Source organism: Cryptomeria japonica, chromosome 4, assembly GCF_030272615.1.
Source record: "Cryptomeria japonica chromosome 4, Sugi_1.0, whole genome shotgun sequence".
Taxonomy (NCBI): Eukaryota; Viridiplantae; Streptophyta; class Pinopsida; order Cupressales; family Cupressaceae; genus Cryptomeria; species Cryptomeria japonica.
The window spans coordinates 153,138,810-153,210,500 of record NC_081408.1 but is presented as its reverse complement, the minus strand read 5'-3'; the positions used below and the strand labels follow the sequence as shown (position 1 = coordinate 153,210,500).

Genomic DNA, 71,691 nt, shown 5'->3' with positions numbered 1-71,691 from the left:
AAGGAATATGTTGACATCAATGACAACAACATATCCTAGTAGCAGTAATATCCAAAAATCTCCCCATTTGGTATTGATGGTAACATATAAATGTGAAAAAAAATCAATGAAAAGGAATAAATTATCACCAGCAAACTCCAATGGGCTCCTCCTAAGATCATGCACACAAATATCCAAAGATAAGGTGATTTTTTGCATGCTTCTCTCCCCCTTTAATAATAATGCTAAAGATATAAACTAATCAAGCTTCTCTCCCAAACAACATAATCATAGCTCTGAACAACTCACTAACTACCCTAGCTAAGTAGATGCATCAACTCATCAACTCAGATAAAGAGATAAGACTGTGAAGTCCACTGGATTGACACATTCTCAAATGCACCTAGTTCTCATCTGGAGGGGTAGGGACCCCTAGCTTGTCTCTCAAATACACAAATGTATCTGCAGGTAGAGGCTTAGTGAAAATATCTACAATCTGATCTTTTGTAGATACATAATCAAGTTTTAGTCGAATTGTAATAGTAAATAACAGTAGGCTCATCATACACAACTCTAATGTCTTTCAACATAAGTTTCATCCAAACTAGCTGAGTATAATTTATAGCAGCAACAATGTATTCATCTTCAGTAGTAGATAGAGATATAGCATCTTGTTTCTTGCTTTCCCATGAAACCAACTGCTTCCCCAAAAATAAATCTCCATTGGTAGTGTTGTTCTAGTTATCTACATAACCTACCCAATCAACATCAGTATAGGCATATAACATAAAATCATCATTCTTTAGATACCACAACCCATAGTGAATAGTTCTATTCAAGTATCCGAAAATCCTTTTAACAATAGTAACATGAGTCTCTTTAGGATAATCTTGAAATATGGCATAAAGACACACAACATGCATAATATCTAGTCTAGTTTGAGTTAGGTATAGTATTCCACTAACCATAGATCTATACAAGGTTTGATTCACTTTCTAAGATTCATCATTCTTAGACAACTTGCATCCAGTCACCATAGGAGTTCCAATAGGTTTAGAATCAGCTAACCCAAATTTCTTCAATAATTCCTTCATATATTTAGATTGAGAAATGAAAATACCATTAATGGTCCAAGTAGAAGAATTTCATTTCACCTATCATAGACATCTTAAATTCCTTTTGCATGTCACAAGCAAAATTCATATTCAAATCATCATCTCCTCCAAAAATAATGTCATCCACAAATACTTCAACAATTAGAATGTTATCATTCTAGACCTTAAAGTATAAGTTACTGTCAGAAGTACCTTTACAAAATCCGAACTTCATCAAATATTTATCTAATCTTATATACCAGGCTCTAGGGACTTTCTTCGGTCCTTACAGTGCTTTCTTCAATCTACAAACCATGTCTCCTGTATTTAATAAATATAATCCTTCTAGTTGCTCAATGTAGAATTCCTCCTCAAGATCACCATTCAAAAAGGCTAACTTGACATCCATCTGACAATCCTTGAAATTCTTGTAAGAAGAATATGAAAGAAGCAATCTAACAACTTCAATTCTATCTATAGGAGAAAAAGTTTCTTCATAATCAATACCTTTCATCTAAGAGCATCCCTTACATACCAATCTCGCTTTGTTTCTTACCACTTCATCAACTTCATTCAATTTATTCTAGAACACCCATTTAGTGTCAATCACATTTTTGTATTTAGGTCTCAAAACAAGTTCCCAAGTGTTATTCTTTTCAATTTGATTCAATTCCTCCTTCATAACTTTTATCCAATTCTCATCCTTACATGCTTCAACAACATCTTTAGGTTCAATCTTAGAAATCAGACATATATCTTCAGTAGTAAGTCTTCTCCTAGTCATCACACAGCAATAATCTAATTCTCAGAAAGATTCAATTTCACATACCTCAAAGTCTTCAGATTATTCTGATTCTTAGGCTCTTGAAGTTCTTCACCAGCAACAACAATATCCTAATTAACTATCTCTACCAAATTAATTTGCTTCATAATCTCAGTCTGTGCAAGCTTAGAAACAATATCTTGTTCATCAATCTCATATCCGCATGCTCTAATCTGCTTTCCAAAATATTCATCAACCTTCACATTTCCGCTTTCCACTATCTTCTTCAACCTCTTATTGTAACACCAATAGAACTTTCTCTTAGTAGAATATCCCAAGAAGATTCCTTCATGACATCTTGCATCAAACTTTCCTATATCCTCATCTCTTTTGATATAACATTTTCTTCCAAAAACTCTAAAATATCTAACTGTAGGAACATGACCAAACCATAGCTCATAAGGAGTCTTACTGGAATCACCTTTTATATGCACCCAGTTGAACGTGTAACCGACAGTGCTAACAACTTCCTTCCAAAAGTTTTACGCAATATTTCCTTCAATCAACCTCGTTTTAGTAGCATCCAATATTTTTCTGTTCTTTTCAATAATTCTATTTTGCTAAAAAGTTCTAGGAGTAGATTATTGTCTTCTAATTCCATTCCTCTCATAGAATGTATCAAACTCACTAGACATGAATTCTCCTCCTCTATCTGATCTTAGACACTTCAGCTTTAACCTTGTCTCAACCTTCACCTTTGCTTTGAATATATTGAATTGATCCAATGTTTATGATTTCTCCTTGAGAAAAGTCACCCACATCATTATAGAGTAGTCATCAATCAGCAACATGAAATACCTGTCACCCAGCATGCTTCTCACTCTTGTAGGACCACACAAGCCAGTATGCACAAGATCTAAGAGTCCATTAGATGTATATAACTTTCTTTTAAACGATCTATTTGTTTTCTTTCCCAACTGACATTCTTTACATACCACATTATAGGGCTTCACAATTTTAGGAAATCTCTAACAACTTGTGTAGAACTTATCATTATCATATAGTCAAAATTAACATGACACATCCTCCTATGCCACAACCAAATTTCATCTATCTAAGAAATAAAACAACTTTTCTCATCGACATTCAAGTGAAAGATATTACCTTTAGTTTTAGTCCCTATTGCAATCTCTACACTCAAGGCATTCAGAATATTGCACTTACCATTCTTGAATTACAAATCATATCCCTTATCAGCCATCTATCAAACACTTAAAATATTATACTTTAAACCTTCATCATATAAGACATCATCAATTTTATTCTTGCCATCAAAATATATATAACCTCTACCATCAATCACACAAGCCTTATCATCTCCAAATCTTACTATACCACCATCATACCTTTCCATATTTATAAATTCACCTTTATCCCTTATCATATGATGTTGTCAACTATTGTCAATTACCCATTCATCTTTCTCTTGAATCTTAGCAGCTAAAGCTTTCTCCTCAATAATGCAGCTTGTAGGATTCACTAGTATCAAATCATCTTCTTTGATAGCAATAAATACAAACTCATTTCTAGAATTCCCATTATTAAATTCCTCATCTATCATACCTTCATCAGAAATATAAAAGAATCTCTTATGATTTGTGTAGTTCTAGTAGGGCTTATAGATCTTATCATGCTTATAATGCTTCTCATATCTATCATGCTTATCAAATCTATCATGTCTTTCATGCTTATCATACCTAGACATTCTTTCAAGACACCTAAAAGAAAAATGTCCTATCATATTATAAGAGAAACATTTCAAATGTAACTTTGCATCATACTTATCGACTCCCTTATGAAATCTTTGAGAAATAATTGCTTCAAGCTTATCCAACTATTTATCCCATTCTTTCATCTCTCTCATCTCTCTTTCATATAAACCCTAGATGAACTCTCTCTCAGATCATACAGTTGCTTCCCAGATACAGAGGCTCTAAATATAGTCTTAGATTTACCATGTGATTCTCCAAATTCACTCAACTTGAATACAACAAGCTTACTAGCCAACATGTCTCTTATCACAGTAATCACACTTTTTATCTCATCAATAGTAGAAACTTTAGCTTTATAAGAAGAAGGAAAGGATCTCAACACCTTAACAAAAATCTCATCTTCCTCAATATTTCCACTAACACATGATATTCATAACAAGCTCATTCAATTTAGTCATAATGGAAGTTATGCTCTCATCTTCTCTCATCTTCAATGTCTCATATTTTCCCTTCAAACTCTATAGTTTAGCAACTTTAACCTGTGCATCTCCCCCATACAAGACCTCTATCTTTTTCCATATCTCATGTGTAGTATGAAGACCCATCAGATTAGTCATCCTTGAATTAGTCAAAGCACTCCGTAAAGCTTCCATGGCCCTTATGTTATGCTCATCTTGCTTCCTTGATCTCATCAGTAGTAACCTGTCCTTTAAGAGGAACATTGTACACATTCTTTGTAATCTTCCAATAATATTCACCAAGAAACTTAAAATGAACTTCCATCCACTCCTTCCAAATAGTATAGTTATTTACATCAAATCTAGGAGTATCCTTCTTAAACACATAAGCTTCCATCTTGGATCTCCTCAAATAGTTAAGCTTCTTTTAGAGGATCTATCTCTGATGCCACTTATTGGCAACAACAAGGAAGGAAAAATGAGAGGGGGGTTGAATTAGTTTTCACTAGATCAAACCAATTAAGCACAATCTCAGATCAGATCAACCGCAAAAAAAATAACATATAACAATAATAACATCAACACATGTAAGACTAATAATTTGACATGGAAAACCCAGTTAAGGGAAAAACCATAGTGGGAACCTACCCATAATGAGATAATACTCTGTAGTAGTATGTGTAAATATTACAATGGAGAATGCACATGCATTCAGGAACACTACCTAGAGCTCACTTCTTAAATTATAATGACCCAGAAGGCTCCAACCCTCAAGGAAGGTTGAATAGATTACAAAAAGATTATAACTACAATCCAAAATGAATGAATAGAAAAACTAGCATCTACTTATGCCTGATGACATTTTCGGTTAAGCTCAAATGTCTGCGCTTCGCCAATCTATGCTTAACACACCAAACCAAAAGATGAATTCACTTGATCACACATACACCACTCTTTGATAATGTAAACTCCACCATCAACACCAAATTATATGAACATTACACCTATTAAGGAATATAGATGAGAGATAGAGAAACAATAGTTTACTTATTGTATCACTACCTAATCTTTGATATGAATAAATTATGTTCTTTAATAATTAATGTTATTGACTGCATACTAGATCCCGAGATTTTCATTGTTATTGATGTTGAACACTAGCAATCATCGACATCGGGTATATGTAGAGATGTGAGAAGTCATATCCTCGTAGAGGCTTGACTCTTTGTAAGAGTCACCATTAGTTATGCATTAACTGCTTTAGCGGTTCTCAGGTTTAGACTTCGACAGTCTCTACATGCATAAGCATTGACTTCGACAATCACTACATGCATAAGCATTGACTTCAACAGTCCTCAGTTTAATACCATTAGCAGTTGATTACTATTATAATGTGATCAATGTATATAATGTGGCAATTATATATATATATATATATATCTGTGTGTGTGTGTGTGTGTTGTTTTCTTTAATCCAAATGAGGCTACATACTTAACAACACCCATTTATACAAATCATCAACCTTGCCTACAAGATCGGCCAAACCCATAGCACCTAATTACAAAATTACATCACATGATACATAAATAAACCACCAAACTAATACAATGTCATAGACAACATAGCATGGACCTAAATGAACTCCTTAAACATGCACCACCACCAAAAATATTTCTAAGATCAAATGCAACACGTTTCACCACCAAAATATTGCATAACACGAACAATATCTATAGACCAAAAAGATCATTAAGAACTCACACAATAATAAATGTGGATCACCAAAACAAATAGGAAATGATTAGGAAACACCAAAAAGCATGTTAGAACCATCCACAATAGCTAAACCAACACCACTTATGCAAATCTCCATCGATCAACATGCTAACGTTCAAGAAAACTTAACAACAACAACTCAGATAAGAAAGATAGCTTCCAGAGAACCAAATAATGAACCATTTGAAATTAAGATACACACGAACATCCCAAAAAATCTCCCAAATCTACAACACAAGATATGATCATATCAGAGCACAATGAATCACATATCAAAACACTACAACACTAGACACTGAAAACCAGTCTCCATAACGAAACCCAGAACTTGACCAAATTATTAAAAATAATCATGAAATCAGTAAACAATGAAGTAGCTCGATACTAGAGATACTTCATACTAAACCACAAATCCAAATCAATTCTCTGCAATCACCAAAACATGGGAATATGTTGACATCAATGACAACAACATATCCTAGGAGCAGCAATATCCAACAGGTGGCTCACTATTGGATGGACTCACTATCTAAAGTATGATGGCTTATAGTGAATAATACAAAAATGTACTATTATTTTGCATCTATCATATGCATCAAATATAGTTCTAGTTAAGTGCATATTCTATATTACAATAATTGTACATCACTTTTACACTTACTATCTAATTGCATGCACTATACACCATATCATATGATCAAAATATTATCTATCTAAGCATTCCTAGCCAACTACATTATATATTAAATAGGTCTTCATGAAGTCAGGTTTAATCGAAGTAAAGGAAAGGCTCCGCAAATCCCTTACACGCCACAATATACTGATTAAATTATATTGAAGAAGTTGGCCATAATACAAAAAGACTTCATAACTTGAAATACAAAACATCTAATATTTCAATGATTCTAGATAAGACTAGACCAAAAACATTGTGCTTCATTATCTAAATAAACATAGTACCTCATAGTCTCACCCATATCAAAGTTGTAATCATGCTTCAATACCGGAATGATCAGATGTAGACATTAGGAGAGATATACACCATAGTCCTAAAGCCTTAACTTCCAAACTGGTAATAGTGTCAAACCTTATGAAGCTTAATATCAGATTGTGTTGTATGGGATTCTTACGCTGGAATGTACTAAGCCAATGTTTTTTTAATCCAAAAACATCAGTGACAACAATGACAATATTCTAACAAAATCAACTTTTTTGAATGGAGATCTTGGAGATAAATTTTACATTGGATAATTGATGGATTTAGATTGGCAGAGGATCCAGATATGGTGTGTAGACTGAAGAAAGCTTTATATGGACTTAAATAGGCACCTAGAGCCTGGTATGTAAGATTGGATAGGTATTTGCTTTAAGAGAATTTCAAAAAAGGTACAACAAAGAGTAATCTTTATTTCAAGATTGATGGAGATAAATTATTAATTGTTAAAGTTTATGTTGATAATATTATATTTGGAGGAAATAATGATCTCGGTAAAGAATTTACTAAGGAGATGCAAAATGAATTTTAGATGTCAATGATTGGTGAGTTGTCTTTCTTTCTTGGGTTGCAAGTTTGTCAATAAAAAAATGGAATATTTATTTCTTACAGCAAGTATGTGAAGGAAATGTTGAATAGTATGGCTTTGATGTTTGCAACCAATTACTACTCCTATAATCATTAGGTGAAAGTTGAGAAAAGATGACGAATCTTTGAAATTTTAATGGACATACAAGTTGATGAATGGGGGATTGTTATATTTGACTGAATCTAGACTAGATATCATGTAGGTTGTTTTTCTAGTGCTAAATTTCAGGAAAATCTAAAGGTGACACATGAGAAAGTAGTGAAAAAAATTTCAGATACTTGAAAGGAATAGTGAACTTTGGATTCTGGTATAAGAATGGTGTATAGTTTATGTTGAGATCCTATACTTAAAATGTTGATGACTAGAAGAGTACTAGTGCCGATGCATTCTTTTTAGTAGGCGGATTGGTTTCCTAGTTTAGTAAGAAACAAGACTTAGTATCCTTATCTACTATTGAAACGAAGTATATTGTAATGACATCTTATTTTACTCAGATGATGTGGATGAGATAAACTCTTAAAGATACCAAGGTAACATATGAAGAAGGATTTCCATTTTTTTGTGACAATAAAGTGCAATAAAAATTTTAAATAATCTTGTTATGCATTCAAGAAAAAAGTATATTTCAATCAAATATGATTATTTAAGAGAAAGTGGTTAATAAGGAAGTTCGATTAGAATACATTTCCACAAAGGAATAGATTCCAGATATTTTAACTAAAGCATTGGTGAAGGATTCATTTCATTTTCTTCAAGAGAAGCTTAGGTTCATTGCCCCTCTTTCTATGTAAATGAATTATGGGGATGCATCTTTCTAGGGAGAGATTTCATACCTTTTTTTTTTGGATCGATGCAATGGCTGCTCTTAGGGGAGAAGTGATAAGTAGTGGTGAGTAGTGGTGTGCAGTGAGATGCAATGTTGTTGTGACCTTTGTCCTTAATGACACAAGGGGAGATATTGAGAGAGATTGAGAGAGATTGAATTGTTAGAGATTGTATTAGTTCTAGCAGAGTTTGAGAGAAATTGAGCAGAATTATTCACTTTTGAGTTTTGGCTAAAGTCAAGGTTTTATCAAGTGTTATCAATCATTTCCATCAATGAAAAAGGGGGAGATTGTTGTAAATATAATTTAATGTATTGTTGTGGTTGTCATTATATTAAACTTGTTGTTCCAGTTTGGTCAATAATGTTTGTGGTGTAGAGTTATCTTGTTGTGTTGGTTGTGTTGGAAGTGCTTGGGTCTAAAAATTTTTGTTGGTGTTGAATATTATTATTATCTTCATTGGATATAGTTTTGGTATCAATGGTTATGTTGGTTCTAACATCCAAAAACATCTTTGTGCTCTCTAGGTTTTGTGGTATTGTTCATTGCAAGTTATGAGATTATATGTTTTACCTATCCTTGGGTCTAGATATCATTTTTGTAAGCATGTTTAATATTTTATGGGTCTCACCATAATGCGTGGAGATTCAGATTTGAGTTATTTTCTTTGGAGAGTATGTTTTGATTGGTAATTTCTTATATGGTTGCATAACATGTGGATATATTTTTGGTTAGGTTCCAATTATTGTGGATCAGTGAATTAAGCTTCGGAAGATGTGTTTTGGTCCTCTCTTTCACCTAGAGTAGATTAGTGTGCGTGTTTTTGGGTCAAAAAGTATTTTGACTCAAGCCAACTTATTTTAAGCTCTGATGATCTATCTTGTATATAAGACATTTGAATATTTGAACTTTACAGAAATTAGAATAAGGAAGAGTGTAGATAATGTGGTGAAGTGAAAAGATCAAGGGAAGTGTGAGTAGCAAAGAATAGTTGTGTTCGAATGATATGCAAGTTGTGTTGTGTATATGAAAAAGAGATGAGATAGAGTACTTATAGTTGAGACTAGAGCTATGTGTGTTGATGTTGGTCACTTGATGTAGAGTTCAAGGACAGCTTCATGATCAGGAGATCCCTCTTTTCAAATTATTTTTTATGTATCTTTCCTAGAGTGCAGTTAGCTTCAAGTTTTGCAAGCCCTCTTTTGTATCTTGTCCCATGAGAAGTTAGCCTTGATGTACAAGTTGAGAGTAGTTAGTTCTATCTTTGTAATCATTTTATGTATAGTGAATTATCTTCTATGTTAGTTACTACCATGGTTTTTTCCTATTTGGGTTTTCCATGTATAAAATTGGTATGTGTTGGATATGTGTTGTTCATTAATTGTTTATATGTTGTTGTGATTGTTTGTTTGGACTCATTGAGCCCCCCTCTCAGTCCCGTCATGGGTTCAAAACATATCTGCATTTATTTATAAAGTCTTCCCTTTATCAGGTTGTCGTGTTCCTACCTTTTGTTAGGCCATGTACTTTGAGAGTACCCGATTCATTTCTTGATACATTTTGAGCATATTGGAATTATTATTTTCTTGATCAAGAGGAATCCTTTCTATTATTCCACTCTTCACATTACTTGTAGAAGGAGGGGTAGCAAAAAAACTAGTTGTGAGTGAAGATGTTATTTATATACCCCTTAGTACCTACGTATCTTGTGTAGCTACTAGTTGAATAACAAGATATCCAAAATTAGAGGCCTCTCTCATAAATTTTTGATTGGTCTAATTTTGTAGATTCCAAATTTTTCTTTTGACCGTTTGATTTAAATTTGAATTAGTTGTGACAACTTCAACCCTTTCTATATAGGTTTCTAGGTCTTTTGTGATGGATGTTGAGTCTACAACCTTGGCCATCTATATACTTCTTTTGTGAACCAAAAAATCATCATATTAGTCTTCATCTCCTATTTCTCCTCTTTTCCTTTCATGACAAGCTATAATCTTGTATCTGTTTCTATAAATCTACCTTGTATTCTTCTACCCATCTTCAATTGGCTCTCAAGATGACTCACTTATCACATCTAATGATATTGCTTCAGGTTGGTTGTTGTATGGCTCTAAAATTATATTTTATTCAAACCATCCTATTGTATAACTAGTATGTAATACTTATTCATCATCCTCTATTATTTTGGGTAAGATATCAAAATCCAAAGCATCAGGACTAAGATTTTGCATATGATTTAGGTTCAATCTTTGATGTTGTCTCTTTTTTACCTCTTTTTCATCCTCACAATTTATCCAATAATCACCTATATCAAGATCATGCATTATCTTTCGTGAGATATATTTGTTAATCCCACCCAATGGATCAAAATATGTTCTTTGAAAATTAAAATGTTGCAAGTGCATAGCGAGAAGGTCATCCTTTTCTTTTCATGTACATGCCAGAGAATCACATATGAATCAACCAATTTTTAGAGGCAATATGAATCCTAAATTTCAATGAGAGTTGAGATAAATGTTATGAAAATCCAAAATTTATCTAGAAAACTTTGTTAACAATCCTCAATTCGAAGGGTATCTATGTAATCCAAAAGGCTTCACTTTGAATCCCCATATCCGCATGTATGACCATGTGAAAAATTATATTTACCAACCCCCATATATTTCGATTACATCATGGACCTCTTTGGGCAGTTTGTCTCCTAGTATTCCTTCAATCTATTTGGTTACTAGTATTATAAATAATTTATTCACTTCATTATAGCTAAGATAAGACTGTTCCAAGATATCTCTTAATATTGGCCTTATTATGTTCAAACCCTTAATATTTTCCTTAATTACATAGGCATATGTCACATATGATACTAGGTAGAAATTAGTTTTCGATTCCATTGCATATTTGTGGATTGAGTAACTAATGAACTACACCCACTGAAGAGACCTTTATTTGGTTTGATAACTTTCACAAAAGAAAAAAATCCACCCTTCAAACCATCCACTAACCTTCAATCCCCTTAAATAACTCAATAGAATTACCACTTTATAAATGTTTGGGTAAAAGTCATCTTGAACCAAGAATTTGGGTAGCTTGAATAAGAGTTGGCCCTTCTTCCTCTTTACCCATTCTTCTTTAATAATTTTCTCAGGAATTATTTTTGACTTTGTGAATGCTTCAAATAAATTCTCCATAGACATAACCATGACCATCCTTATTCTATCGATTCCAAAAATCTCTACAATACCCTCTAGAGTTAGCTTGGTGTGCACCTTGATGGTCGCGCCCACAAAAGGATATGAAGATCACAGTAAAAACCTTTCTTGGGAATTGGGCATTCCAACAGGTGACCATTATCTCTTTCTGTAGACATTCATTTACTTGTCAAACCAGGGGACGTATACTTTAAATGGCGCAGCAAAATATATGCACTAGAAACTTATTTTGGTCAACTCTTAACAGAAATACATACTGAAAAGAAATCCTACCTACGCTATAGGAAGGAAATGCAAAGCTTTTTAACTCAACTATGATTTGATTACGATAGAAACCATAATAAATACAACTGAAACAAAAACTATGAACTGGCCTTATGCTGTAGGAACAGACACAGTGATGGATTCCTTGTGCTGCAGGAGCAATGTAAAGCTGAGTTTGTATAAAAACTTTAAAGATGAAAGCAAACTGAAGCTTAACGAGAAAGAACAACTAACTAACTAGCTACAGATACCTACTAAGTGGGCCCCCTTAGCAAGCATCTCCTGATTATGCAGATATAAAACTCAGAACTTCATTGAACTTTATTCATAAAAAACAGAATGATATACATTGTTTTGTTGATATGGAAACTAACAACAAACTCTGCTTCTGGTTAAACAAATTCTGTATTTCATTATCATCTTGATTCTTACATGACATCTACTACTCTTATTCTATCCTTCTCTTACCTCTCTCTCGCGCAGGAGGAGAAGCTTTATTTAAAAACAGGGGAGCAACTAACTAACTAACTCCATTAAAGAAAGACATGGAAGTAAAACATATCCTCGAATCAAAGAACAAACTTCATAAGTGAGTTTATGCGTTCAACCCGATCCAGAGAGAATCTAGCACTCCACTCTTTGTCATTAAAATTCTTTCCCATGATTTCAGTCAAAGAGTCTTTGCCGGAGCTTCCTCGAAGTCATGCAGGAAATGGACTTTACTGCAAGGCCGAGATTGGCTGCGCTTGACTCGATTATTCTTCAACAACTTGCGAAACAAAAGGTAACAGGCAACAAAAAAGGCGTATGGCACATACACGATATCCATTCATTAATCACACATTTTAAATTTACTTCATCATTCAAAAACTATATACGATATACCAATCATTTTAGGGAGTCAACAGAGCAATAAATGCAATCAAGTCAATCACAAAGAGCTGCAGGAATATAAAAGTCTCTTGCTACAGGATATCCCAAAAAAATTTCACAAAGTCTGAACATCCATGAAATAACAAAAGTAAAGGCATTTAAAAGTTTTATCAAAACATCCAAATTATGAGCATATTTTAAGCTCATCACTGCCCCCTACTTAGCCCAATGCTGGTCCTCCAGCATTAACTTTCCTGGTTGTTTCTCTGAAGTCGATGGCTGCTACATGACTCTGAAACGGATTTTTAAACTTGTAATAAAATCCTCTGAAATCCCGGCATTTTTCATACCTTTGGTCTTCTAATTCATTGTTGAGTTTTGTAGCCTGGTGAGGATAAAGTGGCCACATTAGCACAGGGGGTCTGAATGTCAGCGGTAACCACAGTTCAAATCTTGTTTGAAGTCCCAATTGAATATATCTGCTGGTTCGTTTAAGAGCTGCTGTAAAATTTAAGGGACTATGCGGTTCTAACTTTCTTAACCCAACAGTTAACCTTTCCCATCTCTTCTCACTTCTGGAGAATGCCAATTTCCAAAATGAATATTGTTGTGCCTGGAATTCATCATATACCTATTTTCTGATATCAAATATTTTCCCTCTTGCTGAAACATTATTAACACCATATGTCAGAGCAAACCAATCTTTCAACATTGCATAAGGATTTGAACTGTGAGATCGTAATGGAACAGGCTCTATTTTCTCAACTTCCTCATATGTTTCCCATTGCCTGCCATAATTTGCCTCATTTGTTGCCCATGACATAAATGCTCTTAAATGAATATCACCAATATATAGAAGATGATTCCATTCTGTTTCAAATGGTATTAAAAAGCCATGCAAATAGAATTCACAGAGAGAATTCATTAACCAGTTAGGGGCTGCCTGGTATGCTTCATAGAAGTCTTTGGCGTTATGAATTATAGGATCTTGGTTTTTGGAAATTCTAATTAATTGGAACCATAAAAACTGTTCTTTAAGGCACAGAGCATAAACTCTGGGTGGGGGTCTACATTCCATAATCTGGCCAGTTACTTTCAACATTTCGTCTATTTTTGCTTTCAACTCAGCAATTTCTTGCTTCTGACTTTCAATTTTCTTATTTAATTTCTTCTTTTCTATTTCCCATAGACTTTGTTGCATGACAGTCTAGGCTATGTATCGGAAAGTCAGGGTTTGTAATGTAACTGTTTCCCAATTAGCTTTAACATATTCTCGAAACTCCATTAAAAATGTTTTCTTATACACAACAATGGCTTTGCAAACTTCAGGATGAGATACAACTTCACTAGGCACATTTGATTGTTCAGTCTGTTCTTCCTCTTGCTGTAAGATAAATTCTTCTTCTTCCTGTGGTGGAGAAGCCTGTGCTTTCTCCAAAAATTGCATAGCAGCAGTAGCCAAATCATCAAGATTTGGTAACCCTTGCTCATTATGCCCTGTTTCTTTTGTCTCAACTTGTTCCACTTCAGGAATGATCGAACTCTGGGCAGCATTTTTGGACACATTCTGAGAAACATTAAATTCAGACTCAATAGATTCTTCTAAAATTACAATCACCTCTGGTTGTGGTGAAGCAGGGGAGGTCTTAGATTGTTTCCTTGCGGACACCCTTCTTGACACTGATGCGGCAGCAGGAGGAGTTCCGGCAGTTTTCCTCTTCTTTGTTTGCTTAGAGGGCTTTGCCCTACCAGAGGATGACGGCGAACTAGAAATAGCAACAGGCATTGCTGTAGGAGAAACAGCTGCAGGGGAAGGTGCTGCAGGAGAAGGGCATTGCCTTTTCCGAGAACGAGGGTCAGATTCTGGGGACCCTTCTACCTTTGCTTTTCCCTTCTCACTCCTAGTGGTAGACCTAGTTTGAATCCTAGTAGAGGATTCGGGTACGAAAGCTGCAGGACCAGGTGCTACAGGAGTAGATGACCCTTGCCCTGTTTTACTGGTAGATGGACTTTCTTTCTTCTTTTTCTGAGGCCGTGGGGTAAGTACCCTAGGAGGTTGTGGAATTTGCAAACTCTTTTGGGCAACAAATTGTTGCCAGGAGAGAGATGAGACATCCCTTAAAGAGCGCTTAATCAGTAATTTAATGAGGCCATGATGAGTGACAGAATTATCTTTTCCTTGTTGAGTTCCGTGGGCATTGTGTTCTAAAAATTTTAACAAGAAATTCGAAACATTTATAACTAACCCATGCCTCATATGGCTCAATAATTTGAAATGATGAGAATGCAGATAGGAAAAATGGCCTTCACAGGTCAAATATCTGATTATGTAAATAGCATACTCTGAATAAGGAGGAGGCAACGATACGCGCTTACATCCCTGCTTGGAGACTTCCAGATGTCCATCAGTAGGCATTGAAAACTCGGCCCTTGCTGCTGCAGCGTCTAAAGAAAAGTTTTCTCCAACGGCTAGAAGCCCAGTTACTTCTGCAATTTTGTTTTCAGTTGCAACAACCGTTAGACCCCATACAGTGGCTTCCCCTTCAGAAAGGGTCCTCAAAAATTCTGCAGCAGCCTCCTCATTGAAATCATTTAAGCTCAAAAAATAATTTAACCATCCACAGAGGCTGAATGCGTGGACTGTTTGCAGATTTTGCAATAATGTTTCATGAGCTGTAGGCTCATGTCGCACCAACTGACCACCCATGTTTTCAGTTTTCCTTCAGCTGAACTCAATTCCTTGGTGAAGATTCAAATTCACTGCTTCCCTTCTATTCTAGTTTCTTTCTTTTTTCGTGCCGTCACATTACTTTCTTTCTTTTCCAAAAATGAACTTTTTTGAACAAGCAGTCTTAATCATGATTATGCAATAAAGAAAGACATGCGATCATAATTGGAAAGTACCAGAAAAGTATTAAAGAAGATTATTTTGCAGTTATGGCAGCGGCGAAAAGACAGGTTTTAAAAGATAGATTACCCCGCCCATTACTTAAAATATGACATGTGTCCTCACATGTCGCAAAGAACAGGCAGAAGTTCAGGCAATAATGACCGGTACATGCATATCAGAAAATGAATAGAATGAAATAAATCAAATATGTGATAAGAAAAGATATGGCGTACCTTTGATAATTGCACGTATGTGTGAAGAAATATGATGGCAGCTGCATAGATTGACAAGTGGAAAAGATATTTTAATTAAGCTTGATGCGGATGGATGACGTGGATGGGTGTAATGGGTGGATGAAATGAATAAATGAAATGAATGGATGGAAGTGAAAGAAGTGAAATGGGGGCGATAAACGAGAATGGAGAAAAGGGGTTTCCTTTTGCAAAAAAAGAAAACCTTTATTATGGGCATGCTTTTTAAAAATTACGGTGACGCTGCAGGAGAAAGGCAAAAGTCTTCGGCTGCAGGAAGAGTAGTGGGAGGAACCTGAACGAACTGCTGCATGAATTCTTCCTTGGAGACTGGTTTGTGGTATAACCGGAGTCGGTGGCCATTCACCAGCGATTTGAAGCGGACTGGGTCTATTGTTACCAGCTGTACAGCTCCATTGTTGAACACATTTTCAACTTCATAGGGGCCTAGCCAACGTGTTGTGAGCTTACCTTGGTTTTCTTGATATCTGAAATCATATAACAGAGCCCAATCTCCAGTAGAAAATTTCCTGGTTTTGATGTGCTGATCATGCCATTTTTTCCTTTGCTGTTGGATTGCTTCTATATGCTGCAGGGCGGCTTTTCTCATTTCATCCAAAGTATTTAGCTGCAGGAGACGGTCCTTCTGTGCTTCAGATATGTCTATATTGAGTTCAAGAGCTGTCCTCAAAGTTTTGTGTTCAAATTCTATAGGTAACATGGTTGTTTTCCCATAAAGCAGCTCAAAAGGTGTAAACCCAGTTGTTGTTTTCCATGTAGTTCTGTAAGCCCAAACTGCTTCAGGAAGTCTATTGCTCCAATCTTTTCTATGTATCTATACTGTCTTTGTGAGGATCGCCTCAATTTCTCTATTTGTTACTTCTGCCTGACCATTGGCTTGAGGGTGATAAGGGCTAGACTTCCTATGTTTGATTTTATATTCATTCATTAGTGCTGTGATGAGATTAGATGTAAACTGAGCTCCTTGATCGGTTACAAGCTCTCTGGGAACCCCAAACCTTGTGAAAATTTGTTCATACAGAAACTCAGCAACTTTGTTATCTCGAGCATGAGCCATAGTTGTTACCTCAACCCATTTTGTTACATAGTCCATGCAAACTAGAATGTATGACTTTCCATTTGATGGTGGATCAATTGGTCCTACAAAATCCATCCCCCATTTATCAAAAGGGGTGACTATTATCTGTGGATGTAGTGGCATTTCATCGGACTTAGTTGGTCTTCCCATACGCTGGCATTTGTCACATTTTCTTGTATAGGCCACAGCATCCTTATGTAATGTTGGCCAGTAGTACCCTGTTGTAAGAACTTTCATTGATGTTCTTTTTGCTGCAAAATGTCCTCCACATGGTTCATCATGGCAAGCATGCAATATGTCATAAGTTTCGTCTTCTCTTACACATCTTCGCATTACCTGATCAGCTCCAGTATAAAACAAACTATTTGCAATCCAGGAAAAGTTAAAACTTTTCTCTATTAACAACTTCTTTTCTTTTGGAGAAAAGTAGTCTGGTATTCTGTTTGCTGCTAGATAATTGGCAATGTCTGCATACCAGGGTATATGTGCAGTGATGGAAAACAAGTGTTCATCTGGGAACTTATCATCAATGATCTCATGTTCAACAGGTGTAGCTGATTGGAGTCTTGATAAAAAGTCAGCTACAACATTAGCTCTCCCTGGTTTGTCAATTATGGAAATATCAAATTCTTGTAACAACAGGAGCCAACGTGCCAACCTACCAGAAATGGCAGGTTTGTTCATCAGATATTTGATTGCTGCATGGTCAGTATGGATGAACATCTGATAACCTGTGACATAATGTCTAAATTTATTCAAAGCATATACTACTGCAAGCAACTCCTTTTCTGTGACAGTATAGTTGAGCTCAGGACCTTGAAGGTTCTTGCTGATAAAGTAAATAGCATGTTCAACTGAATTTTCTTTCTGATTCAGAACTGCTCCTATGCCAAAGTCAGAAGCATCAGCATGTATGTGAAAAGGCAAATTCCATTTTGGACCTGGAAGAACAGGGGCTTTAGTAAGCAAGTCCTTTAATTGCAGGAAGGATTTTTCACAGGCTTCTGTCCACTCAAATTGGGAATTCTTTGTTAACAGAGCATAAAGTGGACTGACAATTTTACTGAAGTCTTTTATAAACCTTCTATAATACCCTGCATGACCAAGAAAACTTTTGACATCTTTCTATTTTGCAGAAGTTTGTAAATTCTGAATTACTTCAATTTTAGCAGGGTCAACCTGAATTCCATTTTTTGAAACATGATGACCTAGAACAATACCTTCTTCCATCATTAGAAAACACTTTTCACTGTTTAGAGACAAATTTTGCTCTCTACATCTTTTCAATACTTTTTCTAAATTTAGCAGTGCTTCTTCATATGTGACTCCATAGGCAGTGAAATCATCCATGTAAATCTCCATACATTCATGAGATATATCAGCAAAGATACTAATTACTGCTCTTTGAAATGTTGCTGGCGCATTGCATAAGCCAAAAGGCAAGACCAAATAAGCAAATGTTCCCCATGGACAGGTAAAAGTGGTCTTATCTTGATCTTCAGGGGCTATTTTTATCTGATTGTATCCACTGTAACCATCCAAAAAGGAAAAATATCTTTTGCCAGACAGTGAGTCTAATACTTGATCTACAAAAGGTAGTGGAAAGTGATCTTTTTTAGTAGCATTGTTCAATTCTCTGTAATCGACACATACTCTCCATTTTCCACCTTTCTTGGGAATAATAACTAAGGGAGAAACCCATTGACTGTCAGAGATTGGATAAATAAAGCCAGCATCAAGCAATTTTTGAAGTTCACTTTTAACTATTTCCCTAAGTGCTAGATTTACTCTTCTTTGAGGTTGTCTAATTGGTGAACAATCTTCTTTGATATATATCCTATGAGTACAAACTCGAGGATCTATTCCTTGCATGTCCCCATATTCCCATGCAAAAGCTTTATGCTGTTCTTGTAGCATCTTTAATAGGTCAGCCTGTTGAGACTGTGACAGCTTATTATTGATATTCAAACAATGACCTTGAGACAATTCTATCTGTTCCGTGAGATCACTCATAGAGTCTACAGGTAATGTTTGTATATCTTGTGGAAGCAAATTATGAAAAATCACTGGAAGTTTAGGCAGTGAATTTTTAGAATCTGATTGCTACAGGAAATATTGTAAATGAGTATCATTTGGTTCAGATGAACCACCTTTATCAAAGTTGTTTTGTAGAATTTGAAACAATAAGGCATCTTCACTCTGAAGTTGTGAGAATGGGTCATTTTGAATCATCATTAATTGAGCCAAGGAATTGGTTTCTTCAATTTCCTCCCCCACATCTGGCCAAACAGGTTGGGACAAATCTGGCTGAGGTCTAGCAGGAAGATACAGAGCCAATTTCTTTGTGGACTGCCCATCAGAAATGGTCATATCTCCAGAACGGCATCCTATAAAAGCATCGGCAGTTGCTAACCATGGTCTACCAAGAATAACTGGATACCCTCCTAAAGTTGCCTTAACTGATAATATTGTGAAATCAGTAGGGTACTCCCAAGATTCAAGAATGATAATTACATCTTCTACAATCCCATCAGGCTTAACTGTGGAACTGTCTGCAAGCTGCAGGACTGTGGGTGTAGACCTAATGTTTGAAATGTTCAGGGAGTCCATAGTATGCTTTGTCATGACATTAATGGCAGCACCTAAATCAATTAAAATATTTTTTACAACTTGGCCATTTACATTTATCTGTACTACAGGACTTCCAGGGTCAATATATTTTGGAATAACTACATTTCCCAACATTATATCAGCCAATTTTCCTAAGACATGAATCGTTTGAGGGTCCTTTTTCTTTCGTCCAGGCTTCTTTAAACAGGCTTCTTTAATAGCTTTTCCAAAAATAGGAATATCTTTAATAGCCTGAAATAAAGGAATTTGAATCTGCACATTTTTGAGCTGATCCATAATGTCAAAAGTGGGTTGTTCCATGAGTTTATATCCAGTACTTTGCAACCTCTAAGGAAAAGGTGGGTTATCCTAATTTTGCAGAATAGGATCCTTAGGAACGGTATCTGTTATTGGCATGTGCTCAGTAGGAACAACAGGTGTAGTAGGTTCTTCATGGGGAGGATCTGACATTTCAGTAATCCGAAGCGGTTTTGGAGCAGATAAAGTAGTTCCAGACCTCAAATGGATGTCATTAGTGTTTAAGGCATAAGCTTGATATTGGTTGGCTTTGGCAAGATACGCAGGCTACTGAGGTTTATTATTGGGATTGGGCATTGGCTGGGCAGGCATAGGCGTTTGTTTCGGAGGTCCAGGGTTTGTGGCAGTTACTGCAGGAGGCAGCATAAGGGCTTGTGGTTGCGGTTGTGGAAGCTGCAGGAATCCAGAGGATTGGTTTTGCCATTGTTGAGGGCCTCGCCATTGAGAATTTTGCTGCCAATTTCCTAAAGGTGGGGTCCATTGCCCCTGTGGCTGCTGCCATCCTCCTTGAGGGGGTTGCCATTGCTGGTTCTGATAATTAGGCCAATTTGGTTGAGGTGGGTTCCAGGATGGTGGTGTTCCATATGCATGTTGCCATTGATTATTATATCCAGAATAAGAATTACAAAAAGTTAAAGGGCCTTGAGGAATACCTTGTCTCTGGGCCCATGGTCTCCTTTGTGCAACAAAGAACACGTGATCATCATCTCCTTCTACTGGCTTAAAGTCAGTAGGTAGTTGTTTAGCTTCCAAATTAGCCACCATCTTGCATCTGCAATCACGCTTCTTTTGTCTGCAGTATGGACAAAACTCGGCCAAAACTGTGTCAACCTCCTCATGTTTCTTTCGAGCTTGCATAGTGTCCAGTTGCGTAGCCATATTATTAATGATGTCCTGCTTGAAGTCAGATAGCAAATTTGTTATCTCTATTCAGGAAACTCCGCCAGAAGAAGACTTCCCTATTGTAGCATGATGACCTCTACTTTTCTTAACTATTGCTCGAGAGTAATTAAGACATATTTTCTTTATATCATCCCAAGGCACCTGGGTTATATCACCTCCTCCTATCAGGTCCAGGGCATCTATACAAGCATCACTGATTCCCTTTAGAAACAGCAGTTTCTGAGAGTCCTCATTGAGAGTATGGTTTGATTTCCTCTGTAGTGCAAACAAGAATCTAGAAATGTAATCTTCCAGACTTTCATCCTCCTTCTGCTGAATTCGGAATATATCATCACCCTTGCTGGCGCTCTTACAATATTCCTTATACTTTTCAAGGAATTTTGTCTGCATGACCTCCCAACTATCAACTACACCTCTTCCCAGACTCATGAACCATCTGAGAGCTCCTTCCTTCAAGGTGGAAGGGAATAACTTCAATTTATGAGCGTCTGTGTTGTAGTCATAACTACGACAGAGGACATCAAATTCAAACAGAAAGGTTTTTGGGTCCTCTGTGACCAGGCCATAAAACTTTGGAAGCAAAGAAGAGGGAATGTTTTTAAGATTGTCAGTATCTCCCTGGGGAACAATAGGAAACTCAAATGCAGGAGGCGGATTATTGGGTTGATTATTTGCCATGTTTGGTTGCTGGAATAACAGAGCGAATGGATTTTCCTCAGGTTCGTTGTCAGCTAGATCAAATGGTAGTTCAATAAACAGATTTTCAGGGATGAACCTTCCCAGTGCGTCTCTTCTTCTTCTATGCATGCAATATAATGAATGGTGGCTTGAAAAATCTAGAAAATTTTACTAACAAGCTAAACTAATGCCAAAAATGACTTCTAATAAACTCCTAGCTAGACGCCATCCCCGGCAACGGTGCCAAAAATGATGGTCGCACCCACAAAAGGATATGAAGATCACAGTAAAAACCTTTCCTTGGAATTGGGCATTCCAACAGGTGACCATTATCTCTTTCTGTAGATGTTCATTTACTTGTCAAACCAGGGGACGTATACTTTAAATGGAGCAGCAAAATATATGCACTAGGAACTTATTTTGGTCAACTCTTAGCGGAAATACATACTGAAAAGAAATCCTACCTACGCTACAGGAAGGAAATGCAAAGCTTTTTAACTCAACTATGATTTGATTACGACAGAAACCATAATAAATACAACTGAAACACAAACTATGAACTGGCCTTATGCTGCAGGAACAGACACAGTGATGGATTCCTTGTGCTGCAGGAGCAATGTAAAGCTGAGTTTGTATAAAAACTTTAAAGATGAAAGCAAACTGAAGCTTAACGAGAAAGAACAACTAAATAACTAGCTACAGATACCTACTAAGTGGGCCCCCTTAGCAAGCATCTCCTGATTACGCAGATATGAAACTTAGAACTTCATTGAACTTTATTCATAAAAATAGAATGATATACATTGTTTTGTTGATATGGAAACTAACAACAAACTCTGCTTCTGGTTAAACAGATTCTGTATTTCATTATCATCTTGATTCTTACATGACATCTACTACTCTTATTCTATCCTTCTCTTACCTCTCTCTCGCGCAGAAGGAGAAGCTTTATTTAAAAACAGGGGAGCAACTAACTAACTAACTCCATTAAAGAAAGACGTGGAAGTAAAACATATCCTCGAATCAAGGAACAAACTTCATAAGTGAGTTTATGCGTTCAACCCGATCCAGAGAGAATCTAGCACTCCACTCTTTGTCATTAAAATTCTTTCCCATGATTTCAGTCAAAGAGTCTTTGCCGGAGCTTCCTCGAAGTCGTGTAGGAAATGGACTTTACTGCAAGGCCGAGATTGGCTGCGCTTGACTCGATTATTCTTCAACAACCTGCGAAACAAAAGGTAACAGGCAACATAAAAGTTGTATGGCACATACACGATATCCATTCATTAATCACACATTTTAAATTTACTTCATCATTCAAAAACTGTATACGATATACCAGTCATTTTAGGGAGTCAACGGAGCAATAAATGCAATCAAGTCAATCACAAAGAGCTGTAGGAATATAAAAGTCTCTTGCTACAGGATATCCCAAAAAGGTTTCACAAAGTCTGAACATCCATGAAATAACAAAAGTAAAGGCATTTAAAAGTTTTATCAAAACATCCAAATTATGAGCATATTTTAAGCTCATCACACCTAACCATATTTAATTACAACTCTTTGTTCTAGGATGTAATGCCACAAATATTTTTGTACAAATTTGTGTGCCTTAATTGCCATTGGAAACCGTGATACTTTGAGTAATATGCTTTATCCCAAATTTTCGATCTCCTCTGTAACAATTGGTGTTAACCTTGTCCATGAGCTCTTCTAGCTTGAAATTTCCAAGGTGTGTGTCCAGCATAAAGTGTCCCATCAGAACAGCTTGAGGTAGCTACCATTCTAATTCCTGCTTAAAATATACTTTCCTTGACCCCCACATGTATCACTTCTAATTTCCTTAATAAAATTAAAGGATCGCCATTTTGCCAAAATTATAGAATCTAATTTACTCATTATATTTATACAACATATTACATAAAATTCTTACCAATCAAACATTTAAACATAGTTTGAAGCTAGGGTTTAAGATACACTCTTAATAAGACTAAAGAATTACCTTCTAATTGAGACAAAAATGCTATTGAGTGTGAGAGTTCCTACTTCTTCATATATTTTGGGCTTTGATTCCAATTTTTGAAAAATCTTGGTTCCTTTATTCTTTACTCTTACAATTATGTTGCTCAACAATTTGTGAAGTGCATAATTTTTTATTTAAGGCTAAGAAAATAATGGGATGTGATCTATATGATCATTCATGATGGGTGAGGAATTAAAAAAGAAAGTCTCTTAATAGGGTTAGTACTTCATGTCAAAATATATCTTTCTCTCCATGATTGATATGTGTACCCACAAAACCTTGAAGCCTTTCTAAGCTATCATTTTTATCTTATAACTTCGATTAGTCATGTTTTGCAAATATTTTTTATGTTTGTTTCCCTATGTTGTGTTAGAAAAATGGTGTCTCAAGAATTGAATGGATGTGAGCTTAGCTATATGAGAGAATATTTAACCATAATTAATTCCCTCCATCTGAGAATTATACATTGTGACCAACTGTGCCTTGTACTTCTCAATACTACCCTCTATACCCACTTTATTTTTGAATACCCATTAACATCCAATGGGGTTTTGTTCTTTAAGAAAAGGTACTAGATCCCATGTAACTTTCTTCTTCAATGCAACCATTTTTTCATTTATGAATTCCATATAGAAATATGCACCACACATACTCATGGCCTCCTTAATTGTCTTAGTCCCATCAATGTTAGAAATCGAAGAAAATATGCACCAAGAATCCAACAAAAAAATCCAAACCTTTCTTCTATATACCCATATCTATCAACTCATTTCCTATCACAGGTAAACCTCCTCAATTGTTGAGGTTGCGTTTTGCGCTCTTCTTCATAACTTTGATAGTTTCTTAACCTCTTCTCATTATTAGGTCCACTGAAAGATCATAATTATTCTTTCTCAAGGGTAGAGGGTGTTGGAAATTTGAGTTGCGTTTTGACATTGAGTTGTGTTGTCACCGATGTCAAACTTGGTGTTTTGGATAGAGTTTGGTTAGGATATTGGTGTACATATTATTGCAAAAAATTTTAACTGGTGTTTCTATTGAATTTGAGAAGTATATAGTAGGATTGATATGCGAGAAAGAGTATTTAATGCTCTAGTGGTGGAATTATTTTCTTACCTCCAGCTAGTGAAATGAGATCATTTGTTAGACTGGTCTAAAATGTCTTTTATGGCCTCCAAATATGTCGAATCTTGTGCTATGTTTTTTTTGGACATTTTGAGTTGGTTAGTTCAATGTTTTAGTTATCTCTATGGTGGTGAACTTCTATTCCAAAAGTGAGTTGTGTTGGATTATTCTTGGTATGTTCATTTTTCCATGTATATTATTGTATTATTCTATTTGGATCATATATTTTTAGTTTGGATATGAATTAGAGGTTGATTCAGAATGCTACTATGGGTCTCACCATGGTGTGTGGAGATCAGTGTTAGATAATTGACATTGGAAGATGTCTTTTGGCCAACTGAGTGCTAAGCCTTATTGTTTCAAGTGTTGAGGATTAGGGATACATAGATGAGGTATGAATATAAGAAAAACATAGATATTAGAGAATTTTGATGAACATAACTCGTAGGAAGTTTATTTTTTGTTAGACTTCAGGAATTTGGAGTGCCAAATGAACAATGATGAGGGATGTTAAAGTCCAAAATTTATAGAATCAATAAATAAAACTTATCCACTTTACATTTTATACATTGGAGATCATCAAGACTAACAAAGAGGTAAAAATACAAAGGAAAGCCTTGTAATACAAAAATATAAAAAAAAAAACATTTAATCACTATTACATGGCTTCTAGGTGGGCTTTTTTAAATAATAGGAACAATGTGCACGAATTTGTACTTGCAAAAATAATACAATGAATCAATTAACATTTAGCTATTTTTTTGGGAGGCTCAAAGTGGGAAGTTAGGATTGGTAGACAAGGTATAGAGGCAAGTGCAATCCCAAAACTCCAAAATATTGAAAATATTCACATTTTTCTAATTTTAAGTTGTTAACATTGAGAAATTACGAAAGAACAAAAAAGAAAAGCAAAACAACAACCAAAGGAAATTTTCACTATGACTTTCCCAATTAGGATATTTTTAGTGATTATAAATTATAGTTTAAATATTATTAAAACTATAAAAAATAATATAATAGAAAATGACACTACAAATTTGAATCCCAATAGGATGCAAGATATTTCATTAATTGGTCATAATCCTCATTCTCTCTTTTTTCCAAAGTAGTTTCCTCTCACACAAAGTGTTGTCCTTCTCATATTTTAAATAGCATCATTCATGTATTTATTTTTCTCTTTGGGGATTATTTTTACATATGATTTTTCTTCTTATCTCTACTTATGAGAAGTTCAATTTTTCATAGATAATTTACTCTAGGACCTATAACCAATACTAGTGTTTGCATATTAACCTATTTACCTAATTTATACTCAATAGGGGCATTGGTGCAAATAGGAGCATTTTAAATTCTTCATTTGTGACATATATCAAATTTTTGGAATTAATCATACCATAATATTAAAAATATAACAATTATAACACAAAAGTCAAGGAAGTGTTGAAGGCATGATAGTATGAAGAAGTCCTTAATTTTAACTAGGATCAATAATTTTATTTACTTAAATAGGAATGCATTCATGGATGACAAACTCAAAAAAATCTAATGACTAGTAGACACTTAATAACTAATCATGCCTTCAAACATAGAGAACTTTAGGACCTTATACATACATTGGAGGAAACAAAGAGGAATAAAACACACACAAAAGTCGCTAAGAAAGATGAAAAGATAGGAAATGGTTAATTTTTTTATTAATATATATATAATTACAAAAGGGAGCTATGGCAAGGAAACTCTATTAAATTAAATTTAATGTTGAAAAAGGTAGACCTTTTTTAGGTTTTATGCATAACTCTATCATAGTAAAAATCTTTTAATATTTCATATGTCAAAAATTCCTTGAATTTCATTTGTACTCTAAAACCTTAATTTCCTTGTTGGTTCTACATATAATAGGAATCTAGATGTAATCTTCTTATATACTAATTGTTTGTACTGAATATTCCTAATCTTCCAAATCACATGATGTAATTCAAGATAGTGAATTCTCTTAAGTCAAATCTATGAATAATTTTTCCTTAGGTTCGTATGCATAACTATATTATTGTTCCTTTGTCCATTGCATTGGTGGCTTTTATTTCCTTGTTGGTTGTATTCATTGTAGAGGCTACCCCCTTCATTTTTGTCTAAGACATTAGGTTTTTGGTTGGGGGTTCATTGAGGCTCACGAGTTGGGTGGGTTTGGCCACTTACCCTCTAAGGGTACAATAGATGCAATTTTCTCATCTTTTCTTTGGGTGGTTTCTGTCGTGCCTACCCTTCATGGGATTCTTACATCTATATTAGCATAGGGAATATTAGTACTATGCCCTTTCTTTTTCCCTCTCATATTTTGGTTGAGACTAAGTGTTATGAGTTGAGATTTGTATTTCCCCCTATTCTGCTCTCCTTACTAGTTGCTCATGCTTCTTTTCATTGATGGATACATATTGTGGGTTTCTATCACTAAGCAAGATTCAAAGGATGATGACAGCCTTATTGGTGTTGGTCATCTCACTGTGGTTATTGATAATTCTAATTATGGGCCTATTGAGGCCATCCAAGATGCTTTGTCTACAAGGATTTCTACTTGTACAAGGTTTAGGTAAGCCTTTTAAAACCTGTTGGCATATGCACACTCTAGTGAGACATTGTAGCTGATTGAAGGTTTTGTCACTGATGGCAACCTTACAATCCTATGGAACCAGCAAGGCATTACACCGGCAAGATAGGTCACCTGCATCAACAGATCACACTCTACACTGGCACCGGCACAGAGGCTGACAGGATTTTTGATTTATTATATTTTGTTTATTATTGTAAAAACTTTGTAAGCCGACTTGGCAAGTTGTAAAATGACTCTTATATATAAGAGAGATTGTTGTAGACATTTTGTAAGCGAGAAAAAGGAAGATATTAGGAAGACCTATTATGTGAAATATAGGTTAAAGGTTTAATGTAAAGAACAGAGCAGAAACCGGTACTGGATCAAGATTTGGATTTGTATAATCCACATTGTAAGTCAATGAGACTTCCCATTGAGTAGTGAGCTCTAGGCAATTGGCCTTCCTGCATGTGCAAGCCCCTTTTGTAAGTAATATTCTCTTATTGGTCAGTAAGTGAATATTGTGGGTCACAAATCCCACCGAGGTTTTTCCCACACCGGGTTTCCTCGTTAAATCCTTGTGTCATGGTGTGCTTTTCACGTGGATGCTTTTAATTCTGTTTATTGCATTATTTCTTGCATACCAGTATACTATTATAATATGTTCTACATGTTTTAAGTTAAGAAATTCAAATCACCAGTTAGATACTGATTCACCCCCCCTCTCAGTATCTATGGGAATCCTAACAATTGGTATTAGAGCTTGGTCCTCTATTTTCAGAAGCCTAATAGCTTGAGGAAGATCTTGACACCGGTAAAGATGGAAAATCTGATGAAGCAACTTGAAGCAGCTCTCTCAGACTATAATACAAAGAAATTGAAAAATATCAAACTAGAAGATGATATAATAGAAGCTCAGGATATCATTCAAGCACTTCAAGAGAATCTTACTATTGCAAGAAATAAGAGAAGAGAACTTTGTGAAAAGATGCAAAATGAGAATGATGAAAAGGAATCACTTAATGATATGATAAGCAAGTTGAAACTGGAGAACATAACAACAAAGTGTTAGTGTAGGTTTTTTATTTTCCTTATGTTAGGGGGTATTTATTTTTCCTACACATATATTATTTAAGCTTGCTTAGGTTAATAGGAGTGGTTTATATGAGGATATGTGGTGAAATACTTCAGCTACATGTGTAACTCTCCACCTCACATGGGTAGTTGAGTTACACACTCTCTTTTGGCTTGTTGTGCCACCTCTCATAACCACTATTTTGTCATTTCCTAAGTGGGTTATGGTGTAGTTGGGTTTCACACCCTCTTTTAGCCTTATGTGCCAACTTTCTCAACTCCTTTTTTGTCTTCATGTAAGGAGGTTATGCCACATGTTTTGGCATTTACCAAGAAGGTAAAACCTCCCACTTTTTATGGGGAATAGGATTTAATGCACCCCTTGGATGTATATGCTTATATTTTTCTATATAATAAGCACTATACTCTCACCTTCACTAGTCAAGTTAGTGGAGTGATAGCTTGGTGAGAGTCTTCTCCAAATTCTCCTCTTTGTCTCTATTTCTCTCTCATATTGAAATTATCTTCATTTAGCTATTTTGATCTTCGATCATCCGTTGTGTGAGGAGTTGCATGTGATCTACGACCGACATCAGATCTTGGCTCGATTCTCATTTCTCGTAGAATCTCACACAAAGAATGAGATGTAGGATATGACTATGAGATTTTGTAAAGAAAATGAAGAGAGGAAGTAGAATGAATAAGAATTGACCAGAAGACTAAGTGATGCAGCAAATGAGAACACAAGACTTAGCTATGAAAATGATTTATTGAAGACAGATCTGATGCACACTCAGAATGACTCTAATGAACTAATGAGGTAGAAAGAAGTCTTAGAAAGAGAACTAGAAATTGCAAATCAACATAAAGAAAAATTCAAGAAAAGCTTAGGGAAACTTGGTAACTTGCTGAAGAATCAAAACCTAAAGCTGACACTTTTGGAATTGGCTTTGAAGTTGGTGAAAGCTCCGGTACTGCAAACACATAGGATCACAGCAAACTGGTAAGGCAACCTAATGCTTATAAATTCAATGGAAAATGCTTTAACTATAATAAGTATGGTCATAGAGAAAATGAATGTAGATCTAGAAATTATTAGAATATCAACACACCCACAGGTCAATGTTCAAAATGCAACAAAGTTGGTCACAACTCTGAAAATTGTAGAATGAATGTGAGATGTTATGTTTTTGGAAGATTTGGACATTTATCTAATCAATGCAAAACACAAACCGGCATAGGTTATGGGAAAGCTATTCAGAAGAATAATGTGACTTGTTATGCATGTAACAAGATTGGGCATATTGCAAAATTCTGTAGAAGTAAAGGATCACCGACAGACAACAAAAGTTCTAGCTTGAAAGGTAAAGAAAAATTTGAAGAGGTTAAGCAATAATTCTCAAAACAATGGATTAGAAAAGTTGATCTAAATGTTGGAAATACTCCTCCACCGGTAGAACCAATCAATGCTTCACCGGTAGGACAGAGTGATGCTTCACCGGCAAGACAGAGTAGTGCTCCACCGGTAGGAAATTCTTCATCAAATTGAAGAAAGTTTCCTTGAGGGTTTGGCAATCTAAAGACACATGTGCTATTATTCCCTCAGTTAGAGATGAGAAGTTAGAAATTACTTCATTACCGGCAGACAATGTTAAGTGAATACTTAAACGGCATGCATTAAATATGGTAGATGGCAATAAACACTATAAATTTGTAGTTTTGGCTCCATTTCATTTCACCATGATTTCAAATATTTGTAAAGCGCAAAATTCGTAGAGCTAAGGAATTTCAAGCAAAGAGGCGAAGCACTTCAAGCAATAAATTCATCCAAGACAAAAAAAGGTATTTATCATCATGGCATCCACCTCTGCACTTGAATATATAGAAAACCCTACTATAGTCGAGGTTATAAAATGCCCTAGGACCGTATTTCAAGTAGTTCCTGAAGTAGCAAAGAAAGATGACAATGTAGGTGCTTTCTCTCAAATATCAAAAGGAGTTGTTTATGCTGAAGACCCTAGAATTTACATTCACTGTAACAAAGAGGAATTGGGAGATGAAGAGATCAAAACAATGTATAAATTTGTCATATGTGATAATTCTGGAAATGTGAAATCGGACATAAAATAATTGAAACCCTAGGATTTACTAAAATCCTTTGCATTCTTGAATTTCCCAAGGATGTGATTAGGATAGTCTTAAGTAGAGTACATGGTGAATTTTTTTGGTTAGATGCAATTCACAAAATCACCAAGGGAGCTGTGAAAGCTGTCACAGGGTTACCATCCACTAGTAAAAGGCCAGACAAAACCAAGAAGGTCTCAAATGACCTAGTTACTAAGCTAACTGGTGCTACATCTGATAAAAGGTCCTTAAGAGTCAATGATGTAACCGACACCAATGTAAGATTTATCAGCATGATATTAGGGTATAAGGAAACTCATGCAAATAGACTCAATTCAGTTTCAATTTTATGCATTAAGAGTGCTTATGACATGATCATAGATAATGTAAAGATTGATATATGTGAGTGGTTGAAAGATGAGTTAATTGACAACTTAGGCAAGATAAAGAAAGATAAGAAAGGAACTTTTAGATTTGGTAATTTGCTTGTATGTTTGATGCTACATATAACCAAACAGGTTCCCGGTATAGGCTATAAAGTACTTGGATTTGATATACTGGTAGGAAAACAATTGACAGAACTATTCAACAACATGGGTGAAAACAAAGAAAAGAATATCCATGAATGCTTTCAAGCACTTAAGGCCAAAATGAAGAAGAGAATTAGATTATCACAAAAGATTATTGACAAATATAAGGATGATATATGTTTTGTAATAAAAAAGGATGAGATTTGGATGGAAGCAGTCATCCCAAGAACTATCTGGGTAACAAAGATGGGCTATGAGATAGATGATCATATAATTGAGACTTATTCTAAAGCACTTCTAGAAGCTCCAAACGAACCAAAGGAAGAAGTATTCGGTAGTGCTGAGACCATAGAAAAACAAATTCAATCTAAGAAGAGAGTGAAAAAGGTTAAGGCAGTTGTGAGAAGAGGTTCTAGACAGGCAAAAGCTATTAAAGAAGATGTATTAAAGCAAACCAGTATCACTGAGGATGAGCTAGGAACTCTACAGCCTGAGACTCACCTATCACTGGTAGATACTTCTCCAGAGAGGGACATGCCTACAGCTTTCAAAAGAGTTTTAAGGAAAAGAGATCCCTCACTGGCAACCACACCCTCACCTAGGAGGACTAGACAGAAACAACAAGCAGTAAGATCTCTGGTTAAAAAGACTACACCAAAGAAGAAACTGACACCCAAGAAGAAGAAGAGAACAAAACAAAATTTGGCTCCTCTTGAGATACTATTGAATGAAATTATAGAGGAAGGGAAACTGAAGAATATAGAGAAATTATATGACACTCTGACTGCAGATGAAAAAGAACAAGTAGAAAATAGTGTTATATTGCATATGGACATGTCTAAGAAATTTTTGATGGAAATTGTAGATGAAGTACCAGATGAACTGTTCAAAAGACTAGAAGCAAGAAGACAAGTTGTTATAGAGCTTGATAAGAAAATTAAAATTGAAAAGTTACTAGCTGTTTATCCAGTGAACTCACCTAAAGAAATTGATGATTTAATTGCTGAAGCTAACTGGTCAGTATTCTCTACTGCACATCGACACATTGCATTAATGGTTGGAAGAGTCAATGAGGTGACTGAAGAAACAAAAAATGCATGGGACATATTTCTTGTTGAAAAAGAAAACCAGGAAGAATACAGGAACCCCAAACCAATAAAGGTATATTAGAAGGAGAGAGACAAAGGAAAAGGAAAGGTTGGTGGACCTCCGAGTATCAAAGTAAAAGACAACTTACCCCCACCTCCTTTTACATCACCGATAACAACAACTACAAAAGATCAACCGGTAGTTGAAAGTATGGATGTAGAGGATGTCAATCATAATCCTAAAGTCATATATAGAGTGGATGTTGATACACAAAAGATCAACATTGTGGTAGACAAAGATACAACTGGTAAGACTGAAATGGCTAGTGAGCCATCGGTAGCTGAGCAAACTGATAACACACAAGAGAAACTGGCAGATGACAAAGAGCAATAGGCAGAAACTTAGACTGAGATAGTGCAACAAACAGAGCAACAAGAAGAGCAACAGCAATAGGAACAGGCTCCGAAACAGGTACAGGAACAGAGTCATGAGGAAATAGTACAACCGACAACAGGAGAAGTACACAAACCATTTCTTAAGGAAATGTAAACACAAACAGACCTACCAGAGGTCACAACAAGCTTGGTTACTTCCTCCACCGAAGGAATTCAGTATGTTGGTTCCTCCCAAGCAGGCCACAAATCAACAAATGTAACTGAAGTACTTTTGGATTCAATCAAAAGGATAACAGATTGTATTTCACAGGCTTATAAAGCCATAGATGACACAATACCAATTTTGAAGGTAATTGCTCCTAACTGTAACATAGACAATAAAGATTCTTTAGGACAACTTGATACTTTGTGTAAATACATCACTGAGAACACAGTGACTATTGAGAAAATAAAGGAAGAGACATTGAAGAATAAGGTAGAAATTGAAAAGCAAAAATTCTTTGAAGATCAGATAAAGAAGTGTACTAGAGAATTTGACACACTTCTACCGGAACTGTGTAACTTGTTAAAGGAATACAAAACTCTGTACAAAGACACCTGCAAGACAAACTTCTTGACAGTAGACATAGATAAGAAAATAAGCAAGGTATAGGATGAAATCAATAAACTTGTTGATAATTTTGTTAACTCACCTAATACGTTATCAGTTTTTAAGCAAAGGATAACAAATTTTGAGGAAGAGTTACTTAAATTAGAAAGAGAAAAGAAGAGAATAGTGAATAAGGCAAAGCATCTAAGACTAAAACTGAGTCCAAGATTGGACTATCTGGCATCATTGCGGAAGGAAATATCTGAGGCACTAATACAAGGACAGAAAACACCGGCAGAGCATATGCAGAACCTCACCGGTACAGTTAAAAGAATAGAGACAACAATAAGAGACAATAAGAAGTTTATGGTGAGTATAAACTTGATTTTGGCAAATCTATTTCAAATTGTAACTACCCAATTACAAGGTTGACGCTACAACTCTATTGACACCTTGACAACCTTTGTCATTGATGCCAAAGGGGGAGTAGTGGTATGAGAAAATTCAATATCACAGGAATCATATGCTCAGGGGGAGCACAAATTTTTGGTAACATTTTTGGACTTCACATTTTTTGATACACTTTTGAAATTTCCCATGAGTGTTGCCATCAATGCCAAAGGGGGAGATTGTTGGCATATGCACAGTCCAATAGATATTGTAGGTGATTGAAGGTTTTGTCATTGATGGCAACCTTACAATCCTATGGCACCGGCAAGGCATTACACCGGCAAGATAGTTCACCGGCATCAATAGATCACACTCTATACCGGCACTCAGACCACCAGCACCGGCACAGAGAAAGGAAGCATACCGACATAGAAGCCGACAGGATTTTTGATATACTATATTTTGTTTATTATTGTAAAAACTTTGTAAGCCGACTTGGCAAGTTATAAAATGACTCTTATATATAGATTATTGTAGACATTTTGTAAGTGAGAAAAAGGACGATATTAGGCAGACCTATTATATGAAATATAGGTTAAAGGTTTTATGTAAAGAATAGAGCAGAAACTAGGACTGGATAGGCATTATAGATGTTATTGTAAAGCAATACAAGATATTGGATTTGTATAATCCACATTGTAAGTCAATGAGACTTCCCATTGAGCAGTGAGCTCTAGGCAATTGGCCTTCCTGCAAGTGCAAGCCCCTTTTGTAAGTAATATTCTCTTATTGGCCAGTAAGTGAATATTGTGGGTCACAAATCCCACAGAGGTTTTTGCCACACTGGGTTTCCTCATTAAATCCTTGTGTCATGGTGTGCTTTCATGTGGATGCTTTTAATTTTGTTTATTGCATTATTTCTTGCATACTGGTATACTGTTATAATATGTTCTACATGTTTTAAGTTAAGAAATTCAAATCACTAGTTAGATACTGATTCACCCCCTCCTCTCAGTATCTGTGGGAATCCTAACAAAACCCTTTAATCTTCCATGTTCTATTCCATTCTTTGACTATCCTATTTAGTGCTTGTCTCAAATGGCTAGGTGAATCTACTATCATAAGGTTTTTGGGTGCCTTCCAAAACCAATTATTTTTTAGATCTCTATGCTATCCTTCCTTATTAGAGATGGTTTGTATTCAAGGTGGTCCTTCAATAAAAGGTTGTAGGAAGCCGTTCCAAAAATGTTGTCAATTTACTAGTTCTTGGGTTGCTTTATTTATTGTGCAAGGTTCTCTATTTGGTTAATGGTTTGGGGTTCCTTCCTAAACCCCTTAGTTTTGAAAATGTGAAGCTTTATGTGGTTACAAGAGCTTTTTCCCCATCTATTTGTTTCTTTTATCAAGAGCCTCCCCTTCCAAAAAGGGTCTTCTTTTATTTTCCTTTTGCGGTCTCATTGCTTTCAAGTTCCTCCAACTCATCTTCCTAGTTGGCCATTTTGTAAGGGTCCAGGATCTCTCCTACTTTATTTAATCAAAACAATTCTTAAATAGTTCAAGTTATTAGATAAATTTTCATATTCTAAATACCTCATTAATTTTGATCTCCAAAACTTTAGCATATTCAATTCTCTTATATTTTCTTATATCTTAAAAATTCTCCTTTTCCAATTCCATTTCCAATCAATCTTTAGACCTACAAAGTATTGAAGTACATTAATTCTTCTTACATGGTCATTGTCTAAAGTGAAGATTCCTAATCTTCCAAATTACATGATGTCTTTCAATATATTGACTTACTTTCAATTAAATTTTTCTATCAATCAATTCACTCAAATATTTAAATATTTTTTATTCATTTTTCCAAGTATACATATGTAAGTTTCTAAACATTTATGTAACTTTTTACATATTCAATCAATTAATCCATCCATAATTTATGTACATGTAATTTTTGGGTAGTTTCACCCATCTTCTATGATCGAAAAATAATATATATCATTTTTAGATATTATTATAATTTTCATTTTATTATCTTCTCAACCTTATTTACTTTATTCCATTATCTCTTTTGAATCTTCTCCAATATGACTTATAATATTCTCCTTCTCGTTTACTTTTCTCTAACCAAATAACATACCATAGATCTTCTTCCAACTTTAAATTTCCCCTTATCTTATACCTCTAATACCCTCTTTAGATGTGAATGGAGATAAATCAAATGCACAATATATAAAAAATATTAAATAAAGATTTTGTCTCAACATAGTCAAATTGTTATAGCATTCAACAATTCATTGATCACTCCATTTTATGATAAATTGATCAAATGATTACATAAAGATTAAACTATTATAATTGAATTTAAATTTGGCTTTCTCATGATATTTTTAGAGATTTGGTTGACATGCTAGATTAGGAAAAATTATAAACTAATATTTAATATTTATCCACTTCTTGAAACTACCTAAATATTCATTTAGTATTTCTAGTTATAGCAAAACTACCTATATGAACACTCCCCTTAATGTCATCCTCACATTCTTTAGTATATTCAATTCTCAAATTCTATCATATATCTTAAAATTTCTTCTCTAGAACTACTCTTCTTGCAAACTAACTATTTGTAGATTTCCAATATTTCAATGACGTATTCCAAGAGAATAACTTCCTTTGAGTCAAAATAAATTATTATTCATTTTACTCAAATATTCAAGCATTCATTGAATCCATTTTATTCATCTCATGAATAATTATGAATGTACAACTTTCTAAACATACATGTAACCTACTACCAACTCAATCCATCAATCCATTTCAAAAAAAATTCGTATAATTTTTTAAGGATTGCTTCTTGCATTCTCTATTCCAATAAATATTTGTAGAATGATTTGCATCTCCTTCTAATAAGAATATTGTAATTTTATTTGCAAGAAACTTCACCCAGCCTTTATGATTTGACAATGATTTCTCTAATGTTCATATCTTTATACTATTTTGATTTGATTATTTTTATGACCTTGCTTTGTTTCTTCCCTAATCTCTTCTAGATCTTTTGCAATATGGCTTATGATTTTTGCAATATATTTGGTGGTTGTACATGTCTTCAAACCTTTCCTCCAATTTTGAAACCACTTGTTGGAGGTGAATGAAGATGAACCAAACACATAATATATAGAAAATAATAAACAAATATTTTTTTCCAAACTTTTGAGAGTGTAGAGCACTCAAGTTTTTATTAATCACTTCATTTCTTGATCACATGACTACATGTTGCTCAAACTAGTTTTATTGCCTCAAAATAAAGAGATGTTGAGATAATTATAGATATTTGGTGTACATGCTACATTAGAAGAACTTATTGACAAATATTTAATATTTTTTCAAATTCTATAATTTACTTGAAACAATTATTTACTAATTTTAGGTACAAGAGATTACCATATTCCAACAAATTTAATGCTCCATTAAGAACAAATTATAGGAAAAATGTAAAGATCTTAGACATTTAAAAGTATACTTCTTAAGAATTAAAAAAAATTAAAATATTATTTAACAATTTATCAAATCATTTTTATCAAATATAAATGAGTGCATAAAAAAAAACTAGACAAATAGATAGAAGAAAAACTACAAAATGAAAAACATGTCAATAACAAACAAAATCAGAACACATCTATAATAAACACAAAACCAACACAACTATTAGACAAACGCCACAAGAGATGAACATTTTTGTTTAATAAAGAAAGAAAAGAGAAAAAGACTATTGAGCCATAATGTGGACTTCTTTAATCGAATGTCATGAGAAAGTAGTGTCCTATTTAAAATATGTAACATTTACAATTTAATTTAACTTGAAATATTATATTATAATCTTAAGAACTCTACTCTTTTTGAAGGCACTAATGTGGACTTCTTTAATCGAATGTCATGAGAAAGTAGTGTCTTATTTAAAATACGTAACATTTACAATTTAATTTAATTCGAAACATTATATTATAATTTTAAGAACTCTATTTCTTTTGAAGGCACTAATGTTGAATGAGAAAATAATGTCCTATTTTATTTAAACTACGTAACATTTACAATTTAATTTAATTCGAAACATTATATTATAATCTTAAGAACTCTACTCCTTTTGAAGACACTAAATTAAGATATATCCAAGGTTATGAGCAAAGACGTTTACCGAATGCCTGTGAAGACAAACAGAGACACGTTTATGCAATAGTTGTTTAATCTCTGTGAAAGAACGCAATATCGTGTTTCTTGAAGCAATTAAAATTTCGAAGAGAGAAAAGAAATCTTAAGAACCTAATGTTGCCAATTTTAATATTCGCAACGTGTGCAGGGTGGGCAGGATCGATTTTCCTTTAAATGACTTTAAATGCGTGTACAATGATCCTACTTTTTAATTTATTTTTCTGTTATTACGTGTCATTAAAACGGATACGTAAACCACAAAATACAGAAAAGAAAAAATATCCAACTTATCAAACACACCGTATGATCATGGAGTCCAAACAAAACAATTATTCTAAATAAATTTCAGTATAGGCACAGATATCTCCTCTCTTCTTTAGCGCATATATAAATTCTGTTCACTTAAGAATGAAGCACTCGAACTTCTCATAGAGTAACAGCATAAAGAAAGTAGAATTATAGACAAGGGCTGTAGGATAGGGTTACCTCGAATTTCAGGATCATTGCAGAGTGCCAATGCCAAAGTAGTTTTACCACCGCCCCCGATACAGTGCACCCCAACAACAGACACCTCTCTGTGGAATAAAATATCCTTCAAAACCCCCATGGATTTCTTCAATCCCACGTAAAACTGAGATTTACCAGGAATATTATCAATATGAGAGTAAGTGGAATCCTTCACCATTTCTGTGCAGTCAATCAAATTTGCTGAATCCATTTGTTGAAGCATCATAGCATTCTGGTCCGGATCATTAGTGAGCATAGCAGCTTGTTTGAAAATTGACTCCTTCACCATGCTATGTGTATGGATATCTTTTGCATGGTAAACACTTTGCAGATCCTCCATGAGCCTTCTTACGTGAAGCAATATGTGGGCAGGCATCAGCCCAATAAAGTCATTGATCTCCTTTTCGAGCTTGAAGATTCGAGATGCATACCTATAATTGAGAGGCAGGTTAAATGGGCTGATATCCTGGCATTCTTTTATCAACGCGGCTCCCTTTATCAGGGTCTTGAAAAACTGGTGAAAGATTGTATTTTGTTGATCTGTGGGTAATTGCAAATCCTGCAAACAAATTTCTTGGATTGCTGGGCTTAGAGTCTTCAACATGGCATCTACTCTAACGCACAAAGACTTGCAGTTAAACATCTCCATAGCCTAATTCTTCAATGAAAACTTCTGTAAGAAGATATTTTCTCCTCTGCACAGTTCAATTTTCTTTTGAATTATGAAAATAACAATGTGCACTGGCTGGAAATATATTCAGAGACATGGTTGGCCAAAGCTCGCAAAATTTGACTTGGCATAGTTTTTTTCATGGAATTGATGAGGAAAGTAACATAACGTGTTTATTGCTTCGCGCTGACAGCCCACCAAGGAGAAAAACAATTCATTCCTAGAATTGAATATATATTGATGGTTGGTACAAGGTATTTTCACACCAAGTTCTACATATCTAAAGAGGCTATTTCGTTTGAAACGTTTGTTGACGATTCTTTTCTTGCGAAAACTTCTGTAAGTGTTGAATTTCACGTTGGCGAAAACTTCGTTGCGGGAGAAAATTCCGAAGATCGCCTGGTTTCCCAAGTGTTTCGCTTTTAAATTTAGTAATCGTAGAAATTGGAATTTTAGCCTCGGCCATTTACGCACATGGGATGTACCGTGCACGTTTGTTTTTTTTCAATTTGATTTGGTGTATTTTGCACTTACCACGCAAGATGCGGCCTTCAACGCTGCCTACCAGTTATTGAGATGATAACTTTGAGGTGGCAGTTTTCTTGCTGACAATAATGTCAAAGAATTTTATTTCTTCATTATATTAAATAATTATTAATAATTATTTTATATTTGATGGTCAAAGTTACTTTTGACTATTTATTAATGAATTGTTTACTATTTTAAAATATTTTTACACTTTATTTTCATGCCATGTGATCATTTTGCATCCAAATTTGACATATTTTAATAAGATTTGTTTTTATCATTTAGAAAGATAAGAATAGTTTAGTTTTTTCTTGCTTTACACTAGGATTATGATTTTTTTCAATATTCTTATTCTTATTCAAATTCAAATGCAAGAAAATAAAACACACAAACTACCAAACTTGTAGATGGTACTCCTTGGTCACTAGGAAAATGCTATATGTATGATTATTAGTCTCATTACCTCTTCTTCACACAAAGGTCAATCCCCTCCTTGTTAGTATTCATGTGGATGACATCATAATGATCAAAGCAATTGAGACTCAAAGTTATATACTTCTTAGTTTCTTGGTAGAAGGGATAGGAAAATAATTTTCATAAGTGATCTTAGCTTTCATTTTCGTCATTGACTATTGGACCCTAGGAAATTTCCCATGTTTGCCTTTGACCATTTCTTTAATTTGTGATATTGAACTACATAAAATGATGATGATATCAAGAAATAGATTACTTTTATTTGTTGGGATCCAATCACTATTGCTTCTAATATTGCTAATATATGGGGACATGTAGATGATTGTTACCCTCACCAACCCCTAACTGACATCACTTTTTTCTTTAATAGCCTTTCTTGTTATTTCTACTTGACCTTACCTTTTTCCACCAACCCATCTTCTAGTAAATAGTGTTCTATTCTTTTTCACATAAAAAAAAGTAATATATGTATTGTTTATTTATTTTTCAAAATTAAACTATAATAAAAATTAAATCATAATTAAAATAATACAATATAAATTTCTTTGTGGGAGTTGTGTATGAGATTATAGGTGGTATTTAAAGCTATGATGGTGCACTAAATCTTCCCTTATAAGTATAATTTTTGTAACATTTGTTTTTTAACTTTTTTATGGTAGGAAAAAATTAGTATTAGTTAAGATTTTATTTGTAAAGCCTTAATTATTTGATCCTTAGGAATTTTACCCTTAGCCCTTTCCGCACATGGGATGTATCCTGCATGTTTATTTATTTTTCTTTGGTTTGGTGTATTTTGCACGTACCACGCAAGATGCGGCCTTCCACGCTGCCTACCAATTATTGAGATTATAACTTTGAGGTGGCAGTTTTGTGGCTGACGATAATGTTAAAGAATTTTATATCTTCTTTATATTAAATAATTATTAATAATTATTTTATATTTAATGGCCAAAGTTACTTTTGACTATTTATTATTGAATTGTTTACTATTTTAAAATATTTTTATAGTTTATTTTCATTTCATATGATTTTTTTTGGATGATTGATCAAAATATTTGAGTGTATCCAAATGTGACATATTTTAATAACATTGTGAACATGAACTCTTCTCATGTCATGTCTTTTTTTTTGGTGATTGATCAAAATATTTGAAAAATGTATTCAAATTTGACATATTTTAATAAGATTTTTTTTCATCATTTAGAAAGATAAGAATAGTGTAGTTTTATCTTACTTTACACTAAGATTATGATTTTTTTTCAATATTCTTATTCAAATTCAAATCCAAGAAAATAAAACTAAACACAAACTACCAAACTTGTAGGTGACCCTTGGTCACTAGGAAAATGCCTTTTGTATGATTATTAGAGTCTCATTTCCTACTTCTTCACACAAATGTCAATCCCCTCCTTGTTGGTATTCATGTGGATAACATTAGAGTGATCAAAGAGTTTGAGACTCCTAGTTATATACTTCTTAGTTTCTTGTTAGAAGCGATAGGAAAATAATTTTCTTAAGTGATCTCCATTTTCATTTTTGTCATTGACCTCCTCGTAAACTCATGTCCAAGAAGCACCTAGTATATTGGACCCTAGGAAATTCCCACGTTTGGCTTTGACTATCTCTTTAATTTGTGATATTCAACTACTTAGTGATAATGATATCAAGAAGTAGGTTACTTTTATTAGTTGGGATCCAATCATTTATGCTTCTAGTATTGCTAATATATGGAGAGATGTAGATGATTGTGACCCTCACCAAACCCTTACTAGCATCACTTTTTTCTTTAATAACATTTCTTGTTGTTTCATCTTGTTTATACTTGACCTTACATAAAATTTAAGGTTATTCCTTTTTCCACCCACCTGTTTTCTAGTAAATAGTGTTCTATTCTTTTTCATATAAAAAAGTAATATATGCATTGTTTATTTATTTTTTTAAATAAATTTATAATCAAAACTAAATCATAATTAAAATTCATATTTTTCATACACAAAATGGGAAGCGAAAAAGAGCAGGTGACTAAGGAAAATTAGAAGGGCAATTGCGAGGACGAGAAAAGTGGACGCGAGGAACATCTGCGAAATCCAGTCAAGTGGAAAATTTTGGAAGTAGAATGGGATGAATAGAAATTGGTGCAGGAACATTCCAAGGTGAAAACCACCACTGAACGACCCAGCGATAATAGAAACCATGGGGACAGAAACACCAAAAATCTGAAACCTAAAATCAAAATTGACTTGACTGAACATGTCGAAGAAGAAAGATTCATCTTCAAAAACCATGCGGTCATCACCAGATTTATTGGCGTGAAAATGTCTAGGAAAACTATTTGCACCTGGATTGACATGAATTGGGGAAAACACATCGTGATAAAATTCATCCCGAAGGGTTTTTTTGTCGCAATATTCTCGAAAGATTCAAAAAGAGATCACATCCTTGAAAACAAAACCTGGTATCTGGATAATCATCCATCATACCTACAACCTTGGACTCCAAACTTTGATCCATTACCAGTGGTGGTCTACAAAAAACCCATTTGGATTCAACCTTTTAATCTTCCAATTGAATACAGGGGTGACTCAAGTTTGGAGAAAATTGGTCGAACCCTTGGAACATTACTCAAAATTGATGGGGAAATTATAGAAAATGATCTATATACATACGTAAGGCTGAAAATTGCAGCCATTATGACAATTCTGCAGTCTATTACACTCCTATTAGCGGATGGAGAATGGAACCAATAAATTAGGGTATGCTCCAAATGTGGAAGCAAATTTCACCAATCCGACAAGTGCAAAATATTTTTTAGAAAAGCCTATGATAGGCCGTAGAAGAAACCCAAGCAGGAGTGGAGGAAAAAGGTGGATAGCACACAACAAAATATTTTGATGGTGGAAGCTCCTAAACAAAATACCAAATCGCCAATACAACAGATGAATGATAATATTACCCAGCAAAATGTATCTCAAAACATCACTATGGCTGAAAATATTATTCTGAGCATTACGGCTATGTCAAACCAAGGCAACTCCTTATATTATATGATATAGAAGGAACACGATAATTTGGATACTACTATGAATGGTCATATGGACACTAGCTCGGAGACTTCAAATCCATCTAAGGAAATGGATGACATGGATACACTAGATCCTAGATGCATTAGCCAATCTACCAACACATTCTTAGGTAGATCTAAAGGATTGAGAGGTAGGAAGAGAAATAGGCTAGTTAGAGAACAAAGAGCAAATGAAAAGGTGCTCGCCAATGTTTTGAATTACCTGAAAGTATCCAAGGGAGGACATCCCTCCCTTGGAGAAAGATGAAGATCACCTCATGGAATGTCAGGGGCTTATCTGCTCCTGACAAAAAATGCTTGGTCAAAATATCTTTGATCATTACAAGAGAGAAAGCTTAATGGAGAAAAGGCTGTAGAATTTGTAAAGTATTGCTACAAATGGGAAGGAATATTCCAAGATGCTAGGGGAATGGCTAGTGGCTTGGGATTATTGTGGAATCTATCTCTTATAGAGGTAAATTAAATCGCATCATATGATCATTGGATGGCTTGTGTTATCCATTGTAAGAGAACAAACATTCATTTTCCTTTGTTTAATGTTTATGGGCCAATCAAACCTAAGGAAAAGCTAAAAGTATGCACTGAGATTACCCTGCAAGTGTTAAAAGTGGATAAGGTAATAATTACAGGTGATTTTAACACCATTCTGGACATTGATGACAAGGAGGGTGGCCTAAGGAAATCTACCAAAGTTATGGATGATTTCGGGATTTTGTTTCAAGCTACAAATTGGTTAACATCATTCCCAAAAATGGGAAATTTACTTGGACAAACAGAAGATTAAACCTCTCTAAGATATCCGAGAGACTCGACAGGTTCCTAGTTGGTGAATGGTGGATGAAGGACAATTTATTAATGGAGACAAATATTATCCCTCAAATTGGATCAGATCATTTTTTTATTACCCTCTCAATTGATCATGATAACCCCTATCAAAAGAACCACTTCAAGTTTGTAAGCATGTGGTGGCATGACCCAAATTCCAAGGACAATCTTAGGGAGTGGTGGTTAGAAGGAGATATATTCTTTGGTTCCCCAAGCTTCCGGTTCACAAAACGAATCCATTTTCTGAAAAACAAACTTAAAGCTTGGAATAGATTCTCCTTTAAAAACATCTTTGCGGAAAAGAATAAGATTGAGACAGAAATTGAGGCCATTAACAATCAAATTATGTCTATAGGCATGACAAACATTGATTATGAGTCTACGAAACTCCTAAGAGAGCAGTATTTGGAGATTCTCAAAAGGGAAGAAATATATTGGAAAGATAAATCAAGGGAATTATGGATTGTTGATGTGAACCTGAACACCAAATTTTTTCACACCTCCTCCAAAGCCAGAAGAATTAACAACAAGATTTGCTCCATCAAGGATAATAATGGCAATTTAAAAAATTCAGTGAAAGATATTGAGCAATCTGCTATCGATTATTTCACTAATCTTTTGGGAAATAGCAATCTGGATAACAATTCCACATATCCCTTAATTGCCAAGGTCATTGAAACATTCATCACCAATGAAGATTGTGAAATGTTGCAAGCCTCATACACTTTGGAGGAAATAAAATGTGCTACTTTTTCCCTACATCCTCATAAAGCACTTGGACCTGATGGTATGACTGTCAAGTTCTTTCAGAATTGTTGGGATTTCATGGGTCAAGATATTTGGTCGGTGGTTGAGCAGTTCAGAAAAAAAATAGAGATTTGTCAAAGAAATCAATCACACTCTGATATCCTTGATTCACAAGAAGCAAAACTGTGACACAATGAAGGACTATCATCCTATCTCACTATACAACACAATCTAAAAAATTATATCCAAAGCCATGGTGGAGCGACTCAAAAAAATTCTACCCAAGTTAATATCAAAGAATCAAAATGGCTTCACCCCCAGTAAGGGGATTACCAACAACATCATTTTGGTGTTTGGAGTCACCCATTCAATCTATAAAAAGAAATGGAAAGGTATGATCATTAAACTCGATGTTGCTAAATCTTACGATCGGGTGGTCTGGAACTTTTTAATAAGTATTCTGGAAAGATTGGGTTTCCCTAAAAAATAGATCGAAAGCATTAAATTTTGTATTTCTACTGTTAATTATTTCTTTATTGTCAATGGAAATGTATGTGGTTACTTTGGTGCCACTAATGGCCTGTGCCAAGGAGATCCTTTATCTCCTGCCCTATTTGTGTTAATGACAGAAATCCTAGGGAAATTGATTCAAAAAAGACATATAGATAACATATGGAAAGGGATTAAAGTTCATAATTAGTTGAATGCCATCACCCACTCTCAATTTGCTAATGACACCATGATATTTGGGGAAGCTTCATTGGCTAAAGCCAAGAACATTATGAGTATGTTGAAGCTCTATTCTGAGCAATCCGGGTAGCTGATGAATAATCACAAATCGTAGTTATTTTTCTTCAACACCAACAAAAAAACACAACTAAGAATTGCAAGCCTTTTTGGAATCACTGTTTCAGAACTCCCAATTAAGTATCTTGGGGTCTGAATTGATAAAGGTGGGAGGCAACCACAGATTTGGGATGATGTGATAAAATATTGTACGGCTAAACCAAAACTTTGGAAGAATAGATGGTTAACACATGCAAGCAAATTGACCATGATCAAATCAGTTCTCTCAGCCATACCTATCTATAGTATGTCTTGTTTCAAAGTCCCTTCTGCTGTAGGAAAGAGTATGGATAGTTTACTAAGAAAATTCATATGGGAAGGATCTAAAGATACAAAGAAGATACCACTAATTAATTGGGACACTATGTGTCTATTGAAAGAAGAGGGAGGTGCAAGATTAAACAAAATGGAACTAGAAAATATTGTGTTGGGAGCTAAATTAACTTGGAAAATGCACACAGAACCGCAAAAAACTTTGGTGCAAAATATTCAAGAAAAAATACTTTGATTCTAAGATCCCAAATGGAATCCTCATAGTGGGAAACTCAAAAAGAGGATCTTCCACCTGGAACTTTCTATGGGATTGCAAATTTATAATAAGAGACCATATTTCATGGCATATTGGCAATGGCAGATCAGCAAAATTCTGGTGGGACTCATGGGATGGTGCACCCGCATTATCAAAGATAATTAGTGGCAATGATTGGATAAATCTTGTTGAATCCACTTATGGAATATTTGTCGAGGAATACTTCAATCATAATAGGGATAGGGATGGAGTAATATTTACTCTCTAATTGTCCTCTGGCAGAGGCTTGTTGTAATTGGTTTTTTGATAAAAACAAATCTTAAGATTGTAAGGAGGAAGCTACTCAAGTACTTTCTTATTTCATGGCCTTGTACCCTCTCTTCGAGATGGAGTGATCTCTAGTTAGTCGGATGTTCAATGGTTATTTGGCAAATTTGGAAAGAAATGAGACATAGATAGACTAAAATAATAGGAGAGTAGAACTCAACCCCGAGCATATACTAACTAACACTAAGACAAAAGGATCAAAGCTCAACCCTAGATGATCTAAAAACATAGATACATATTGAACCAAGAAACTAGAGGATTAAAAGTCGATTGATAAAGCTAAACATATGGTTGTAGAAGTGGGGTCCATCCTTAAACAACAACCCCTTTACAAAATAATAAAAATGAACACACCTATAAGATATGAAGAAACTACCAAATACATAATCACAAAACAATAATAGGAACATTATGGATAGTCAGCAAGAAAAAAGCATGGTGGAGAAGTAATACAACCACCTCAAAGTTCAAATCAGCTTGAATTTAAACTTGCTGACAATCTTTATCCACCTCCTCGACATCCTTATCCATGGGTTTGATATGATGAACTCAGGGAACTAAATTCTACTTGCAAGACTTATGACAAGGATAAAAACACAGTTGAGCAATGGAGTTAATGGGATTCTTCATCTTTGAAGCTTTCACAACAATGATTGACTCATGATTAAGAAATTTAAAAATACTATTGAGTTTATTCTATTTTAGATGGCCCCAAATTATCTTGAAAGGGAAACAAGGTTCTCTTCAAGAAGTCCTCATTTTCACTCCATAAAAAAATTGAAAGCATCATCCACAGAAGGAATGGTTTCATTATTTTGTAGGTCAATCCCTGAAAAGAAACCCCAAATTTAATCAAGCAGGGCATGAAAATTATAGGCTCTCATAGATTCATCTAATGCTTGATTAACTATAAATTCTTCCTATGAAAATTTAGAGATAATGTGAACTACATGCTCATATGTTTGAGTTAAATCTATATATTTCAAAAGCATAATCAAGATAAAATGAGATGGAAAAATTTGTTGTGGAGAAGGAGGGGCTAAAATGTGTTCACCTATTAAGTCTGTAGTCATCATTTCAATGTATCGATTATGCAAGACAAAAAACTACATAAGTGTTCTCTTGAAAAGGAACCTGACAATGGATATTCCCACCTTTTCACTCAAAGTTTGATCCTAAAGTTGAAGGGATTATAATATTATATGGATGTGTTGGGAGGGGTCTTCATTAGATAGTTTGGTTTGGTGGTTGAATTTATCATGGGAATCAGACAAAAAGGCCCTAAAAATAGACAAGCAAAATAAATACAAACCAAAACTAACACCCTTCCAGAGAAGAAAGGAGAATGTACACTATAATAGGGATGACAATCTAGTTTTACATCACAAAAAATATAAATACCACTTGATGTGGAGAAGATATTGTAGGATCATAAATTGTATCCCTATGTAATTTATTGCTTATCTAGGCCCTATTTTAGCATTCATGGCATTTTGTACCCAATATGCTTGATGACGCCCTATTTAGCATTTCATGTTGGCTTCTCCTCTCTATTTTGACCCTCAAGTCTTAATTTGAGGCCACATTGGAGGGAGCAAGGCACCTAGGGCACCCCACTCTTGAGAGAAAGCTAATTAGGGCACCTTACTCCCCCATGTTACACTTAACAATAAACATGGTTCAACGGGAAATTTTTTCATGTGTTGGTTTTCTCTAATTTTTGCATCACAAAATGCTAGAGAGAGGAATATAAGCAAAGTATCCTCTCTCATTTTGACTAAATACGAAAACTAAGTGAAAGGGGATGATGATACAATACCAATTTCACATCTCAAGTCATCAAGAGCAATAGATCAAGCATTGAGGTATTGAAGAATAGGTGTAATTTGTAAATATATGCATTTGTGATGTAATTCATGATATTTTCTTCCTAAAGTTAGTCATATTCAAGTCAACATCAACATCTTCATGAGCATTTTGATATCAAGAAGGTTTATGAAAGTATAAATATTCTATTTTTAGTTATAAACTTTGATACTTAACAAGTCGGTTTCAATTCAACTCAATTTCAAGGTTAATTCCTAAAATCAAGGTTTAACTTAGGAAAACCCCTTTCTACCAAATATTTCCTCTCTTCTCTATGTTTAGGAAAAGATGATAGACCTTTGAATATAGGTACAGAGAAATCAAGAGGAAGGCTACAGCTTGTAACTTGTCAAAGTTGAAACTACGAGGAATGGATTGAGCAAGGGGCCTTAGTCTTGGAAGAAGGTTTGCTTGGTCACCTTGATCCCTCCATTTCTGCTTAAAATTTAGACTATAGGTTAGTCATCGTCTTCTCTACCAATCCTTTTTTAGAATCTATCTGTCAGTTCTATGTCTTTTTGTGTATACTAAAAACTATCACTTCAACCTATTTGATCTTAACTTGTGCATTCTTGATTTATAATTTGTAGTCATATTCCTTGACAACAAAGGAAAATAACATCCTCATTATGCTTAAGACATCTTGGGCCTAGTGGATCATTATCCTTCTGTTGTAACCTAGTAGGTAGGAGATACATTCCTTTTTTGCATGCATGGACTTGTGAATCCTATTTTCGCACTCACCTTACATTTTGGAGAACCTAATGTATTTTATGCTTGTGTTTTTTTTATATGATTTTTACACATTTAACTTCATATTTGCAATCATATAGCTTATACACTCATAGTTGCATTCATTTGATAGCTAGAGATTCAAATTTTCTTCATTTTATGCAATGTTTAAATAGATAATTTGTTAAAGATTTTTACTATTTAGATATTTCCTTCATTAACTGTATGCATGATTTTTATGAGTTTTATCCCTACATCTAATACCCTTATGAGAAGAAGTTGTTGACTTATGGCATCCCTAAGAGGTATAGAGCTCTAGTTAACTAACATTTTCCATAGGAATTTAAGTGAACCTTCTATGTCTAATGAAATATGCAACATTACTAAGAACAATTATTCCCTCACTTCTCATTATGAGGATGACTTCCTAACACGAGTGTCTTCTAGCCAAATAGTAAAAATTGTCCAAGATTATGAGAAGCTTGAACATTAGATGGGTCAAGAACATTTGACTAGTGAGGCAATCCCATGATTGAAGGGTTGAGGAGGATAGTTCAAAATGATGAACATGGTGAGGATTTTAATGTATTTTTACACTTTCTTTTAATGTCATATGATCATTTTGCATCCAAATTTGACATCTTTTAATATTATATTTTTTTTATCATTTAGAAAGATAAGAGTAGTTTATTTTTTCTTTCTTTACATTAATATTATGATTTTATTCAATATCCTTATTCAAATTCAAATGTAAGAAAATAAAACTACACATAAACTACCAAACTTATAGGTGGTCCTTGGTCACTAGGAAAATGCCACATGTATGATTATTAGTCTCATTACTCCCTTCGTCACACAAAGGTTAATCCCCTCCTTGTTAGTATTCATGTGGATGACATTAGAGAGATCAAAGCAATTGAGACTCCTAGTTATATACCTCTTAGTTTCTTGTTAGAATGGATAGGAAAATAATTTTAATAAGTGATCTTAGCTTTCATTTTTGTTGCATCTTCTAGAATTTGAGGCCAGTTGGGTACCTAAATTAGAATTTCCTAAGCTTGGAATTTCCCTCTCTTTGTTTCCTAGAGGAGTCACTTGACTTCTTTCTCATTGGGGGAGTATGGTGCAGCAACACCTAGTTTTAGTGTTGCATTTTTAAAATTTTGGAGTGATTGATAATGTTTGGGATTAATTAATGAATAATGGACTATTGATAGGTCCATAGGTATGTTTTGGATTTATTTGAATTTTTTTTTCTCTGAGGTTTTCTTACTTGCTCAGTTTTTGCCAATATGCCCTTGTAAGCCAAAAATGGCATCATTTTGAAAAATAGTGTAAGACTCTTTGTAAGGCCTCATAAGGATTTTGGATATGTTAGTTTTATTTTAGATAACCATGCTAGGGGGTTTTGAGTGAGTAAAAATTAATAAGTTGCAAAAATGCAAAATGGAGCAAAAGTTGTCATTGTTGCTTGACAACTTTTTGTAACTTTTGAAGCAACTTTTCAAAATTGATCAAATCGACAGTTGAGGAACCAATGGGTGGTTTTTTATGACCAAGGAGGCATATAAAATGATTTTTGAAATAATTTTAAATGGTTTGGAAGATCAAAAGAACAAATTGTGAATGATATTTGAAGGCAATTTCCACTTTTTTGTACAAAACTTGTAATTTATTTATAGCAATCTGTATCAGATGGATTGATATTGGTACTATTATTTCATGATTGTTTAGTAATAATTTGTTTGGTTATTAGGAATTTTTTATACTCTTTCATTGTGCGATTTTAGTTTTTTGTTTGAAATTCTTCTTAAACAATACTACTCTCGATCTGAGCAAGGGATTAAGACCCTAGTAATGGCTCCAACTTGAAATCCCATTGGTTTTTATCAATGGCCTTTGGGATTCAAGTCATGGAGATTTTTTATAGTGTATATATTCATGTTAATATCCTAGAAGTTTCTTTGAAGCCATTTGTTGTCATATCCTAGGCGACCTCGGTCATAGCCCGACTAGGGATTATGATTGTTATTTACATTATTGCTTGCATGGATGAATAAAAATGATTGAGACAAGTGTTTAGAATAGAATAAGAGTGTCTATCAGAGCCTTAGTATGAATATGGAGGTGTGATAGGGTATGGAGATCAACAAACCGAATTGGAGAAGGCTCTTCACCCGTAAACCCTCAAAAGGAGCCATTTTGCAGTCCAAATCGGTACAGTCATACCAGAAAACCTTACCTCTTGATTCTCAAAGAGTTTCCAAAAGGGTGTTCGAAACATAAAATCTCTTAGGGGGTCCTTTGGAAGCATTTTGAGTAATTGGACAAAAACCGAGAAGGTAGGGCTAAAAGGAGATTTGGGCTACTAGGCCTAGAAAAATAGGAACAAGAGAAAGTGATGGGGAAATGGAGAGAAACTGGTAAGAAAACCACATGAAGGGTATTGAAACACCTTCTCAACATCATCTTAGACCCCTGCAAGTGAATGTGGGAGATTTTGGCAACTTCATGGTTGGATTTACTCTAGTGAATCCCAGCCAAGATTTTTGAGCAATGGGAGAAAACAAGTTGTTAGGGAGTATTCCAAAGGAGTTTAGTTGTTTGACTTGATACTAGGAAAGAGAAGGGTGTGAACAAGTATGGAAGCCCACTATAACATATTTTACCAACCTACTAATCAAGGTGCAACTCTTTTATGAGATCCTCCCTATCATATACTAACTATTAAACCATTCTTATTCACCTTTCTTAAAAGATAAAAAAATTTGAATCATATTCTAGACATAAAATTAATAGTTATTAATCTTTAAGCAAAAATATAGTTTCTTGCATTTTTATTTCATTTGTTCTATATTGCAATTACCATGCATGTTGTAGTCTTCCATGGCACTAGATATTGAGATTCTAAAGTTGAATTGGAAATTTATTTTAGGAAAATACATATAATGTATAAATTAATATTAAATAAAAATAGAAATTATGTAGATAAAGATTGGAAAGAGAGATAAAGAAGAGCTAAATGAGGAAGGAGACATAGAAAAACTAAAATAATAGGAGAGTAGAACTCAACCCTAAGAATATACTTACTAAGACTAAGACAAAAGGATCAAAGCTCAACCATAGATGATCTCAAAAAATAGATACATATTGAACCCAGAAACTAGAGGATTAAAAGTCGATTGATAAAGCTAAATATATGGTTGCAAAAGTGGGGTCCATGCTTAAACATCTCCTTTACAAAAGAATAGAAATGAACGCACCTATAAGATATGAAGAAACTACCAAATACATAATCACATAATGATAATAGGAACATTATGGATAGAGTGAGCAAGACAAAGTATGGTGGGTAACTAATACAGCCACCTCAAAGTTCAAATCAGCTTGAATTTAAACTTGTTGCGATCTTCATCCACCCCTTGACATCCTTATCCATGGGTCTGATATGAAGAACTCGGGGAACTAAATTCTACTTGCAAGAGTTATGACAAGGATAGAGACACAACTAAGCAATGGAGTTAGTGGGATTCTTCATCTTTGACTCATGATTAAGAAATTAAAAAATAGCATTGAATTTATTCTATTTTGGATGGCCCCAAATTATCTTGAAAGGAAAAAAGGGTTCTCTTCAAGAAGTCCTCATTTTGACTCCATAAAAAAATTGAAAGCGTCATACATAGAAGGAATGGTTACATTGTTTTGTAGGTCAATTCCTAAAAAGAAACCCCAAATTTAATTGAGTGGGGCATGAAAATTATAGTCTCTCATAGATTCATCTAATGCTTGATTAACTATAAATTCTTCCTAAGAAACTTTAGAGGTAATGTGAACTAGATGCTCATATGTTTGAGTTAAATATAGATAATTTTTTAGCATAATTAAGAGAAAATGAGATGGAAAAATTCATCATGGAGAAGGAGGGGCTAAGATGTGTTCACCTATTAAGTCCCTAGTTGCCATTTTAATGTATCAACTATGCAAGATAAAAACCCTACATAAGTGTTATCTTGAAAAGGCACCTGACAATGGATATTCCCACCTTTTGACTCAAAGTTTGATCCTAAAGTTGAATGGCTTATACTATTCTATGGATGTGTTGGCAGGGGTCTTCATTAGAGAGTTTGGTTTGGTGGTTAAATTTTTAATGAGAATTAGACAGAAAGGCCCGAAAAATAGACAACAAAAATAAATAAACAACCAAAAATAACACCCTTTGAGAGAAGAAAGGAGAATGTACACTATAATAGGGATGACCATCTATTTTTAAATCACAAAATATATAAATACCACTTGATGTGGAGAAGATATTGTAGGATCATAAATTGTATCCCTGTGTAATTTCTTGCTTATCTAGGCTATATTTTAGCATTCATGGCTTTTTGTACACCCAATATGCTTGATGAGACCCTATTTAACATTTAATTTTGTCTTCTCCTCTCCATTTTGACGCTCAAGTATTAATTTGAGGCCACATTGGAGGGAGAAAGGCACCTTGGGCCCCCCAGTCTTGAGAGCAAGCTAGTTAGGGCACCTTACTCCCCCATGTTTGGCCCCAAATTAAAAACACTTAACAATAAACATGGTTCAATGGGAAATATTTTCCTATGTTTATTTTCTCTAATTTTTGCATTGCAAAATGTTGGAGAGAGGAATATAAGAAAAGTATCCTCTCTTATTTTGAGTAAATGTGAAATCTAAGTGAAAGGGGATGATGATACAATACCAATTTCACATCTCAAGTCCTCAAGAGCAATAGATCAAGCATCAAGGTATTGAAGAATTGGACTAAGTTGTAAATATATACATTTGTGATGCAATCCATGATATTTTATTCTTTAATTCAACCCTATTCAAGTCAACATCAACATCTTCATGAGCATTTTGATATCAAGAAGGTTTATGAATGTATAAATATTCTATTTTTAGTTATAATCTTTGATACTTAACAACTTAGTGTCAATTCAACTCAATTTCAAGGTTAATTCCTAAAATCAAGGTTTAACTTAGGCAAACCTCTTTCTACCCAATATTTCCTCTCTTCTCTATGTTTAGGAATATATGATAGACCTACAATTATAGGTATAGAGAAAGAGAGAGGAGGGCTAGAGTCTCTAACTTGTCAAAGTTGAAACTACTAGGAATGGGCTGAGCAAAGGGCCTTAGTCCTGGGAGCAAGTTGGGTTGGTCACCTTGCTCCCTCCATTTCTACTTAAAATTTAAACTATAGGTTAGTCATCATCTTCTGTACCAATCCTTTTTTAGAATCTATTTGTCAATTTTATTTATTTTTGGGCATGGTAAAACTTATCACTTCAACCTATTTGATCTTAACTTGTGCAGTCTTGATTTATAACTTGTATTCATATTCCTTTACAATGAAGGAAAATAACATCCACTTTATGCTTAAGCCATCTTGGGCCTATTGGATCATTCTCCTTCTAATGTAGCCTAGTAGGTAGGAGATACATTCCTTTTTTGCATGCATGGACTTGTGAATCCTATTTTCCTCCTCACCTTACATTTTTGTAAACTTGATGTATTCTATGCTTACTTATATTTTTTTGATGTGATTTTTACACATTTAACTTCATATTTGCAATTGTATAGCTTATACACTCATAGTTGCATTCATTTGATAGCTAGAGATTCAAATTTTCTTCATTTTATGCAATGTTTAAATAGATACTTAGTTAAAGATTTTTACTATTTAGATATTTCCTTCATTAACTATATGCATGATTTTTATGAGTTTTATCCCTACATCTAATATCCTTATGAGAAGAAGTTGTAGACTTATGGCATCCCTAAGAGTTATAGAGATTGAGTTAGCTAACATTTTCCATGGGAACTTAGGTGAACCTTCTATGCCTAATGAAATATGTAACATTACTGAGAACAATTATTCCCACACTTCTCATTGTGAGGATGACTTCCTAACACAAGTGTCTTCTAGAAAAATAGTAAACATTGTCCAATATTATGAGAAGCTTCAACATTATATGGGTCAAGAACATTCAACTAGTGAGGCAATCCCTTTGATTGAAGGTTTGAGGAGAAAATTTAAAATGATGAACATGGTGAGGATTTATTGTATGGCATATCTTATTATTAATGATAATATCATGTCCATGAAATGTTGTGGTGATTTTCTTCACTTTTCTAATCATCCTAATAACATTAGAAATACCATTCCTATCCCAACATCCTTTCCTAATGTTCCTACTTATACTCCACATGTCATGGTTAAATCTACACAAAATGTCAATCCAACACATGTTACTCTTTAGAGGAATTCACACCATACCTCCTTGCATGAGTAGTCCATTTATTTCCCAACCATCTCCTATACCAATGTAATACCCCACCAGGGAACTCTAGAGTAATAACAACTAATAACTCAAATACATAGAAAATATTTTTTTATTTTTTCTTAAAACATAACACATCAACCATCATTAACTCAATATAACACTAAGTAAACACATTGCACCACTTAGAATAAATTATAACTATATTTAGTGGAACATATAACTCATCACATAAATATATATACTAAGTTAATTTTAAAATACCAAAGGAAATATTTCTACAATAACCTTCATTAAGAAATAAGAAGATATATATAATTCACATAATTACATTTACCTACAAGATATCCATTGTTATCAATGCATCTATTACTAAAGTCTTATTACAAACTTACCACTTGGAATAAACAAAAATATATTTTATAGTTACCAATATAAATAAATAGTTCATAATCTTTTACATCATTTCAAGAAGATATATTACAAACAATAACGTAATGGTAAATCATCTCACAACTGAAATATGAAGATACTGAAAAAGCACAAGGTAGAGAACCATCTATCCACACACGAGCAAGTCCACCAAAATATTCCTAATGGGTGAAAAAGAAATGCCACCCAACCATGTGGAAAGTTCTACCCCTCATGTTAGGAGACAGACATAAGGCCCCAAATAACAATCAAGAAGGTTGGGGATATAAAAAAATAACCAAACTCACAACTAAGACACATAACACTACCTCTTAAGACAAGAAGATAAAAATAACAACCAAAGACACCCAAAACATAAATACATAATACAAGACACAAAGATAGATGACAAAAAAAAACTTCAAAATAACTCACAAAAGGCTTCCCAAAGAAAATATAACAATCAAATCTTCAAGATCTTCCACAACCAAGGACTACCAAAGTAAGTATCGATCAAAATTTTGAAAAGAACTCCCAGAGGCTTCCACAAACAATCAGCTCAATAGGATACTAGAAGACATAAGGTGAAAGTGTCATCACATATCCTTTCATGGGTTACCTTGGTAGTCTAACTCCTCTCCTAACTCTAGACATTGGCCCCCATGGAAAACTCATATTGTAGAACCATACAACCCTTTCTTGAGGACAAGGTATTACACAATCATGTCAAATCAACACCTCAACAGGTGGCCAGGCCTTCCCAATCTTACCCTCTGCCTATACAAGAAAATGGGGCCATGAGTGGGGCACAAAATTATCTTTTTAGTTTGTAAAACCCAAATAAATCCCAACCCAGAGTTAAATTAATGTTATCACTTATTAATCTACTTACCTATGAGTTACCCTGGCAGCCACTTAGGGGCTCAGCCCCCATAGTGAGCCACTCCCCCTTAATGCACCTAGTTATCCTAAGACATAAGGTTGAAATATAATTATTACAATATAAATTAAATCAACATGAATTCAATTTCAAGCTCAATTTACATAACTAAAATATTACTTTCCATGCAAGACCCAATCAACAAGGGTTAAGTCCTGAAACTAAAACTGGAGAATAAAATTATGATTTCTTTCACAATAAAACATAAGAAAGGGAATAAAGACACCAATACAATAAAAATGAGACCAATAAAATCTAAATAAGCATGAATAACAAGACACAAGTGCAAAACAAGTTTTTTTAAGAAAACAAGAGTCAAAATGGAATCAAATTGCAAATTCAGGACCCAAAACAGTGGTTCTGCACATATGAGCATTAAAAGACTCCAAAAGAAAAAAAATTGATTCAAAACCATTTGAGAAGGGTCTAAAAACCTTCTAAAAACACTAATATATCAAGCACATGGATTCATACAAGAATTTCAAACAAGAATGAAGAAAAACCAAGTAATTAAAAAACTAATTTCCTATGCCTAATTTTGGCAAAACTCAATCTTAAAAAACTAAAATTAAATAACTAATTTAAAAATGCAAATACAACCAATAACACATCACCAAATCCCTATAATAATCTATTTAATCAATATTGCAAATTATACTAAAATTAAAATTGGGAAATAGTGAAAAATGAATATCGACTTGGAAACCTATAAAAAGAAAGAGAGAGAGAAAGAGAATCTGATGATGAATTTTGAAAACACGAAATCTCCTCAAAACAGAAACCAAGAATAAAACTCAATCAAGCTTAAAAATTCCAAATCACAGTTAATGCAAATCCAAAATTAAACTGAAAACTACAAATCCCTCTCCTAAAATTCACACTCTAAAATTATTCACAAAGTTGCAATAAAATTTCCTCTCTTCAAAACTTTGAAAAAGAATAATAATAACAACATCGATAAAAGTGAAGAGGTTTGGCAGTGAGTCGATAGGAAAGAGCTTTATAATCAACCTGTAGATATATAATTACGAAGATGAAGGTGAGAAGGGAATGGAGTAGGAAAAAATTGAGAGCAGCTCAGGGGAAAGAAGGTTTGCTAGGCTCCAAGCTAAAGAGAGGAAAAATCCCATCAAGAGTGAAGAGAATGAGACTATTACTAGTCTTAATGAAATTTATGATCTGGAAGATGAGGAAGACTCAAAGGACAATTTTGAGGACGAAGATGTCCAGGTGGAGGGAGAGGATCTGACTAAAAGCCCCAATGAGGGCCCAAAAGAAGAAGAAGAGCAAGAAGAAGAGGAGAACAACAAGTCGGAAAGAGAGCTTGAGTCTCCTTTCAAAAACCTCGGCCCTGACACCTCTAAAGATGAGGAAGTGGTGTGGTGTTCGCCTATGAAACCAGTCTAGGAGGCTAACAACAACTTGGAGGAGCAATTGAAAGAAATGAAGAAAAAGTGGGCCATGCTGGAGAAAACTATGAGGAACAGAATAGGAAGGTGAAATATCTGTGTGATGCTTTCAATGCCCTTTGCACTATCCTAGATGGGGTAATGAAGAATGCAGTCCTAGGAAGGGTATCTAGTCAAGATCGACTGAAAAAAATTAGGAAGAAGAAGGCCAAGAAGGGTGAAAGGGAGATGACTAAAGAGGAGGAAGAAGATCAGCAAGAGACCTAGATACAAAACTTAGGCAAGCTCAAGTGAGACTTGAACCTAATCAAGGAGTAATGGTCTTTTTGCTTCCTCTATTTTTCCCTTTTGATATGTTTTACATCTAGTAGTATTTTGAGGCCTATGTGCCCACTTGGAAAAACTCAATGTTAATTAATTATGCTAAGACTAGTTTATTGAAGGATGATAAGGATAATTTTGGTAACATAATTAGTAGTATGGTTTATGGCAATAGCTACAATGATACTTCTATAATTAGTAATAGGAATGATACTTGTATCCATAGAAATAGTTTCAGGGACATGAAAATTTTTGATCATTTTTTACTAGAATTAGTTTCCTACTGCTACCTATTTTACAGTTGGCAAGTATCCATAGAAATAGTTCTAGGGGCATGAATTTTTTTGATGATTTTTAATTAGAATTTGTTTCCTAGTGCTAGTTGTTTTACAGTTGGTGTATGGTTAATGTTGTAATGTTGTTTCTCTATTTTCGGTTAGGGTCATCTCCATGCTAATCTAATAGAAAACAACACCATCAACTCTCATAAAAAAACATAATAAACAAAACAGAATTAGCTAAATAAAGCTCACAAAGAAAAGCGAAACCCTAATCCTAAAAATATCACAGTAAATCAATAATTAAATAATATTAATTTAATTCCCAAAATAAAATCACTATAAAAGAGTCAAAAAATAATAAATAAATACTAAATCACCAATAAAAAATCCCCTCAAATAAAATAACCATTTCTTGACAACCAAGAAATAATAAATAATTAATTTCAATCAAAATATAATAATCCACTCAAATAGAGCTATTGGTTACACCCACTTAAATAGATAATAATCTAATAAAATAATTAAAAATAAATTTAAAATAATTCATTCAAGAATAATAACCACAAATACTAAATCATTTAAAAATAATTAAAGAAACAAATAATAATTAGTTTCTACAATTAATAAATAATTCTTACAATAAACAACTAAATCCAAATAAACAATAAAGTAATAAATGATAAATCATTTAAAAATAAGAAATCACTCAAAAAGAATAAATAATTAATTAACTCCCACTCAAAAACAAAAATAAAATAATAAATCGTTTAAAATCACAAATAATAAAATAACAAATTCTAATAAATAATTCCCACCATAATATAATTAATTTTAATTTAAATGAATTATCCATAATAATAGAAGAACTAGTCCCACCAAGAAAGAATAATTATTTCCACCAATAATAAAATAATATATAATATATAATATAATAAATAAATAACATTAAATAAATCATATTTATTTAATTAATAATAAATCATTCAAATACTAAATAATTTATAAAATAATATTCAATAATGAAAATATATTTATTAAATCAAAACTACATTTAAAGCCACAATAATCATTAATTAATTATTAATTTAGTTTTCAATACTTCGGCTATAATTAATATTAATAATTAAAACAACATAAAATCTAACACACTTAAACAAATGATAAAATAATGCCAACATCAAAACAAGACTTACCACTAACAATTGGGTAATCAGATGTTGTTGACATGACAAATTTGAGGGGATAAAATGAAACTAGGTAATTATCACTAAATTAGGACAATGGCTAGGGCTAGATACATTTTGGGCCTTGTACTATTTCCTATATCACCATTGGGAATCAAAGACATGCTCAGACATGTGGAACTAGGTGGAGTTGATGTCTGGTATTTGCAATCCTGCACCAAAACATGTAACATGCATACATACATATATACATATACATATACATATACACATACATATACATATACATATCCACATATATATATATATATATATATATATATATATATATATATATATATATATATATATATATATATATATATATATATATATATATATACATATACATATAAATATACATATACATATATATAATATCATCTACTGAAAGGAAATTGTGATGCCTTATGGAGCTCATGAATGAGTAATACAAAATCATTTCCCCAAGCAAACAATATGATAAAGATGTATTCTAAAAATAATATTTACGGTCAACGTTCACATGTTGCTAATAATAGAAACTACTAAAAATAGAATGTTTATCCAAATGCAATATTAGATCAAATGAAGACAGTGAAATTTTCTAAAAATAGATATTACTAAAAGTAGACATTTCTAATAATAGTAAGCTCTTGAAAACACCTGATCATAGATTAATATCTCATGAAGCATTAGAAAATTGTCCAATAACATGAATCAGATGAATGTATCCATACACACAAACTAGTGAAATAAACCACACAAAATGAGTCAAACATAGTCTAACAAGTCAAAGTAACAAGTCTCAGATGCAAGGCATGGAGAGGCACTACAACCTACCTACCATAATGTCCCACTTTCATATTCCAATGGTCTATCAATTTTCCATAATATTCCACATCCTTCATTATTGAACATGTCCAATACCAATGTATCCACTAGAGTGAATATTAATAACATAGACCATATTTTTTCATCTTTTTAACAACTCATTTTAATGACCCAATGCAAATTCAACATTACCACTTGTGACATTGCTATCCCACTTTTCTAAGATATCATTTGTACCATTATCTATCAATACATGAAAATAACTCACTTGGAAACAAATATTAGAAAAGGTGATCCCTTGACTCATGTGAAAATATTTTAAACCTTGTGTAGTGAGTTTTAAAATGATCATAAACTTATGTCTATATTGTTTGCTACGACATTTAGAGACAAGGCATTGCAATGGTTATATTCTTTTCTTTCTTAATCCATTGATTCTTTTCAAAAAATGGATAATGCTTTGCTTCAATAATTTCAAAAATTATTGGTCCTCAAATATCTTTGATTGGTTTGATTCATTGTAAACAAGGTGTTAAGTAAAAAGTGATTGGTTTTAGTGGTTGATTTAAATGTTTGCATGCTCAAACATCTTATCATGTTCTTGATATGGATGTTAAAAGAATTTCCATTCCTAATTTACAGGATGAAATTAGAGATTGTATACACCTAAAAATGGTTTGAAGATAATTAATTGAATAAGAAATTATTTAATTAATCTCCCTCCCCAATTTAATTGAATTCATCAACAATTTGATGAAATCCTCCCTTTTCATCTACTTATTAATAAATCTAAGGATTTATTTAATAGGTTCATTTCAATAATCCCCTTTGATTAATTAATTCTTCCCCATCAAAATCATTTCTTCTAATCTTTTGATTAATTAAAACAAATCAATTAATGAGTTGTTGAAATTAATTAGCCTTTTCCTATTATTTGAATTTCTAAATTCAAATTCTCCTAACTTTTAGCCACCTAACCTAACCCCTTCTAAACCTAACCCATTCCATCTAACCACATGTCCCCTTTCCTTGAACACTTTTCCCTCTCATGAGAAAATGTTGTGACACTTGTCACTAAGTGTTCCCTTTCATCCAACCTCTTCTAGAAGCTTTGTGACACTTGTCACTAAGTGTTCCCTTTCATCCAACGTCTTCTAAAAGCTTTGTGACACTTGTCACTAAGTGTTCCCTTTCATCCAACCTCTTCTAAAAGCTTTGTGACACTTGTCACTAAGTGTTCCCTTTCATCCAACCTCTTCTAAAAGCTTTGTGACACTTGTCACTAAGTGTTCCCTTTCATCCAACCTCTTCTAGAAGCCTCTTGACACTTGTCACTAAGTGTTCCCTTTCATCCAACCTCTTCTATAATCCTCTTGACACTTGTCACCATAGAGATGACAGATGTTCCCTTTAATCCAGCCTCTTTGCCAACCTCCTCTAATTTCACCATGATATCTTCAGACTTAATCTTGACCATTGATTCCTACCACCTCACTCCTAGCCTTGGAAATCCTATAAATAGACCCCATTTTGGAGTTCAAAGGATCCTAAACCCCATCTCATTATTTGTCCTATGCATTGTTACTATAGGCATATAGATCTTAGCAAATCATTGTTAGCATTGTTATCATGTTCAATTTTAGCTTAATTGCATCTTCATTCTAGCTTATTTTCTAGAATAATCATGAAATCATGTAGCTTAATCATGTTATCATTCCTAGCTTATGCATCTTCATCATTTAAATCCTCCATTTAAGTGTAGTCAAGTCACTGGAATTTGCATAACCAAATCTGAGAGGAAAATACATACTCGCGTTTACTAGGAGGCAATAGATCGATTAGCTATGGTTTTATCATTCATTGATTAATTTTCTAACCATGCTTGTAATGATTTATTGAGTGTCTTTCAAGTTGGAGAACTAGTGCTAAAGGAAAATCCATGCAACCAGGCAGATCGAGAAAAGAAAGAAAAGTTTGAACCAAACTGGTTAGGTCCATTTGTGGTCACAATAGTATCTGGGTTAGGAGCATATAAGCTATCAACACAGGATGGAGATCAGCTCGAGGAACCTATCAGTAGCATGCATCTGAAAAAGTTTTATGTCTGAAAAATCAGAAAATAAAAAATAGTAAAAATCCAAAAAAAATCAAATATGAGAAAAAGTGCAATAAAAACAGATGGTGAAAACCTGGCAAACGGGTGCTATCTATCCACTAGCTCTTCCATCTATTAGTTCATGCATCTTTCTGCTTGCATTCATTTTCCATCAGCACTGACCATCATAAAGCCTTTGTACATACACAAACATCCTACGTGACTTCTCGCCATGGTTTGGATCATTAGATATATCATAACAACTTTGTTGTAAGGCTTGGAGAAACATCCTACACTTAGCTGGAGGAAAAACTCTTGATTATTTTTTAGCTTAATCAAATAGTTAGAACAACAGTTAGGCAACTCTTATCAAGCGAAAATGGAGACACATCCAATGTTGAACACGATATCAAACTATCAACTATCAAACTATCACAAAGTCAATCTACGCACATCACACACTTTTCTTTTGGATAATGATTTTAACTTGATTGTTCAACTTTTCTATATTGCTTTTCGCTATCATGATTTCTGAGTGACTCTAGGATGTCTTTGACTAGAGAAAAAAGGAAGGAACATGATATTGTTTCTTGTCTGTTGTTTATAAAATAATCATTAATATGTGCAAATTTTTCTCGGGACATCATCATCAGAATATCATTGAAGATATTTCTGATTTGTGTATTAAAATGATTAATACTGGCTATTTTACGCAAGCAACACTCAGGTCATCTTAGTTCAATTGTACCTTGATGCTTGTGCTAACTTGCTATATCAAAATCCAAGAAAGAAGTGCTTAGGTCATCATGGTTTAATTATACCATCGATGTTTGCACTCACTTCCCACATTTCAAAAGCTCAATGATGACCAAACACAATAATCCAGTGACTGGTTAGGTCGTAGCTTTGCATTTTAGCTTTCATTTCATTTTTACATGGGATCTCACGTGCTCCTTTTATCCAAGGTTAAATCTATCACAACAATCATCAAAGTATCATCACAAGTGTATACACAATCAAACAAATGACTCATATCTCTCCAGATATGATCAACCCAGCGAAAATATTTTGCTATCTCTCTCAACAGAATCAACATCAACATATCTGAATATTTCTACAACTCGATATCAACAAAATGTCAGTTCTTTATCTAATCAATCTTATCAATTCAATCAATCAATCAAACCTAATCAATTCTACCATGTCTTATACATGATGTATCTTTCCTGAAACCAGACAATCTGATTCATGTCTTATATAGGATGTATCCTTCCTGAAACTAGACATTCTGATCATGTCTTATACAGGATGTATCCTTCCTGAAACCACATACTTTGATCATCTTTGTCTTATACAGGAGGTGTCATTCTTGAAACTAGACTGAATCTCGATCTTATCAATCCAATCAATCAAGCTAATCAAAGAACTTGCATCTTCATCAACCACAGTTGCAAAAATCAAATCAAATCTATCGAGATATCAATTTCGCAAAGTTGAAAACACTCCAAATATCAACAAAGAGTTTTTTAGTGGTGAATCTTCGCCAATTGTCGAATTCTGGATTTTTCTTTAGGAAATGGCGAATAGTCTAGGGCAACATCTTGGTCAAATTCACCAAGAATTTTGGGGTTGTACACGATATCCTGACATCGCCATTGACCACACACCGTTCGACATGCATACCTATAATATTCACCTGGAATCACTCGGACGTGGGTATTAGATCACCTCTGTTATTGGCCAACAATAGTAAAATGACCACACACCCAGGACCTAATTCACTAATGGTAAATTAAATGTTCATTGCATGCCTCGGCCAAATTCACCAATATCAATTAAAATGTTATAAGCATTCGAGGACCCATTTTGCCCCGCTTAAATTAAATGTTCATTGCACGCCCGCACAATTCGCCAAAAATGCAATTAAATTAAATGTTCATTGGCAGTTGCGACGCCTGTGCAATTCGCCAAAAATGTAATCATGGATTTCTATAAATACACTCTTTCTTACAACCTGTTTATGTTTGATTAGTAAATTTGGGAGCTCTTGAGTCTCAATTCACATTCCGCAAATTGAGTTGGAAATTCAAAGTTCATTGTAGGGCGAAGGGCCAGAGTTAAAATCTTGCAACACAAACCTAGGCATTCCTGATTCCTGATTCAGAGAATTAAGAAGGCATAAAGGTGAGTAATCATTTCTTCATACTTGATAGTATTAATTTTAACTTTTAATTCATAGTGAGAGGTCAAGACTGAAGATGTCATAGTCAGACATGGGTGAGACTCCTCAAGGTGCTGAAGGGATTGAGATGTCACACAAGGGTGAGACTGAGACTCCTCAGGGTGGTGAAGGGATTGGGATATCAGAAAAGGGTAAGACTCCTCAAGGCAGTGAAACTGAAGGGATTGGGAGGCCATCAAAATGCCCAAAACTCAAACTTAAAGATACTACCATAAAGTCTTTATTTGAAATTGGTAAAGTTTCTGGTCCATCAACTTTTGTAGTTGCAGAAGCCATTCATAGTAACTCACCACCACCACAAGGTGAGATTGTCATTGAGTTAAATGCATCAAATGAGGATGACAATATCGACATGGCAGAAGATGTTCTAAGGGATACACATAATGAGATAATTCACTCGGATGCAAATGCTAGTACTGAAGATGATGTTGGTAGGAAGAAAAGAAAAAGGAAATTAAAACTGGGGTGAGAGTGGGAGATGACAAGGAGTTTTAAGATTGATTGTGTAGCAAAGTACCCATTCATTGAACCAGTCCCAAACAATGATGAAAAACCAACATAATGCAAGTCTAAGATTTGTAGTTGGAAAACTAAAAGAGAGAAGAAGATGCATCTAAAGCTTGACATCATAGAAAAGCATATTGGTAAGGTTTATGAAAAACATATCATAGATGGAAAGGAAACACGAGTAGTAAGATGGAAATGAAGGGAAGAATGTCTTCATGTTAAGTATGCCATGGAATATGAAGAGCATAACCACAAAATGACACTGATTGGTAATAGTGGATTTGGAAATACAATCAAGCCTGGGCTTGAACATGCAGCGAAAGATGCAAACCTGGCAAAGATTGTTCAGATGAGTGTTATTTTTTATATTCTGTCGAGAGGGCATCCTATGAAATATTTCCCAAAATTTAGTAATTAATTATCTTTTTTGAATGTTCCTCACTATCCTATGTCACATTGGTCAATAAACGCTGGATGGGAAATTGCAAACTGTCTTGCTGAGGTGGAAAAGCAAAATTTACAAGAGAGTATAAAAGAGTCAAATTTCATTTCATTATTCATAGATGAAGTTACTGCGGTAGATAACACTACTTGGGCTTGTATGCATGTGTATATCATAAAAGAACACATTCATCAAGCTCATCTACTCTGTGTTTGTAAAATGAGGGGCAATTCAATAGCAGAAAATTTATATTTGGAAGTTAAGAAATCTTTGAATGAAATTGCTGGTATTGATGACTTGACAATTGCCAATAAGTTGGTGTGTGTTGGACTTGATGGAACTGTAGTAATGCAAGGTCAAAGGACTGGTCTTTGTGCAAGATTACAAACTAGTATTGCACCATACATGGTTGGCATTCATTGCATGGCCCATCAAATGAATTTAGCATATAGAATTGTAAGAATTTTCCCTATAGTGTCAAAAGTTGAATATCCGGTCCACGAGCTCCACTCATACTTTTGCCAAAGTCCTAAACGTTTTGCAGAATTTCAGATTTTTGCTGAGGGAGTAACAAGAGGAAACAAGCTTCTCAGGGATGTTGAGACCAGATGGATCTCCTTGCATGGACCAGCGGAACGAGTTCTAATAGAATATCAATCCTTGATCAGACTAATGTATGAGCAACGCCTCACAGTAGACAAAGCCCCTGATCTCTTACATAAGTTAAGTGATATAAAGACTCTATTAACTTTAGCTAGTATTCTCCCCATGTAGGATTCAATGAACAAACTTGTTAAGAAAGTCCAAGACAGAACTATGTATATCAATGAGTATAGCACTCTACGTAAAATGACATGCTTGAGCCTGGATGGTCTATATTCAGATCTAACAGGGCGAAGCCCAAATTGTTTTTGGTGGCACATAATTAAAAATTTGAATCATGCTGAAATTTTTTTACATTTCTATACAAAAAATGAGTTATGTGTCTTTGTAAAAGGATTTTAGATACCAATGCACCAATCTAAGATGGGAAAGCAAGGCAGAGCACTACCAGTAAAAAAGGAAGATTTTGACAGAATTGTTAAATCTATTAGTGATAATTTGAAGTCTATTGCTAAATCTATTAGTGATAATTTGAAGTCTATTGCATATGAACTTTCAAGTGAGATTTATGAAAGATTCCCTCGAGAAGAAATACTTGAAGCCATGGGTTGTGTGTATCCTCAATTTTGGCATTCAATTGGAGATAATCCAAATGACGCAAAGATGTTTCATTAAAAAGTAGAGGAATTGATATTGACATTTTCAAAAGATGCATATTGCAATGGACAACCAATAGAAGGAATTTTAAATTCAGATCATCTTAAAAAACAATGTAAACAATTTGCATTGCTTATGAAACAACAGTTGGTTAACTTAGAGAATCCATTTTAACCTGGATCAATCACAAGGTTTTGGAAAATGATAGATCAAAGTGAAGAATTGTGTATTGCAATACCAGAATATTTGAAACTTGATGATTTATGTCAAATAATGATATTGGGGTCGGTGGAAGATGAGAGAGTTTTCAGTGCATTAGGGCTTTTCAAATCAAAGATTAGAAACAAATTAGACAAAAGTTTGGAAACTTTCTTGAGTTTGTTTGTAACTCAGTATAATGTTAGAGATTTTCCATATGATAGGGCACTGGCAATCTGGAATTCCATGCATGAAAGATTACGGTTGTGCGACACTTAAAAAGCTGGTGGTGCTAGTGCTAGTGCTAGTGTTGAGACAAATGATGGATCGCAAATTCAGAGTCAGCATGAAGATGAAGAAATTTTTGAATACTTGACCCAGAATGAAAATGAACCTATTAGTACTAGTCAGTTTCCGGATCTTGTATCCATTTGGGATATAGAAGCCTCAGACTGAGTCATTGAAGTGAATTAGCAGTTAGTTTATAGGTATTTATAATTATACTAGAGTTCTTGAGTCATATTATAATTTCAATTTGCAAAATTGCAATACTATAGTTGTCATTGATGATTTTTGATATTGTATTCCTTGAATTTGTCAATCAGAACGGATACTTATTTCATATTTTTAATTGTGAATTTGAATTATTAGTAAACAATTAGAATTTATTTTCTGAATTATTAGGAAACAATTGAATTATTAGTGAATTGGTATTTGGTTCCATATTATGTTGAACATGAAATGCAACAATTTGTGTCACAACATCCATAAAATTATTCATATTGCATAACTATTAGAACCTTTCTACTATTCTACATTAAATGCTTAACATGATGTTCATGGCAGTTAGGGTTTTGTGTTTGTTGTTTATCTTAGTTGGCTAGTAAATTGAAGTTGTCATGCATTGAAAATTTGAGTTATCCTCTCTTTATTTGTCCATGTCAACGTCAAGTGTGGTCAAATGGTTGGTCAGACATTGAGATAATGAGACATTTTTAATGTTTCATCTCTAACTTGCAGATAAATTTCATGTTTAACAATTTAAGTGGAGAGTTAGCGAGTGTTGGTTTGGGTTTAAATCGCGAGGTCTCTAGTTATTTGAGTGTTAGCATTCTATGTTAGTGAGCTGGAGATTATTAATGAAATTGCTTTGGTCATGAGGTCTCGAATTGGTTTGATGTCATGCATTATAGTAGTGAGAGTTAGCGAGTAAGTACTAAGTCATTAATGGTTTGTACGCCACTGCTTGCGCCTGTTTATGATAGTAATTAATATAAAACATCATTTTTTGTTGGTACTCACTGGGTCGCTATGGTCAAGAGAAATTTTTTTGAGATTTTATGGTTATCGCTAGCTCGCAGGTCCTTTATCATCAATTCAGTTTAAGTTGTGAGCTTGCGAGTACTGGCAGATTTTATTTGTTGCTATCTTGCAAGAAGTTTTGTACTTGACCATTTTATGTTGCGAGGTTGTGACTGGGTGTGATTTTATGTTATCGCAAGGTCGTGAGGTGTTCGCAGTTAAGTCATTTTAATTTGTGATCATACGATGTGGTTGGTATCGCAGCTTAGTTGGTTTCGTCACTTGCTCGCAGGCTTTGAAGTTGTTTAGCATTTTAAGTTGCAATTTGGCGACAAGTAAGTTTTGGTCTGATTTTGTGGTCATCGCATGCTCACAGGTTTGTAAGTCTTAAGTCAAAAAGTGTTGCAAGCATGCGATGGCGGTTAAGTGTCTTGTTGTCACGGGATTGCAAGGGTTTAAGTCAAGTTAATTTTCAAGTTGCGATCTTGCGATGAAATAAGTTGTTTTGTTAGATTTGCAGTGGTCACTAGCTCGCAGGTAAAGAAAGTGTAAAGCGGAAAATCGATCGAACCCTAGTTGCTCTCCCCTCTTCCAACTCCAAGGAGAGAGAAGGGAGGTTACTAGGGTTGATGGTTTTCACTTAGGGGAGACTTTACTTTCAAAAGAGGGGTTGAAACCCACAAGATCCAATCCCACACAATGCAAGATTGGATTCTAAATGAGTTTCAAGGGTTAAGATAGCAAGGCTACCCTCTTTTGTAAAGAATGTGCATAGAATGATCAAGCTAGGAATGCATAGAAAGTGAGAAAGATTCGCTTATAAACTGAGATAGGGATATAGGATGAAGCTGCGGACCTGGAATTAGCAGTAAAATGTCGATACGGCACTGTCCTGCAAATTTGAACAAAAGTTGACAAGACGATGGCGCCTGGCGTGCACACGGTCCCCCGAAAAATCCGCGAAATGAAGGGGGATCTGTTCGTCTCTACACAAGGATTCCAGATCTTCAATTTCAGCTGCATACCTGCAACCTACACATAGAAAAGCGAAGACAATTGGGAGGTTAGGGATTACGGGTTTGCCCTTAGGTCAAACCCCGTTTTTGGAATTAACCAAGAAATGAGAAATGCTATAAATGTAAATGTTTGTAATGTAAAACAAGTACTAATACCTTGTTGTAAGGATGTTTGTATCCTTATGTGCGAAGGTATAGATGTTGTTGTATGTTGTATGTTGTAGTAGTATGTAGTAAGTGATCTCCTCTTCAATGGTTGAATCCTTGTCTTGAATGCAACACTTAGCCTTGAATGGAGACTTGGAATGATCAATTGCTTGAAGGAATGTTTGAATGCTTGAATGCTTGAGTATCATTTCCACATATGTTCATCTTCCTTTCAAAATGAGAGAGAAAATGTAGTTTATATACTTGTCAATTAGGGCTGATAGACTGATTTTCCCGACCTTAGGCCGACCAGGAAATGTTATTTTCCAAATTGCAAACAAAAAGACCCGAAGTCCCAAAGGAGACCAGGCCCAAAATAGGGCCAGGGACCAGGGCGCTGGGCGCCCTGGTCCAGAAGGACCAGGGCGCTGGGCGCTCTGGTCCCACCTCCTGAGACAGCAGGGTGCAAGGAGGATCAGGCCAGGGTGCTTGAAAAATGCAGTTTTTGGTGTCGTGGACAAGTTTCGGGGTCTCCATTCAGGTTCCGTGTTGCGTCGCCATCGTGAAGACCGAAATGCAGTCGAAATTGCAAGTGTCGCAATTTTAGGATGCTACAGAAAGAATATTACAAATTTTTTTGTGAGGTTGTGACTAAAGGGCTTGATGAAGATCAACGGTTGTCACTCACTTGCAAGATTCTTTGAGGATTTGTAAAAGGGGTTGTGAGCTTGCGATTAAGAGGATTTGGTAGCATTGTCACTAACTCACTAACACATGGACTTGTTTGTCAGGTTCTATAAAGTTTTGAATGGAAATCACCAATCAAATAGAAGGGCATGGATTCAAATTTTGCTCAAGTACTTCAGCTTTGAATTAATGCCACAGTAGCTAGTTCATGCAAGTATGGAAATTAATGAGACTTGAGAGAAGTGATGGTGCCCAAATACCATAAATTGCATGATCGAGTCAAGATTTTGTATAATTGCATTAATGCATTATATCTTCGAGGTAATCCAGTGAATTGAGCTCTACAACAACGTTGGAGAATTTGGAGTGTTGGGTGTGGGAAAATTTCAGAAAATTGGTTAAGTTTTTCTCCTCTAGCTAAAATGAGAAAGGCGATGAGTGGAACTAGACGTTCCAAGCCCAAGCCCAAGGCCACGACAAGTGGAGGACCTGGAGGTTCCAAGTCCAAGGCCAATGCGACTAAGGAAAAGACAGTCAAGAAATACAAAGAAGAATTTGAAGATTTGCTACTAGGGACTTCTGTTTCTTTGAATGCAAATGATTTGGCATGGAAATATTTATGGAGCCAATGCAAAAACCCTACCACGCTTAATATGACTGGTTTTTCTCTGTTTCATTATTTCTAGAATAATAACTTGAAGGGTGTCTCGATGTCAAACCCTTGGGATTTAAATATGGCAAAGTTAATTGTGCCAGATGTGTATGTTGATATGAATTTGATCAAAGAGTTGACCAAAAGCTATTGCCCAGTATCTAGGGTAACCAGAAGAAAGAACCATTTTTCCCTAGTTTCAATTAACAGAGCTAGCTTTGTTGAAGCTTTCCATATTATTGGTGTTACATGTACAGATATAGATTTGGAGCGGATTGCAGAGGATTATGACAAATACAAAAGTGTTATCAAGAAGTATGCAATGCCCAAATACATGCCTAGGGTAAACAGGAAATCGGTTATAATTCTAGATAGTATTGAACCACCATTTGACATCACACCTTTCCACCATTATATATATTGTACAATCTATGGATTATGCAATGTTGGGTTTTGATGGATATTCAACAGTGTCAGCTGAATTACTGATGATGGCTATGGACATTCAACAATCAAATGAACAAATATTATGATTATGTGGGCTATGTGATTGAACACATTCATAATGCTCTAGTTGAAATTCAGAGTGGTGCACCCAGCCCTACATTCAAGCATTATTCATTGCTAATGCATTTAATATTGTTCTATAATGTTGAGTTCATGGACAAATAATTGGAGCTTTTCAAAGAAGAATTGGGTGTCTTAATGCCAATACAAAGATGGACTCAAGTTTGGGACAGTAGTTTCCCCCATTCTTCTTTCCTTTTCTTTGAAAATTGGATTGTTTTGCCAAGTACAGAAATGTCAGGAATAAATAGGGAACAA

General features: G+C 34.3%; 1 protein-coding gene across 1 annotated transcript; it reads right to left on the bottom strand.

The window, feature by feature from the left end:
• Positions 1-22,477: 22,477 nt before the first annotated feature.
• Positions 22,478-38,623, bottom strand: LOC131041457 (uncharacterized). The gene is made up of 2 exons (XM_059218659.1): positions 37,963-38,623; positions 22,478-22,568 (listed from the first exon to the last, which is right to left on the bottom strand). The coding sequence occupies exons 1-2, from the start codon at positions 38,585-38,587 to the stop codon at positions 22,561-22,563; spliced, it is 633 nt and encodes a 210-aa protein (XP_059074642.1). The 5' UTR covers positions 38,588-38,623; the 3' UTR covers positions 22,478-22,560.
• Positions 38,624-71,691: the final 33,068 nt, after the last annotated feature.

Excerpts from the sequence above, each read along its gene's own strand:
- LOC131041457 (XM_059218659.1), bottom strand. The coding sequence starts at position 38,587 with ATGTTGAAGACTCTAAGCCCAGCAATCCAAGAAATTTGTTTGCAGGAT.